Raw genomic sequence first — 72,089 nt, 5'->3', positions numbered from 1 at the left:
TTTTTTAAACATTATTTTATAACAATTTTTAAATTTTCAATATTTTTACATCGTTTTGATAATTATGCTAAAAAATAAATTGCGTACATAATTGTAATCTTGATATCATCCTCAAACTATTGCATAACAGACATGATTGAAAAATTGAGGAAATTCCCTCTTCCTACCCTTTCTCTCTCTGATCGTTGATTGGAAGAAGAGAGATAGGATGAATTCAAGTGGATTAGAGTGTGAAGCTTATCTTTTTCACTTTAAGAGGATTAAGGGTGAAAGTGACTGGATTTAGAGTAAAGTTTGTTTATGTTTGTGAGTGATTTGATGGATGTGATTGATTAAAAATTATATTTAAATCTTAAAAAACAAGATTACCAAATTGCACTTTATTTTAAAAATAATTAAAAATTATCATTATATAAGTTTGATTTATTGTAGAAAAAATATGAAAATATATAAATGAAAGTAAAATATTTTAATAAAGAAATATTTAAAAGATAATGTCCTAAAAAAATTTATAATTAAAAATTACTTTTTAAACGTTATTTTATAACAATTCTCAAATTTTCGTTATTAATAATTTATGTAAAAATAATTTCGAAAGCCATCTTTTTTCATCATTTTCATAATTAAGGTTAAAAATAAATTGCGTACATAATTGTAATCTTGATATCACCGTTTAACCAAGACATAACAGAGATGATCTAAAAATAGAAGAATATCCCTCTTGGTTCCCCTCTCCCCCTCAAGGTTGATTGGATTGATAGGGAGAGGATGACATCAAATGGATTACATTGTGAAGTTTGTGTTGTTCACTTTAAGTGGATTAAAGATGAAAGTGCGGTGATTAAGATTATAATTTGTTAAAGTTTGTGAGTGATTTGATGGATGTGATAGATTAAAAATTATATTTAAATCAAAGAAAAACAAAATTACCAAATTGTACTTTATTTTAAAAATAATTCAAATTTATTATTATATAAGTTTGATTTATCGTACAAAAATTTCAAAAGGTATAAATGAAAGTGACATATTTTAATAAAAAAATATTTAAAACATAATGTAATAAAAAATTTATAATTAAAAAATATTTTTTAAACATTATTTTATAACAATTTTTAAATTTTCAATATTTTTACATCGTTTTGATAACTATGCTAAAAAATAAATTGCGTACATAATTGTAATCTTGATATCATCCTCAAACTATTGCATAACAGACATGATTGAAAAATTGAGGAAATTCCCTCTTCCTACCCTTTCTCTCTCTCATCGTTGATTGGAGGGAGAGAGATAGGATGAATTCAAGTGGATTAGAGTGTGAAGCTTATCTTTTTCACTTTAAGAGGATTAAGGGTGAAAGTGACTGGATTTAGAGTAAAGTTTGTTTATGTTTGTAAGTGATTTGATGGATGTGATAGATTAAAAATTATATTTAGATCATAAAAAAACAAGTTTACCAAATTGTACTTTATTTTAAAAATAATTAAAAAATATCATTATTTAAGTTTATTTTATCGTAGAAAATATATGAAAATGTATAAATAAAAGTAATATATTTTAATAAAAAAATATTTAAAAGATAATGTAATAAAAAAATTTATAATTAAAAATTACTTTTTAAACCTTATTTTATAACAATTTTTAAATTTTCGTTTTTACTTATTTTTGTAAAAGTAATTTGAAAAGTAATATTTTTATATCATTTTCATAATTAAGTTGAAAAATAAATTGCGGACATAATTGTAATCTTGATATCACCCTCAAACCAAGACATAACAGAGATGATTTAAGAATAGAAGAACTTCGCTCTTCCTTCCCCTCTTTCTCCCTCAAGGTTGATCGGAATGAAAGGGATAGAATGACATCAAGTGGATGAAAGTGTGATATTTGTGTTGTTAACTTTAAGTGGATTAAAGGTGAAAGTGTGTGGATTTAGAATAAAGTTTTGAAGTTTGTGAGTGATTAGATGGATGTGATAGATTAAAAATTATATTTAAATGCTAAAAAAACAAGATTACCAAATTGTACTTTATTTTAAAAATAATTAAAAATTATCATTATATAAGTTTGATTTATCGTAGAAAAAATATGGAAATGTATAAATGAAAGTAACATATTTTAAAAAAAGGTATTTAAAAGATAATGTAATAAAAAAATTTATAATTAAAAATTACTTTTTAAACCTTATTTTATAACAATTTTAAAATTTTCGTTATTAATTATTTTTGTAAAAATAATTTGAAAAGACATATTTAAAAAGTAATTATTATTTTTTATAACGTTATTTTATAATTTTTTTTTATAAAATATGTTAGTTTCATTTATACATTTTAACAATTTTTCTACGACAAATCAAACTTCTATTATGATAATTTTTAATTATTTTTAAAATAAAGGACAATTTGGTAATCTTATTTTTCCTTGATTTGAATATAATTTTTAATCTATCAGATCCAACAAATCACTCATAAACTTTAACAAACATTACTCTAAATCCAACCACTTTCATCTTTAATCCACTTAAAGTGAACAACACAAACTTCCCATTGTACTCCACTTGATGTCAACCACTTCCTCTCCCTCCAATCAACCTTGAAGGAGAAAGAGGGGAAGGAAGAGGAAAATTCTTCTATTTTTAAATCGTCTCTATTATGTATTTGTTTGAGGGTGATATCAAGATTACAATTATGTCCACAATTTATTTTTCAGCTTAATTATGAAAATGATGTAAAAATATGACTTTTCAAATTATTTTTACTAAAATAATTAATAACGAAAAATTTGAAAATTTTTCTAAAATAAGGTTTAAAAAGTAATTATTAATTATAAATTTTTTCATTACATTATTAGATAAATATTTTTTTATTAGAATATGTTATTTTCATTTATACATTTTAATATTTTCTCTACGACAAATCAAACTTATATAATGATGGCTTTTAATTATTTTTAAAATAAAGGACAATTTGGTAATCTTATTTTTCCTTCCTTTAAATATAATTTTTAGTCTATCACATCCAACAAATCACTCATAAACTTTAACAAACTTTACTCTAAACCGACCCACTTTCACCTTTAATCCACTTAAAGTGAACAACACAAACTTCATAATGTAATCCACCTGATGTCATCCTCTCTTACTCCCTCCAATCAACCTTGAGGGAGAAAGAGTAGACAAAAGAGGAAAATTCTTCTATTTTTAAATCATCTTTGTTATGTCTTTTTTTTAGGGTGATATCAAGATTACAATTATGCTGCAATTTATTTTTCATCTTAAGTATGAAAATGGTGTTAAAATATGACTTTAAAAATTATTTATTTTTACTAAAATAATTAATAACAAAAATTTGAAAATTTTTCTAATATCAGGTTTAAAAAGTAATTATTAATTATTAATTATGTACGCAATTTATTTTTTAGCATAATTATGAAAACGATGTAAAAATAACAAAAATTTGAAAATTGTTATAAAATAATGTTTAAAAAATAATTTTGAATTATAAATTTTTTATTACAGTATCTTTTAAATATTTTTTTATTAAAATATGTTACCAAATTGTGAGTGATTTGATGAATGTGATAGATTAAAATTTATATTTATATCAAGAAAAAACAATGTTACCAAATTTTCCTTTATTTTAAATATGATTAAAATTATCATTATAAAAGTCTGATTTGTTGTAGAAAAAAATATTAATATGTATGAATGAAAATAAAATAATTTATTAAAATTTTTTGTAATTAATAATTACTTTTTAAAACTTATTTTACAACAATTTTAAAATTTTCGTTATTAATTATTTTTGTAAAAATAATTTCAAAAGCCATATTTTTACATTATTTTCATAATTAAGCTCAAAAAATAAATAACGGACATAATTTTAATCTTGATATCACCCTCAAATTGTTGCATAACAAAGACGATTGAAAAAAGGAGGGATTTCCATCTTCCTTCTCCTCTCTTCGTCAAGGTTGATTGGAGGGGGAAGGTTGAAAAAAAGAGCAATTTCCATCTTCATTCTCCTTTATCCGTCAAGGTTGATTGGAGGGGAGGGAGATGATGAATTCAAGTGGATTAGAGTGTGAAGTTTGTGTTATTCACTTTAAGTGGATTAACGGTGAAAGATGGTGGATTTAGAGCAATGACGGATTTACATGGGGGCAGGGAGGGGCTCTGGCCCCCCCAAAAATTTCATTTTTTTTAGTTTATATATATATATATATATATATATATGTATATATATATATATCTTTATATATATACATATATATATATATATATATAATATAAAAATATAATTTTCTTTAAATTGTAGGTAATGTATATTAGAAATTCATAAAAATTAATTTTTTATTTTTTATTTTTTTTAAACATAACATTTAATATAAATACATAATAAAACATAAAATTAAATATAATAAAAAATAAAAATATTCAGGTTTAATTTTTTTTTTGGTTCCTGTTTTTATTTAAAAATTGACACTAGGATTAGGTTAATTACACCAACAAAGTAAATTATTCATATTAAGAATCTCAATTTTAAAGAAAAGATCATTGATTTGTTTTGAGGAATTTAACGAAATTTATCATAAAAAACCGAATTACATTAGTTTTACAAATTGAGATTAAAAAAACATTAGAGGACCAACTTAACATTTTTAAAGGAGAGCATGAATCAAAAGAGTAATTAAATCAAATATTTATTGACATAATTTTTATTTTCCTTTTCATTATCTTTTTAGTTTTTCACAATTTGTAATAATCTCTCACTCTCATATGTCTTTTTTTTTTTGTTTTTCAAGATAAAAAATTAGACATAAACTCATTATATTTGTCATTTATCCTCTTCCTTTCCCGTCCCTTGTCTTACTTGATAATGAAAACATTATTTTTTTTATCTCATGAGCTTTTTGTATATTCATTTTTTTTATGAATATAGAAAAAATAATAATGTATTATGTATTAATAATAATTAATATATTTTTGTTTTAATAATTACGTGTCTTAATTTTTTATTAGATTATGATCAATTAGTTTTTAGTATTGTTTACAAAAAACGTATATTGATAAAGAATGGAAGAATAAATGAATCATTTTAGAGTGATGAAAAGGAAATTATTGACTAAAACAAGATAGATTCTACCTCTTCACATATGTTGAAGTATCATACTAATAATAAAAAATGTTCAGTTAGAGAAGTCATTTTTTGAAGCATTATACTAATTATCGAATCTAATGATCTCAAAATTATATTACTTTGGCCCCTCCGACACTTTTCGTCAAGATCTGCCACTGATTTAAAGTAAAGTTTGTTAAAGTTTGTGACTGATTTGATAGATAAGATAGATTAAAAATTATACTTAAATCAGGGAAAAATAAGATTTGTCGTAGAAAAAATATTAAAATGTATAAATGAAACTAACATATTTTAATAAAAAATATTTACAAAATAACGTAATAAAAATTTTTATCATTAATAATTACTTTTTAAATCTTATTTTATAACAATTTTAAAATTTTCGTATTAATTATTTTTGTGAAAATAATTTCCAAAGCCATATTTTTACATTATTTTCATAATTAAGTGTAAAAACAAATTGTAGACATAATTGTTATCTTGATATCACCCTCAAACCATTGCATAACAGAGATGAATGAAAAATAGAGGAATTTCCCTCTTTCTTCCCCTCTTTCTCCCTCAAGGTTGATTGGAGGGTGAGGGAAAGGATGACATCAAGTGGATTACAGTGTGAAGTTTGTGTTCTTTACTTTAAGTGGATTAAAAGTTAAAATGGGTGGATGTAGAGTAAAGTTTGTTAAAGTTTATGAGTGATTTGTTGGATATGATAAATTAAAAATTATATTTAAATCAAGGAAAAACAAGATTACCAAAATGTCCTTTATTTTAAAAATGATTAAAAATTGTAATATGTATAAGTGAAAATAAAATATTTTAATAAAATTTTTATAAAACAATGTAATGAAAAATTTTATAGTTAATAATTACTTTTTAAACCTTATTTTAGAACAGTTTTCAAATTTTCGTTATTTGTTATTTTTGTAAAAATAATTTGAAAAGTAATATTTTTATATCATTTTCATAATTAAGCTAAAAAATAAATTGACCACATAATTGTAATCTTGATATCACCCTCAAACCAAGACATAACACAAATGATTTATAATTAGAAGAATTTCCATCTTCTTTTCTTTCTCTCCGTTAAGGTTGATTGGAAGGAGAGGGAGATGATAAATTCAAATGCATTAGAGTGTGAAGTTTGTGTTGTTCACTTTAAGTGGATGAAAGGTGAAAGAGGGTGGATTTAGAGTAATGTTTGTTAAAGTTTGTGAGTGATTTGATGGATGTGATAGATTAAAAATTATATTTAAATCAAGGAAAAACAAGATTGTCAAATTGTCCTTTATTTTAAATATGATTAGAAATTATCATTATATATGTTTGATTTGTTGGAGAAAAAAATATTAATATGCATAAATGAAAATAACATATTTCATTAAAACAATATTTATAAAATAATGTAAGAAAAAATTTTAAAATTAATATTTAATTTATAAATCTTATTTTATAACAATTTTAAAATTTTCGTTATTAATTATTATTATAAAAATAATTTCAAAAGTCATATTTTTACATCATTTTCATAATTAAGCTGAAAAATAAATTATGGATATAATTGTAATCTTCATATCACCCTCAAATCATTGCATAACATATATGACTCAAAAATCGAGGAATTTCCATATTTCTTCCCATCTCTCTCTGCCAAAGTTGATTGGAGAGAGAGGGGATGATGAATTCAAGTGGATTAGAAATTGAAGTTTGTGTTGTTCACTTTAAGTGGATTAAAGGTGTAAGAGCGTGAATTTAGAGTAAAGTTTGTTAAAGTTTGTGAGTGATTTGATGCATATGATACATTAAAAATTTAATTTAAACCAAGGAAAAACAAGATTACCAAATTGTCCTTTATTTTAAAAATGATTAAAAATTATCATTGTATAAGTTTGATTTGTTGTAGAAAAAAATATTAATATGTATGAATGAAAATAAAATAGTTTATTAAAAGAATATTTATAAAAAAATGTAATAAAACATTTTATAATTAATAATTACTTTTGAAACCTTATTTTGGAACAATTTTCAAATTTTCGTATTAAGTATTTTTGTAAAAGTAATTTCAAAAGCTATATTTGTACATCATTTTCATAATTAAACTGAAAAATAAATTGCGGACATAATTGTAATCTGGATATCACCCTCAAACCATTGCATAAAAGATGATTGCAAAATAGGAGAATTTTCATCTTCCTTCACCTCTCTCTTTGTCAAAGTTGATAGGAGGAAGAGGAGATGATGAATTCAAGTGGATTTCAGTATGAAGATTGTCTTTTTCACTTTAAGGGGATTAAAGGTGAAAGAGGCCGCATTTAGAGTAAAGTTTGATAAAGTTTGTGAGTGATTTGATGGATGTGATAGATTAGAAATTATATTTAAATCAAGCAGAAACAAGATTACCAAATTGTCCTTTATTTTAATAATGATTAGAAATTATCATTATATAATTTGATTTGTTGTAGAAAAAATATTAATATGCACAAATGAAAATAACATATTTCATTAAAACAATATTTATAAAATAATGTATTAAAAAATTTTAAAATTAATGATTATTTTTCAAATCTTATTTTATAATAATTTAAAAATCTTCGTTATGAATTATTATTTTAAAAATAATTTCAAAAGCCAGATTTTTACATCATTTTCATAATTAAGCTGAAAAATAAATTGTGGATATAATTGTAATCTTCATATCACCCTCAAATCATTGCAAAATAGATATGACTCAAAAATCGAGTAATTTCCATCTTTCGTCCCATCTCTCTCTGCCAAAGGTTATTGGAGAGAGAGGGGGATGATGAATTCAAGTGGATTAGAAATTGAAGTTTGTGTTGTTCACTTTAAGTGGATTAAAGGTGTAAGAGCGTGAATTTAGAGTAAAGTTTGTTAAAGTTTGTGAGTGATTTGATGGATGTGATAGATTAAAAATTATATTTAAACCAAGGAAAAACAAGATTACCAAATTGTTATTTATTTTAAAAATGATTAAAAATTATCATTGTATAAGTTTAATTTGTTGCAGAAAAAAATATTGATATGCATGAATGAAAATAAAATATTTTATTAAAAATATATTTATAAAATAATGTAATAAAACATTTTATAATTAATAATTACTTTTTAGACCTTATTTTGGAACAATTTTCAAATTCTCGTTATTAATTATTTTTGTAAAAATAATTTGAAACGCCATATTTTTACATCATTCTCATAATTAAGCTGAAAAATAAATTGCGGACATAATTGTAATCTGGATACCACCCTCAAACCATTGCATAATAGAGATGATTGCAAAATAGAGGAATTTTCATCTTTCTTCACCTCTCTCTCCGTCAAGGTTGATGGGAGGGAGAGGGAGATGATGATGAATTCAAGTGGATTAGAGTGTGAAGCTTGTCTTTTTCACTTTAAGGGGATTAAAGTTGAAAGAGGGTGAATTTAGAGTAAAGTTTGATAAAGTTTGTAAGTGGTTTGATAGATGTGATAAATTATAAATTGTATTTAAATCAAGGAAAACTAAGATTACAAAATTGTCCTTTATTTTAAATATGATTAGAAATTATCATTATATAAGTTTGATTTTTGTAGAAAAAATATTAATATGCATAAATGAAAATAGCATATTTCATTAAAACAATTTTTGTAAAATAATGTAATAAAAAATTTTAAAATTAATAATTAATTTTTAAATGAAGGAAAAAATTATCATTGTATAAGTTCGATTTGCATAGAAAAAAATATTAATATGTATAAATGAAAATAAAATAGTTTATTAAAAAATATTTGTAAGATAATGTAATAAAAAAAATTATAATTAATAATTACTTTTTAAACCTTATTTTAGAACAATTTTCAAATTTTCATTATTAATTATTTTTGTAAAAATAATTTCAAAAGCCATATTTTTACATCAGTTTCATAATTAAGCTGAAAAAGAAATTGCGGATGTAATTGTGATCTTGATATCACCCTCAAACCAAGACGAAACAGAGATGATTTAAAAATAGAAGAATTTCCCTCTTTCTTCCCCTCGATCCCTTAAGATTGATTGGAGGAAGAGGGAGATGATGAATTTAAGTGGATTAGAGATTGAAGTTTCTGTTGTTCACTTTAAGTGGATTAAAGGTGTAAGAGGGTGAATTTAGAGTAAAGTTTGTTAAAGTTTGTGAGTGATTTGATAGATGTGATAGATTAAAAATTATATTTAAATCAAGGAAAAGCAAGATTTCCAAATTGTCCTTTATTTTAAAAATGATTAAAAAATATCATTGTAAACATTTGATTTGTTGAGGAAAAAAATATTAATATGTGTCAATGAAAATAAAATATTTTATTAAAAAAATATTTATAAAATGATGTAATTAAACATTTTATAATTAATAATTGCTTTTTAAACCTTATTTTAGAAAAATTTTCAAATTTTCGTTATTAATTATTTATGTAAAAATAATTTCTATAGCCATATTTTTACATCATTTTCATAATTAAGCTGAAAAATAAATTGCGGACATAATGGTAATCTCTATATAACCCTCAAACCAAAACAAAACAGATATGACTAAAAAATTGAGGAATTTCCATCTTCCTTCCCCTCTCTCTCTCTGCCGAGGTTGATTGTAGGGAGAAGGAGATGATGAATTCAAGTGGATTAAAGTGTGAAGTTTGTGTTGTTCACTTTAAGTGGATTAAAGGTGAAAGAGGGTGGATTTTGTAAGGCCCAATTTTCTGCCCTAAAGTTTTAAGGGCTGCCTTTAAGCTATTGGGCCTAAGGGTTGGCCCAAAGGATAAAACCACCCCAAAGTCAGCCCTAATTCACTCATTCTACACTTTCCAAATCTGCTCCCTTAGTGTTTAGAGCCGCAACCGTCTTCCTCTACTAGGGTTCCACAGTACACTCAGCTCCATGTTCAGCTTGATCCCATTTTGGCTCACATAAGTATTCTGAACCCATACTTTTCAATCCCTGGCCCTATTTCCATGGGCAGTGTTAGATCTCCGATATTAAACACCCTTTGTTCCTTGTTTCCAGCTCGCTATTCTACTCTAGGAGCCCTCCCCTGTTCGTACCCAAGGACCCACCAGCTAGCTTGTTTTCCAGGTACGGGAAGCTAGGGTTCACCATTTTATCGTGATTGTTCCGCTTGTACTATTGCTATATCATTTTAATATGCCTGGTGTGTTGATGTGAACATGTCAATAACGTTATTGAACTATTAGGGATCTGTTGTGTGTTTGTGCACGAGCGAACAGTGGTGAGCATTGGTTTTCTCGCCCAAGCGAGCATGTCTCGCCTAGGCGAGATCAACAGATGCTCGCCCAAGCTGCTTCATACGAGCGGTCGTTCAGGCGACCCACGTCCTTTCTAAGCGAGCAAGCGTCTCCCCTAAGTGAGATCCCGCGTAAGGCTATTGTTCCCCTTTTCGAGCCCTCCCCTAGGCGAAGAGGGCTCGCCTGAGCGAGACCCTTCAGCCTGAGCGAGGAGCTGGGCGAGGTAGTGTGGTGCTTGGTTTTTTATTGATCTTGGATGATTGGCACTTACTTGGGTATGATTGTTATGATGAAAAATATGTAATGAACTATTATGTATGAGTGAATGATTCATGGATAGTGAATGATGGGTATGGTATGAACTTGGCATGTAAACTAAATTAGATGGTTTGTGTTAAAGTGGCATGGTATTGGCATGAACTGAATTCCCATAACTATGGTTTGAGAGAAATGAATGGGTATGGAACCACGGGGAAAGAAATGAAAGAGGTGAATTATCAAGAGATGGTATGTGATGTATATGTATATGTGTAATAAATCTTTATTGATTGGTGTAGTATGATTAGTCAGTGTTAGTGCGTAATTCCTTGGAAATCTCTAGGTGGGATTTCAGGGTCGTGCTTTAGTGGTCGGAACGTAATTCCATGGCCCCTGTTAGTGGGTGTCCATGGTGGTGCCCCATCTATATAACTTGGTAAGGATTCAAGGTAAGGATTGCATCCTGACACTCTAAGGAGTCAGTTAGTATCACTTAGAGCGGAATGACTCTTGTGGTGAGAGTAGCAGGAGGCCCGAAACTCATTAAGGGATAACCTTGTGTGTGAGGGCATTGATTCATTGTAACACTTGTAACACACAGCTCGGGGGTGAGTAGAGGTATCCACCACAAGTGCAAGCATCCGTTGAATTCAACCAGGTTATATGTATCCGGATGAGTCGAGTCGAGTCTTAGTGTATTGATTTGGAAGGTCATAACACGCTTGGGTGATGTATGTATATTGGACTGTGAAAGTATATCTGATTACATTGATGAGATCTTTATGGCTCTAGCTTATCCTGTTGCTTGTTTGATTGTCTTGTATATTGTTTCTCTACTTTTGCGATGATCATCAACTTATTGATGTGAGCAGATGCGAGAAGCACTCGATGTCAACTGGGAAGACACGATTTCGCCACATAGTCCGTTTGGGTTGGTCATCGCATTTTGTTTGGGCTTTTGTTAAGGCTATGGCCTATGTATTGTTTTACTCTTTAATACTCTACCTTCTCCTGTTAGACTTTTCAACTGGTTTACTGTTGGCATTGTGGTATGCCAAGGTTTGTAGGGGTTGTGTTTAAGACCCCAGGACTGCGCTGTTGTACTATTTGTGTGTGACGTTTCTTTTAATTATGCTTATTAATTAAATGGAACGTTACAAATTTAGAGTAAAGTTTGTTAAAGTTTGTGAGTGATTTGATCGATGTGATAGATAAAAAATTATATTTAAATTGAGGAAAAACAAGATTACCAAATTGTCCTTTATTTTAAAAAATATTAATATGTATAAATGAAAATAAAATAGTTTATTAAAAAAATATTTATAAAATAATGTAATAAAGAATTTTATAATTAATAATTACTTTTTAAACCTTATTTTATAAAAATTTTAAAATTTTTGTCATTAATTATTTTTGTAAAAATAATTTCAAAAGCCATATTTTTACATCATTTTCATAATTAAGTTGAAAAATAAATTGCGGACATAATTGTAATCTTCAAATCACCCTCAAACCATTGCATAACAGAGACGGTTGAAAAATAGAGGAATTTCCATCTTCCTTCACCTTTCTCCGTCAAGGTTTATTGGAGGGAGAGGGAGATGATCAATTCAAGTGGATTAGAGTGTAAAGCTTGTCTTGTTCATTTTAAGGGGATTAAAGGTGAAAGTGAGAGGATTTAGTTAAAGTTCGTGAATGATTTGATGGATGTGATAGATTAAAAATTATATTTAAATCAAGAAAAAATAAGATTACCAAATTTTCCATTATTTTAAATATGATTAAAATTATCATTATATAAGTTTGATTTGTTGTAGAAAAAATATAAATATGTATAAATGAAAATAACATATTTCATTAAAAAATATTTATAAAATAATGTAATAAAAAATTTTATAATTACTAATTACTTTTTAAACCTTATTTCATTACAATTTTAAAATTTTCGTTATTAATTATTTTTGAAAAAATAATTTCAAAAGGCATATTTTTACATCATTTTCATAATTAAGCTGAAAAATAAATTGCGAACATAATAGTAATCTTTATATCACCCTCAAATTATTGCATAACAAAGATGATTGAAAAATAGAGGAATTTTCATCTTCCTTCCCCCTCTCTCCGTCAAGGTTGATTGGAAGGAGAGGGAGATGATCAATTCAAGTGGATTAGAGTGTGAAGTTTTGTTTGTTCACTTTAAATAGATTAAAGGTGAAAGAGGGTGGTTTTAGAGTAAAGTTTGTTAAAGTTTGTGAGTGATTTGATGGTGTGATATGCTGCCATTAGTGGAGTTCACGTACAATAATAGTTACCATTCCAGCATTGGAATGGCACCATACAAGGCATTGTGTGGTAGGAGATGTAGAACTCCATTGTGTTGGCAGTAGGACGGAGAGTCAGTAGTGCTTAGGCCAGAGTTCTTGTAGCAGACCACCGAGAAGGTGAAAATGATACAGGATCGAATGCGTGCAACTCAGAGTCAGCAGAAATCCTATGTAGATAAGAGGAGGCTGCCGCTTATGTTTGAGGCAGGTGATCACGTATTTCTCCGAGTGACTCCTACATCAGGTATTGGGAGAAAACTTAAATCGAGGAAGTTGACTCCTCGATTCATTAGCCCATATTAGATCATGAGGAGGATTGGACCTGTAGCATACGAGATTGCTCTGCCACCACATTTGGCAAACCTACATAATGTCTTCCACGTATCGCAGCTGAGGAAGTACATGCCAGATCCTACTCATGTGTTGGAGGAGGATGATGTCCAGATATGAGAGGATTTAACGATCGAAGTTGGACCAGTGAGAATCTTTGATTCTCAAGTCAAACAACTTAGGGGGAAAGAGATCAGAACGGTGAAGGTTCTCTAGGACGAGGCTACCCAGGAGATGACATGGGAGATGGAAGATGTCATGAGGAGGTCATATCCTCACCTATTTCTTGGTAAGTTCTCCTTTTCGAGGACGAAAAATTTTAAAGGAGGGGGAAATGTAAAACTTATGGAATTTAATTAATTAAATAAATAATTAATTAATAAATGTGGGTGGGTAGATCATTTATGACATTAATTTCTGATTGGTATGATGTGGAAAAGTACTAGCTCAAATGGTTGAGAGTACTTTAATTGTATGAGAGGACTTGGGTTCAAGTCTTGTGTATGCCATTTATGTGTTATTTAATTATTATTGTTTTTAATAATACGATTGATCGTGTTCATATGATATATCATCTATATTATATTGGTTAGCATGAAACATTAATTGGCATGATGGTTTGACATTGATTTGATAGTGCTTGGTTGTGGGTTCAAGTCTTGGAATAACCCAAAGTAAACTTATTTTTTTTGTTAAAATTAGTTTTGGGTGGAATTGGAAGGGTTAAAGGAAAACCTAAGTTGAATTAGCAGCCAAGAGTGGCTGTAACGATAGTCCATAATGATGAATGAATGGCCATTAACATTCTATTAAGTGTATTTTCGTTTTGATCATTGACCTAGCTTTAAGGTCTCACTTTAAAAGGAAAAAGAGAGGTTGTATGAAATGTTTGGCAAGCTGGAAGTATCCATAGAAAATAGAGACAAAAATCAAGAGTGATTAGAGGGTAGTGAGTGAACTATTGAGGTAGGTTGAGGAGAATCACGGGTGGTCATTGGTGGTCAAAGCAAGAGCTTAAGATTTTCAAATTTGGGAAAGGAACCCAGGTTAGGGGAGCTATAATCGTTGTTTTATTTTGTATTTCAATAATGTACAATGAAATGTATGAAACTGGATGCATGTTTGTGATATTCTGTCAATTTTCGTGTTTTCTAGAAATTTTCCAGAAACCGCCTGGCGGGCATTGAAAGTCGCTAGGCGGCTCATGCTATTTTTGTGATGTTTGTGGGTTCCAGAGATGGGACTGCCTGGAGGCACTACCCGAACCGCCAGGCGACGCTTGGAGACTTACCAGTTTTTTGGGTTTTTGCATGAACTGCCTGGCGGTAATGATTCTGTTCGGGATTTAGGATTTTTGAGGTCTTAGGATGATTCTGTTCGGGAGAAAAGCTAGCCAAATCCTTAAAGAGTAGATTAGATAACATAATGTTGGTAAAAATCACGAAATTGATGGTGTAATCAGGTGGAACTGTAGTAGATATTCTAGGGTTGATTATGTAGGATCATTTCGATTTGTCATGTGTTAATTAGTGATTGTTGTTGGGATGGTGTGTTAGGAATTTGAGGAATTGGACCCTGATTATGAATACCTGAGTGCATCCATTAGGTAGTGAATCGGATTTCGATCAGAAAAGCTGGGGTTGGATGAAGCTGCTGGTGCGGGAATTTTGGGAAATTACTAGAAATGTGAGTACCGCCTGGCGGCACGAGACTTGCCGCCAGGCACCAGTGCTGCTGCGAGGTTGTGATGACATGCATTGGGTTAGGTTCTGTTTCAGTTTTATTGGATTTTGTGAGAATTGAGGAAATTGGATGATGGAGTTCTTGGACATGAACTACAGAGGTTGGAAGTATTTTAGGAGGAGTGATATTAGTTAATATAGGTCTTGCTTATATTATGTCACAGTAGGAAATTTGGACCTGAATAAGTGGCTGCAAGGGGTTTAGAGACTTGAACAATTGTTGTGAATGAGAGTGTAAATACAAGGTACCATTAGAAAGGGGATTGAGTCAAGAATGGCTGAAATGGCTAGAAGTAAGTGCAGGAAGCAACATAGGGAAGTGCATGGTGATATGGTAGTGATGAATAAGGTTGAATCTGAGCAAAACCAAGTTGTGTCCTTATGTGGTTAAGTATGAATGAAAAGTAGGGAGCTGGATGGCAAGTTAACCACTGGAAAAGGCAAAACCATAAACTAGAGAAGGAGTTTAATTCGTGATGCTTAGATTATAGGTCAACTTGTGCAGATTGGTACCGAACCAATATAGCGACAGTACTGATATGGCGCCTGGCGAGGACTAGTAGACCGCCAGGCAAGAGCCACAGTGTTAGCGAGGTCTGGTGCGATTCCGCCTAGCGGTGAATGGGGTTACGCTAGGCGATTACGGTGAAATTAATGAAGTTTGAACGTGGATCGCCTGGCGGTGTGAACTATTGCGCCTAAAGATTATTGTTATTGATTCCTTGTTTAAGATTTCAAATTAATCAATGTAACTTCTTAATTAATTTGTTGATGTCCTCACTTTTAACCAAAGTAACTTCTCAATTAAAAGTAAGAACTTTGTAGATTAGTCCTAGTAAATTTAACCAAAGTAACTTCTCAATTAAACATTACTAGTCCTAATCATGTCTATTCTTTTAGACCTTATATCTAGTACAAAGTTAATTAATCAAAGTAACTTCTTGATTAATTCTAATCTAAGTTTCTACCTCTAACCAAAGTAACTTCTCAATTATTAGAAAAAAATCATGCAATCATATGAAAGTTTCTAAGAATTAATCAAAGTAACTTCTTAATTAAAATTCAAAAACCCGTAGACTTATATGATTGTTATGTTTTTACATTTAACACTATGCTAACTTGCTATAATGTAAAAATCATTGTTTTAACTAGATTAAGAACTAAAAGACATAGATAAAAAATAAATCTCAACAAGAATCAAAAGAACAAATAAATTAATTCATCTAACCTCAGAATCCAATTCAGAAATTACAGTGGAATCAACCCTAAAATCTTAGCCCTCCATGGCTTGGATGGAATACATGATAATATGATGAAGGAAGGAAAAATAAAAGAAAAGGAAGAATGAGATATGTGGTGGATGATGGTATCTCCAAAACTAGAGAGTTGCTAAGTGTGTAAGTTCCCCCCCTTCTGCTCCCTTAAGTCTCTTTATATAGGCTTCAACTGGACTTTGGGCTATATCTGTCGGTTGCTAAAATCTTTTATTTTTATTTAATTAATTAGAAACTTAATTTCTGTCCAATTTCCAATTATGCCCCTCTTATTTAACCATTTTTGTAGTTTTGACCATAGTTGACTGCTGGCTTTGACTAGTTGACCAGTTGACTAGTTTGACTGTCCAATAGTAGCCTGACACGTGGCATAGAGAGTCTCTCTCCAGAATTAGGGTTTGCTGCCCCTATCCTTGTTGCTGCCGCAGGTGCAAGGTTCAATGACGACTGCTCCGTTTCTCAGGCAAGGATGAAGCTGCATCAATGGTGGACGACGCGGTAGTGGCTGTTGCGCGGAACCTCGACGAGTTGCAGATCTGTGATGAATGCGTGATGGTCGTGCTCCATGGATGCGGGATAGTGCAGATCTAATGGTTACACCGCTGCTTCGCGTTTCTTCTCCGCTGCTGTAGGTTCGTTCTGGTGCGAGGTTCACTTACTAGTGTTGTTCGAAGGTGGTGCTGCTGCGAACATGGTTGCAGGTGCGATACAAAAATGGAGGTTCTCACGTGAAGCTGTTGCCATGGTTTCCTTGCGGAGAAGATGACTCGCGATGGTGGCTGCAAGATGTGTGGAGGCGCTGCAGTTGCGGACGGAGATGGTGGCTCACGGTGGCGCGAGGTCCATGAATGGTGCAGCTACGGCGTGGTGCAGTGGTGGCCAGCGAGGTTCAGATGCGTGAAGGTTGACGAGAAGATGGAGGTTGTAGGTGCAGTGGAGATGGAAAAGCGTGGTGATGATGGTGCGCGGTGCCTCGCGGTGGTCAAAAACGGCGACGGCTGCCGTGGAGGGTCATGGTGGTGGCTAGGGTTTGAAGAAAATTAGGGTTTCTGTTTTGGAGATGAGGATGATGACGTGGCAACCTTCCATTGGACAGCTTGTTAGTGCAAGGATTGTTGCCACGTGGCTTATTCTGGTTGGCCAATTTTAAAAGTTGAGGATTGCCATATGGCAACTTATGAGTGAATGAAGTTTAAGTGGTAGGAGGGGGGAAATTTAGTAAAACTGGGGGTGCAAAACAGGTTTTTGTTGTCCACTTGGAGCAAGAGTGTGCAAATAAAATCTGGAGGTGCATTTAGCACCTGATTTATTCTTTTCAAGAATTTCTTGATTTTGGATTCATTTTGTAACTTTGAATATTTCAAATCCACACTATTAAGCGGCCTGGGTCGAACACCGTTAACTCGTGGTTAATTCGTTTAAGTTCCCCACCCTTACCACAAGCAAGCGGCCTGGGTCGAACACCCTTAACTCGTGGTTAATTCGTTTAAGTTCCCCACCCTTACCACAAGTAAGCGGCCTAGGTCGAACACCCTTAACTCGTGGTTAATTCGTTTAAGTTCCCCACCCTTACCACAAGTAAGCGGCCTGGGTCGAACACCCTTAACATACAATCGATTGCGCCATACATAACATACACCACAAATCATCAAAACCCGGCATACACAATAACATACAGAACATTAATCGCATTAAGCATAAACGCAAAGAAATGTACCAATGCAACGAACATAATGTACCAGTTATTACAGACATAGGCTCAATAATACTTTTAAATCATTGAAAAATCAATGTCCTATTCTGCTGAATCATGGGCCACCTCCGCAGCATCATCCACCTTCTTCTCTTCTTCGGCCGACTCTTTCTCTGCCTCCTTGTCCAGACTGCTCTCATCCTCCTGGATAAGCTTCCCATCAACAATGTCCTTCTTCACATCAAATTTTGAGTTAGCTGCGTCAACTTCTTGATGAAAAAAAGGCCGCTTGCCGCAATCCCTTCTCAAAGCCGTTGATATGCTCTTGGATGATGCAATTCTTCAAGTCGTCAAGTTCACCTACGGGACCATCGTACTTGTCTTTCAATTCATCATAATCTGCCTCCAAATCTTCTATCTTCTTATTCAGTTTTCTCTCCGAGTCCAAACACTGGACCTTCTTGGTTCCCAGCCTTTTTCTCTTTTCTTCCCAACTCTCCCTTTCCTTCTTCCACGCAGCTCTCTCATCCTCTAACTTGTCGATCTTTCCCTATAACTCCTCCACTTTCTCCCTACCTCCTTCCTTTACTTCCCATCGATACAAAGACCCAACACGACGGCTCAATATCAATGCCTTACTTCCAAACTCAACCATCGTCCTCACAATATGATTGATGAGTCCGTATTCTTACCCTCATTTAGTGTTTAATTCTGGGTATTTAATTAAATTTGTATGTTTAAAGAGTGATTTAATTGACAGTTCTGATAATTAAGCTATTTGAGCTTGTGTGATAAAAATGTGTTAAAAAGTGATTTTTAGCTGCATAAATTATTTTTGATATTTTAACGTTTGTTGATGCAGCTGAAATTAAGATTAAGCTCATTTAAGGTGAGAAAATAAATTGATTGAAGTTACAGAACACCCTTAAATAAGGCTGAAATTAGCAAGTTCTAAAAATCACTTCTGCATCCCCTAAATTATATATACACTCCCCTTTTCCAAATGGGTTGCAGAATATCTACTTCTACACCCCTAACTTTATCTATTTTCACCCCTCCTACCACTTAAACTCCATTCATTGAGATGTTGCCATGTGGCAATCCTCCACTAATTGAGTTGACCAACCAGAAGGCTGCCACGTGTCATCCTATCATTGCACAGTCAAACAGGTCAAACCTAGTCAAACAGTCAACTCTGGTCAAAAATTGGTCAAAGGAGAGGGATTTAACTGCAAATATTGATATTTTTGGATGTCTATGCAAAATTGGACTACAGAATTGAAAATTGGCTATTTAGAAAATTAATACAAATATTATTTGGTGATAATTTATAAGATATCTTTAAATAATTAATTAATTTAATTATATCATAAATTATTAACCAACTATATTTGTTAAATAGTCTATATCTCTCCAAATATCTTTGAATATTTATCTTTATCTTTATTTTAGAAGATATTTGAGAGGTTTTAGCAACAAAAAAGCCCAGTCCAATTCCTATATAAAGAGACCAAGGGAGAAGTAGAAAACAAGCTCGGCACTTCGGAATTTAGGAACCCTTAAGGGGACCTAATTTCTTTCTCTCTTTTCTTCTCTCTATTCTTCTTTTTATTTTGGATTCCATGGATTGCTAAACTTTTTGGGTTGATTCCATTGTAATTTCATTATGGATTCTGAGATTAGAATGAATTAATTTCTTTGTTCTTTTTATTATTGTTGAGGTTTTAATTCATCTATGTCTTTTCTCTTTGAATCACGTAAAAAGTAAGGATTTTAAATCTATATGCATGTTGATCATATGAGTTCAAGGGTTTTTAAATTTAATTGAGACTTTACTTTGATTTTATTTAGAAACTTTCATATGATTAAATGAGTTTTTACCAATAATTGAGACTTTACTTTGGTTAAAGGTATTTACTCTAACTACAATTAATTGAGACTTTACTTTGATTAATTAAGCTTTTTATTTGGTGAGGAGATAAAAGACTAGACATGATTAGGCATAGTAAATTTGATTGAGACTGTACTTTGGTTGAATTTACTGTGGATAATCTGAAAGTTCTCACTTTTAATTGAGACTGTACTTTGGTTAAAAGTGAGAACGCCAACAAATTAATTGAAACTTTACATCGATTAATTTGTAAATCTATAACAATAATTAATTGACAATAATCTTTAGATAACCGATGATGAATCTATTTTGAAAAAGCAATGGAATCAATCTATTTTCTTTACTATTGTTTTTATTTCTTTTTATCTTTTAAATTTTATTTCTATCTTTGTTTATCTTAATCCCCTATATTTTTTATTTTATTTGACTAACCGTTTTGTATAGATTTTATAAGAACTAACTTGTTAAAAATCAATTACGTGTTCGTTGGGAGACGACTTTGGGTTACCTTACCCTTTCTATTTTCTTGACTACTATCTTAGCAATACTGAAGTTGTTATAGTTTAGTAGTATTAATTTGAACGCGTCAACGACAACGTTATCAAATTTGGCGCCGTTGCCGGGGAACACGGTTAGAATTTTTATCAATTTAGTTCTTATTTTATTTATTTATTTATTTTTTCTTTTGATTTTATTTTTTGTTTATCACTAACATTTTTTTATCTCAATTTTTTTTTCTAACATTTATTTTATTTTCTTTAGTTATTTTTTTTAGTTTCTTTATTTTTTTTTTGTAGGCATAATTTTTGTTTGAGGAATTTCGTTGGGAAATTTGCGAAATTAGTTGGGAAAAACTTTGGCTAAGGAAAGATAAGGTACTTAAGTTGTCCATTGAGACGCACCTCTCTTTCCTCGAAGTCTAGTCAACAAGCTTTCAACTTATGTTTTTTCAGAAAACCTCTTTCAAAAATGCAAAATAGTTTTTCATATGAAAATAATCAACAATGTGATTTTCAAGTGAATTATGATTACTATCCATAGCAACCACGTGATTCATATGATTATCAACAACAAAGTTTCACACCTACTTCTGCACTTGATATAAGTGGGTTAACTTTACGACAATTTAATGATCTATATCCTAGATCATCTTTTTTGGGATATGAGCAACAACCATATTCTGAGTGTCCACCTCAGCAACCATATGTTCCAAATAGTTTTCAGCAACAATATGTACCACCACAGCAAGTTGAAGCAACCAATGGACCATCTTACAGGGAAGTTATGATATTAATGGGTGAAGTTATAGAGAAATTAGAGTCCATGGATGAAAGGTTGTGAGTTGATCAATGATGCAGAAATATTGAGCAAGAGTGGTATGAAAATAAGCAAATACTGTCTAATATGTTGAGGGATGCAAGTAAGAACAACTTCATAGAATTACTTGTAACTGTTAATACCACCCCTCAACCCCATCAGAGATTTTCTAAAAATCCAGATTTTAATGCACTTCGTCATGAAATCAAATATGTGCTTATGAAGTTGGCCATCAGAGCTGAACAAATGTCTGAAGATTTGAGTCAGCTAATGAATAATGCAGTGAGAAAGGTCACTTTGGAAGATATGATGAATATGATGATTGAAATGAAGATGAATCAAACAGATCAAAAAGAGATGATGAATGCCGCCACACAAAGCTTGTAGAGTCAATCTGAAAAATCAATAGCGGAATCACATCACATTGATATATCTACTGATGGATATAATGATTGTCACAGTAATATGTCTACTGATGGACATATTAAGGATGTTGCTGAAGTTGATGAAGAAATTAAAGATTCTCACACAAACATATCTACTGATGGATATGTTGACGATGCTCCATGTGAATATAAAGTTGTACCGTTGATGATGTTATGAGTACAAATGATCATTTTCAAGAGCAAAGTTGTGAGAACAATACAATGGAGGAACCAAGTGCAGTTGAAGAGAAAACAATATTCAAAGATGCAGCTGAAGCATCTACTATTGCAACTGACTTGGTTAATGATGAAGCAGCAGAGTCAACAACACCAGTTGAGTTAAAGCCATACACTCCATACATCAAGTTTGATGATGTGAATGATGCAAATAAGTTTTCAGTGGTTATCTTTGTTGACTTGACTGCAGAAAAAGAAGAAAGGTTGCTGCAACAAGAAAACAGGTTAGATTCAAATTCTCTTGAAAGCATTGTTGATAAAAAATTTAAATTGCATGCATATTTGTTTTTTGTTTTTGATTTTAATAAAAAATATAAAAAAATTTCAAAAATATGTTTTTTTTGTTTTTAGTTTTCATAAACTTCAAAAAGTAAAAATTAAAAAAATGGTACAAGCTGACTTGTACTTTATAAAATTAAAGAAAATAAATTTTGACATATGGCCAGATTGAGCTAGAAATCAAAAATTTTTTCGTTTCCTCCCCAAAATAAGTCCATCAAGGACATTTTTTTCTGAAATAAGTGTGGGGGAGACAAACTGTAGGTAGGATTTTCCTTTTTATGTTTTTTTTTTGTTTTTTGTTTTTTTGCTTTTTGTGTTTTGTGTTTTTTTCATTTAAAAAAAATTGTGATTTCCTTTTGAGAAAATTGTGAAAGTATTAACTTTTTACTAAGTGAAACTTTTAAACAATATGTCTCATAAGAAATCCACCAAAAATATTTCCCTGCTTTCAATAAAACATATTGACATTGGATTTTGGGATTTTATTCAGTAATTGGGATGATCATAATTCTGGAAAAATAAAAGTCATGTTGATATGAGTGGATTGTTTCTATGATTTGCTAATTGAGTTCATTTGAGAATTTCTTGATTAAATCTTTTGTGAAAGAATTTGACCTTGTGAGTCTTGAGCCTTAATGTAAAGGATGAACTACCATATGTCATTCCTATTTTTTCTTGAGTGACTTGCTCATGTTTGTTTATACTCAAATGTTTAGCTTGACTCTTTTGGTTTGCATCTTAGGTGAATATGCATGATTTGATATGATTGAGGCATTTCTTGTTCTTAGCTACTTGGCCAAATAAGCCCACCTTGATATTAATCCATTGGTAGCCCCTTTGAGCTTTAAACCTTTTTTTCTTGTTTTAAGCCTATTGCATAACCTTGAAAAGAAAAAGACCATATTCTATCTTGGGAAGAAAGAATGAGCTAATGGATTGTGTTCAGGAATGGTTGAGGAATAAAGTGTGTGGGTTAGTACCTCACCCACAAATTAATAAAAATGGCAAAAGGAAAAATTGTTGATGAAAAAGTGTTGAAATAATTGCTTTCTAAAACAAAAAAGAGAGAGAGCAACAAAGCAATAAACGAAAAAGAGTTGTTTTTGAAATTATGCTCCATTATTCTTCTTACATTACTTTTTCAAAAACCCAAGAGTCCTAAAATTTTTCCTACCTTTGCCTTGGCCCCGTTATAACCAGTGAAGAGTCCTCATGATTTTTGATTGCATATTTTCTGAAAGTTTGTGAATATTAGAGTCTTGTTAAGTATTACGAGTGTTTACTTGCATGGGTATTTTGAGTGAAAACACAAGCCAAAAACACTTGAGCGAATTTTGGTGAGAAAATACACATTTAACTTGAGTGCTTTCTTTCGTAATTGGTTGTCTTGTGAATTCAAAAGATTAACTCAAGTGTGAAAAATAGAACTTTTCCGTTTGTGTATGCATGATAACTTGATTTATAAAATATTGATTTGTCTCAAGTAAGGTTCATTCCTTTAATCCAGTGTTGATGTGAAATAAAATACCTCAGAAAAAGTTTTGAAATTACTCAATTTTGCCCAGGAGTGCAAAAGGATAAGTGTGTGGCTATGAGGAGTCCGTATTTTTGCCCTCATTTAGTGTTTAATTTTGGGTATTTAATTAAATTTGTATGTTTAAAGAGTGATTTAATTGATAGTTCTGATAATTAAGCTATTTGAGCTTGTGTGATAAAAATGTGTTAAAAAGTGATTTTTAGCTACATAAATTATTTTTGAATATTTTAACGTTTGTTGATGCAGCTGAAATTAAGATTAAGCTCATTTAAAGTGAGAAAATAAATTGATTGAAGTTACAGAACACCCTTAAATAAGGCTGAAAGTAGCAAGTTCTAAAAATCACTTCTGCACCCCCTAAATTACATATACACTCCCCTTTTCCAAATGGGTTGCAGAATATCTACTTCTACACCCCTAACTTTATCTATTTTCACTCCTCCTACCACTTAAACTCCACTCATTGAGATGCTGCCATGTGGCAATCCTCCACTAATTGAGTTGACCAACCAGAAGGCTGCCACGTGTCATCCTATCGTTGCACAGTGAAACAGGTCAAACCTAGTCAAACAGTCAACTCTGGTCAAAAACTGGTCAAAGGAGAGGGATTTAACTGCAGCTATTGATATTTTTGGATGTCTATGCAAAATTGGACTACAAAATTGAAAATTGGCTATTTAGAAAATTAATACAAATATTATTTGGTGATAAGTTATATGATATCTTTAAATAATTAATTAATTTAATTATATCATAAATTATTAACCAACTATATTTGTTAAATAGTCTATATCTCTCCAAATATCTTCACATCCTTCCCCTTGCCAGGTCGAGGTGGCAACCTGGCCTTCCTCTTGGTCCCACCGTGCACGTGCACCTCGACCAACGATTCCTGCAGGTTGGGAACGCTAGTCTTCCTGGCTTCCTTGGCCTTAGCAGCCGTTTCTTTCCTCAACGTCTGGAAGAGCGCCAAATTCTTCTTCCCCGATTGCGCCATGTGCCCTATAATAACATATCAAACCTCGGTTAAGACAACTTAGAATCATTAACACAGTCTAAGTAATAAACATATACCTTCAATATCAATAATCGGGTGCACCGAATTATAAACTCTAATTAGGCCCTTAGTGGGCAACTTATCAGTAAACTTCATCAAAGTCTCCACCACCTCCTTATCCCCCGCCGACAACTCGTCGGTACCAATATCCTTATACCGAGAGGGGGTTCCTGTCCAGCTAAACGGGAACTTCTTACTCCCATCTGTGTTCAAGAAATGGGACTTGCTCTCTTCCTTCACCACAACTTTAAAGTATCCGTCCTTAAAATGCTTGAAGGACTGAGAAAATGCGACCAATCTGTTGATGCTGGGGTGACTTATCAGAGACAGCCAAGTAGTCGGTTGGCGAGGCCTAGTATCATAGAAGTATAGAAATGCATAAGGAGAAGGCTGCAGATATACGGATTGGCACAAAACGCAGAAGGCTTGCATATAAGCCCAACTGTTTGGATGTAGTTGTGTCGGTGCAATGTTCAACGCACGCAACACACCCATGGTGAAGTCGTCCAGCGGCAACCGCACATGTAGCTGAGAGAAGTGGCACATGTACATGTAGAAGAACTTTTCGGTTGCCCGCTCCTGCCCGTGGCATATGCGGTCGATGGCGTTCACCCTCTCCAAGGAAACAATACCCCCGCTTACACCTTTTGCGATAACAGGTGTACAATTCAGCCAAGAGTTCAACAGGCGAGACCACCGAAATAAGGATGATTGGCTACGAACGTCGGTAGCCACCCACCCATAGTCACCCTTGGCCAGCCAATTACTCTCCGCCAACTCCTCTAGAGGGTCTTCTCGAACCTCCCTCACCGTCTCCATAGGGATTCCACCTACCATACCCCCGGAGGTGGTGCTCTCCTCTTCAACATGTCGACCTCTACTCCTCCCAAACTCTATACTCTCACTACTAGACGTAGACAACGACACACTATCGCTACTAGACATACCTTTTCTCTTTTCTGGAAAGATGACGGCTGAAATTAGGAACAAGTCGGACAGGAAAACGCCAATGAACCAACAAACCCTTACTCGTTGTAAAATCTACATTTATAGGTCAGAATCCCAAATGGTAGAACCCCTTCCCGCCAAAATGAGAACCCACACCAATAGACACAATCATTCCAAAAGGCATGAGTGTTAAAAACGACAGCGCAAAACTCCTTTTGATTTGACCTCTAACATCCCTTCACCTACCATCAACCCTTTCTCACCTTTAGCCTTAACACTGTTCATCACACTTAAAGGCTGGGGGAGTGGTGTACCACACCTAGCTGGCCCCGTTAACATATCAACACACATCACCCTTGACCGACACCTATGTCGGTCAAGGCTGGGGGACTAGTGTACCACACCAAGCCAATTTAAATAATAATAAAAGGATGACCCTACCTATATACCCAAGCACTCAAGTAACCGACCTAGGCTAGGCTGACTTGAGCCTAGCCGGCCTAAACTGGTAACACAAACCACCAAGGAAGGTAGTCGGTTTAGGCTGACAACATCAATATACTTAGCAAAATAAAAGCCCCCTGGGTATTCAACGAGTCCACCTAAGGGCCTAGGTTAGGGCCCAGGCCCACTTACAACCCAAACTAGGACAAGCTGGGGCCTAGCCCACGATATAACCTGACATAATTAATGCTCTATAAATACACGTGGACCCTAGTAATTAAAGGTACGCATTCATTACTCTATTAATCACCTGATTTGATCTTTTGAGAGCTTTGACTCACTTGAGCTTCGGAGTCCCTTCTGTAGGTAACCCCTCCTGGGTCCAAGCCAACATGTACCAATCGGGAAAAGGCCAACTGAGGAGATAGCGGACTACTTGGGTAAGGTAACGCTTGTGCCTGACTTATCTTGTTTGTTCTCTGCAGGAACAAAAATGTATAAATGAAAGTAACATATTTTAATCAAAAAAAATATTTAAAAGATAATAATGTAATAAAAAAAATTATAATTAAAAAATACTTTTTAAACCTTATTTCATGACGATTTTCAAATTTTTGTTATTTTTACATCGTTTTCATAATTATGCTAAAAAATAAATTGCGGACATAATTGTAATCTTGATATCACCCTCAAACCATTCCATAACAGAGATGATTGAAAAATAGAGGAATTTCCCTCTTCCTTCCCCTCTTTCTCCCACATCGTTGATTGGATGGAGAGAGATAGGATTAATTCAAGTGGATTAGTGTGTGAAGCTTATCTTGTTCACTTTAAGGGGATTAACGGTGAAAGTAAGTGGATTTAGAGTAAAGTTTGTTGATGTTTGTGAGTGATTTGATGGATGTGATAGATTAAAAGTTATATTTAAATCATAAAAAAACAAGATTACCTAATTGTACTTTATTTTAAATTAATTAAAAATTATCATTATATACGTTTGATTTATCGTAGAAAAAACATGAAAATGTATAAATGAAAGTAAGATATTTTAATAAAGAAATATTTAAAAGATAATGTCATAAGAAAATTTATGATTACAACTTAATTTTTAAACCTTATTTTATAACAATTTTCAAATTTTTGTTATTAATTATTTTTGTAAAAATAATTTAAAAAGCCATTTTTTTACATCATTCTCATAATTAAGCTGAAAAATAAATTGTGGACATAATTGTAATCATTATATCACCCTTAAACCAAGACATAATAGAGATGATATAAAAATAGAAGAATATCCCTCTTCGTTCCCCTCTCTCTCCCTCAAGGTTGATTGGATTGACAGGGAGAGGATGACATCAAGTGGATTACAGTGTGAAGTTTGTTTTATTCACATTAAATGGATTAAAGATGAAAGTGGGTTGATTAAGGATATAGTTTGTTAAAGTTTGTGAGCGATTTGATGGATGTGATAGATTAAAAATTATATTTAAATCAAACAAAAACAAGATTACCAAATCATACTTTATTTTAAAAATAATTAAAAATTATTATTATATAAGTTTGATTCATCGTAGAAAAAATATGAAAATGTATAAATGAAAGTAATGTATTTTAGTAAAAAAATATTTAAAAGATAATGTAACGAAAAATTTATAATTAAAAATTATTTTTTAAACATTATTTTATAACAATTTTCAAATTTTCGTTATTTTTACATCGTTTTCATAATTATGCTATAAAATAAATTGCATACATAATTATAAACTTGATATCATGCTTAAACCATTGCATGACAGACATAATTGAAAAATAGAGGAATTTCCCTATTCGTTTTGTCTCTCTCCCTCATCGTTGATTGGAGAGAGAGGGATAGGTTGAATTCAGGTGGATTAGAGTGTGAAGCTTGTCTTGTTCACTTTAAAGGGATTAAAGCTGTAAGTGAGTGGATTTAAAGTAAAATTTGTTGATGTTTGCGAGTGATTTGATGGATGTGATAGATTAAAAATTATATTTAAGTCATAAAAAAACAAGATTACCTAATTGTACTTTATTTTAAAAATAATTAAAAATTATCATTATATAAGATTGATTTATCGTAGAAAAAACATGAAAATGTATAAATGAAAGTAAGATATTTTAATAAAGAAATATTTAAAAGATAATGTCATAATAAAATTTATGATTACAACTTACTTTTTAAACCTTACTTTATAACAATTCTCAAATTTTCGTTATTAATTATTTTTGTAAAAATAATTTCAAAAGCCATATTTTTACATCATATTCATAATTAAGCTGAAAAATAAATTTTGTACATAATTGTAATCATGATATCACCCTTAAACCAAGACATAAGAGAGATGATCTAAAAATAGAAGAATATCCCTCTTCGTTCCCTTCTCTCTCCCTCAAGGTTGATTGGATTGATAGGGAGAGGATGACATCAAGTGGATTACAATATGAAGTTTGTGTTGTTCACTTTAAGTGGATTAAAGATGAAAGTGGGTTGATTAAGATTATAGTTTGTTAAAGTTTGTGAGTGATAGATTAAAAATTATATTTAAATCAAACAAAAACAAGATTACCAAATTGTACTTTATTTTAAAAGTAATTAAAAATTATTTTTATATAAGTTTGATTTATCGTAGAAAAAATATGAAAATGTATAAATGAAAGTAAGATATTTTAATAAAAAATATTTAAAAGATAATGTAATAAAAAATTTATAGTTCAAAATTATTTTTTGAACATTATTTGATAAGAATTTTTAAATTTTCGTTATTTTTACATCGTTTTCATAATTGCGCTAAAATATAAATTGCGTACATAATTGTAATATTGATATCATCCTCAAACCATTGCATAACAGACATAAATAGAGGAATTTCCATCTTCTTACCCTCTCTCTCCCTCATTGTTGATTGGAGGGAGAGAGATATGATGAATTCAAGTGGATTAGAGTGTGAAGCTTATCTTTTTCACTTTAAGGGGATTAACGGTGAAAGTGAGTGGATTTAGAGTAAAGTTTGTTGAAGTTTGTGAGTGATTTGATGGATGTGATAGATTAAAAATTATATTTAAATCATAAAAAAAAGATTATTATATTGTACTTTATTTTAAAAATAGTTAAAAATTATCATTATATAAGTTTGATTTATCGTAGAAAAAAAATGAAAATGTATAAATGAAAGTAACATATTTTAATAAAAAAACTTTAAAAGATAATGTAATAAAAAATTAATAATTAAAAATTATTTTTTAAACAATATTTGATAACAATTTTTAAATTTTCGTTATTTTTATATCGTTTTCATAATTATGCTAAAATATAATTTGCGTACATAATTGTAATCTTGATATCATCCACAAACCATTGCATAACAGACATAAATAGAGGAATTTCCCTCTTCCTACCCTCTCTCTCCCTCATCGTTCATTGGAGGGAGAGAGATATGATGAATTCAATTGGATTAGAGTGTGAAACTTATCTTTTTAACTTTAAGGGGATTAACGATGAAAGTGAGTGGATTTAGAGTAAAGTTTGTTGAAGTTTGTGAGTGATTTGATGGATGTGATAGAATAAAAATTATATTTAAATCAAACAAAAACAAGATTACCAAATTGTACTTTATTTTAAAAATAATTAAAAATTATTATTATATAAGTTTGATTTATCGTAGAAATAATATGAAAATTTATAAATGAAAGTAACATATTTTAATAAAAAAATATTTAAAAGATAATGTAATAAAAAATTTATGATTAAAAATTATTTTTTAAACATTATTTGATAACAATTTTTAAATTTTCGTTATTTTTACATCGTTTTCATAATTATGCTAAAATAAAAATTGAGTACATAATTGTAATCTTGATATCATCCTCAAACCATTGCATAACAGACATAAATAGAGGAATTTCCATCTTCCTACCCTCTCTCTACCTCATCGTTCATTGGAGGGAGAAAGATAGGATGAATTCAAGTGGATTAGAGTGTGAAGCTAATCTTTTTCACTTTAAGGGGATTAACGGTGAAAGTGAGTGGATTTAGAGTAAAGTTTGTTGAAGTTTGTGAGTGATTTGATGGATGTGATAGATTAAGAATTATATTTAAATCATAAAAAAACAAGATTACTGTTATGAATTAATGGTCGTCCATTGATTTATAACAATTACTCATATGATTGATAATCATATTATGCATTACTCTTTATGTAATATTTTGTATTTACTATTTGATTTCATATCCTTTCTAGGTTACCATGTTGTATCTATAAATAGAACATGTTCTATCAGTAATAAGACACACCTACAAACAGAAGTTGCTCCCTACTCTCTAATTCTCTATTCTTCCTCTCCTTTGTCTCTCTCTTATTACCTTTATTTTATAACACATTATCAACATTATTATTATTATTATTTGATTTTAATAATTTCATACATGAAATTTGATTATATTAATATTTTATGTGCTAGTTCTAAAACATGTCAAATCTTGCAAAGCTTGAATTTGCGGCCCTTAATATTTCGGGGGAGAATTATTTATCATGGATTTTAGATGCTGAAATTCATCAAGATGCAATGGGTCTGGGTGATGCTATTAAAGAAGGAAATAAAGCATCTGAACAAGATAAAGCTAAAGCTATGATTTTCCTTCGTCGCCATCTTCATGAAGGGTTGAAAATTGAATATCTTACTGTAAAAGACCCTTCTGTATTATGGAAAAATTTAAAAGAAAGATATGACCACCAGAAAACTGTGGTTTTGCCAAAAGCTCGTTATGATTTGATGCATTTACGGTTGCAAGATTTTAAAACTGTAAGTGAATATAATTCTGCAATGTTTAGAATTACTTCTCAATTGACTCTATGTGGAGAAAGAATTACTGATGAGGATATGTTGGAAAAAACATTCTCAACTTTTCATGCAACTAATTTGCTTTTGCAACAACAATATCGTGAAAAAGGTTTTCACAAATATTCTGAATTGATTTCATGCCTTCTTGTGGCTGAACAAAATAATGAGCTCTTGATGAAAAATCATGAGGCCTGACCAACTGGTTATGCTCCATTCCCAGAAGTGAATGCAGCAACATCTGATCCATATAATCATAGACGAGGTCAAGACCACAATCATAATCGAGGTCGTAATTTTGGTCGTGGTCGTGTTATTAATCATGGTCGTGGACATGGTTATAAAGTAAATTTCAAAGAGAAACTTCATCAATAGAAGTGGAACAAGAATACGAAAAAGGAAAAAGAAAGGGGTGAAAATAATGGCAAAAAAGCTGAAAATATATGTTATCGTTGTGGCAGTAAAGGTCATTGCACCCGTGCCTCTTATACACCAAAGCATCTTGTTGAACTCTACCAAGAATCACTTAAAAAGAAGAATATAGAAACACATTTTGCTTATGAAGATGGTGATTCTGATTATGGTCATATGGATACTACTCATCTTGATATTGGTGATTTCTTTTCTAAACCCGATGGAAGCATTGATCACCTTATTGGTGATGGAAGTGTTAGAAAATAGTTTTATTTTATTTTATATTATGTTATTAAATTTTAAGACAATGTCTTATATTTAATTCATGTTGCTTTTATATGTATAAGTTTTTATGTTTTTATGAATAAAATCCTCTATTTTTATTTTTATTTTATTTTTTCTCCTCTTACAAAGTAATCTTTAATATTTATATTTATGTTTATATGAAGAATGAATATTGCCATTAACACCAATGATGAGGATCTGTGCCTTACTGATAGTACAACAACTCATACAATTCTAAAGAGTAATAAATATTTCTCTTGTTTGGTAATGCAAGAAGTCAATGTTAGTACTATTTCTGGTACTACAAATATAATTGAAGGCCCTCGAAGAGCTATAGTACTTCTACCAAGAGGTACAAGATTGCATATTAAAAATGCATTTTATTCTCCTAAGTCCAATGGAAACTTATTAAGTTTCAAGGATATTCGTCTAAATGGATATCATATTGAGACAAATAATGAAGGAGATGTTGAATATCTTTATATCACTCAAATTGAGTCAAATAAAAAATGTGTATTGGAGAAATTATCAGCCTTCTCTTATGGCTTGTACTACACATATATTAATGCGATTGAGAAGCATGTTATTGTAAGCCAGAAGCTTACAAATAAGAATGAATTTCTTGTTTGGCATGATCGGTTGGTTCATCCTGGACATATCATGATACAAAAAATAGCTGAAAACTCATGTGGACATCCACTTAAAAGTCAAAAGCTTCTTCAATCCAATGATTTCTCATGTACTGCATGTTCGCAGGGAAAGTTGATAATAAGACCATCACCAGAAAAAATTAGAAATGAGTCAATCTCATTTTTAGAACGAATACAAGGTGATATTTGTGGTCCAATACACCCAACATGTGGATCATTTAGATATTTCATGGTATTAATTATTGTGTCCAATAGATGGTCACATATTTGTTTACTATCAACTCGAAATCAAGCATTTGCTAAGTTATTAGCACAATTGATCAAGTTAAGAGCCCACTTCCCAGATTATCCAATTAAGAAAATTCGTCTTGATAATGCTGGTGAATTTACATCTCATGCTTTTAATGAGTATTGTATGTCAATTGGAATTGAAGTTGAACATCCAGTAGCACATGTTCATACTCAAAATGGACTTGCAGAATCATTGATAAAACATCTAAAATTGATTGCAAGACCTTTACTTATGAAAGCTAATCTTCCAATGACTACTTGGGGATATGCAATTCTGCATGCTACAGTATTGATTCGCATCAGACCAACAAGTTATCACAAATACTCTCCTTTACAGTTGGTTTTTGGTCAGCAACCAAATATTTCTCATTTAAGAATTTTTGGGTGTGCTGTATATGTCCCAATTTCCCCACCAAAAAGGACTATGATGGGTCCTCAAAGACGTTTGGGAATATATGTTGGATATGATTCTCCATCGATAATAAAATATCTTGAACCATCAATAGGTGACTTATTTACAGCTCGATTTGCTGATAGTCATTTTGATGAATTAGTTTTTCCAACGTTAGGGGGAGAAAGAAAGAAACTGGAAAAGGATATTGGTTGGAATGAATTATCATTATTTCATCTTGATCCTCGTACAAAAGAGTGTGAACTAGAAGTTCAACGGATAATTCATTTACAAAATTTGGCCAATCAATTACTAGATACTTTTACTGACACAAAAAAGGGTAACTAAGTCGCATATACCCGCTGCTAATGCTCCAATCAGAATTGATATTCCTATCTGACAATCTAATATAGCAAATGAATCTCAAACACGCCTAAAGCGTGGTAGGCCTGTCGGTTCCAAAGATAAAAATCCTCAGGTGAGAAAAAGGGAAAAAAAAGGCAAGATGGCCTAATCGAGGGGGTAAAAGTCCCAAAATATTCTTTTGACATAATTAATGATTCGGTTCCAGAAGAACCTCATGTACCTGAAATTGTTGAAAATGATGAGATCTCAATAAATTATGCCATGAATCATAATATATGGAATCGAAATGGACGAGGCTTTTGCATATAATGTAGCAAAGGATGTTATATGTGATATTGATGATCAAGAACCAATGACAATTGAAGATTGTCGACAAAGAAATGATTGGCCAAAATGGAAAGATGCAATCCAAGCATAATTAGATTCGCTTGCTAAACGAAAGGTTTTTGGACCTGTAGTTTTTCACAAAGACCTGGTATTATTTTTTAGGAGACATATTCTCCAGTATTGGATGCAACAACATTTAGATATTTAATTAGCCTTGTTGCACAAGAAGGTATGAATTTGCACCTCATGGATGTTGTTACAGCCTATTTGTATGGCTCTTTGGAGAATGATATTTATATGAAACTCCCTGAAGGATTTAATGTGCCCAATAAAGCAAATTCTAAAGAGGATTATTCAATAAAATTTAATAATTCCTTTATGGATTGAAACAATCAGGACGTATGTGGTATAACCGTCTAAGTGAGTACTTATTAAAGGAAGGGTATAAAAATGACCCTATTTGTCCTTATATTTATATGAAAAGATCTGAGAATGAATTTGCCATAATTGTTGTTTATGTAGATGACATAAACATAGTTGGAACTCCTAATGAGCTCAAAAAGGCAATTGATTGTTTAAAGAAAGAATTTGAGATGAAGGATCTTGGAAGGACAAAGTTTTGTTTGGGATTACAAATTGAGTATTTAAACAAAGGTGTTTTTGTACATCAAGAAGCTTATATAACGAAAGTGCTTAAAAAGTTCTATATGGACAAATCACATTCATTATGCACTCCAATGGTGGTGAGGTCATTAGATGTTGATAAAGACCCTTTTAGACCTCAAGAAAAAGATGAAGAACTACTTGGTCTTGAAGTACCATATCTTAGTGCTATAGGACCACTAATGTATCTTGCTAATTATACTCGACCTGATATAGCATTTGCTGTAAATTTGTTACCAAGATATAGTTCTTCACCTACTAGAAGACATTGGAATGGAGTAAAACAAATACTCTGTTACCTTAAAGCCACTATGAATATGGGCTTATTTTACCTAAATGATTCAAAATTAGATCTAATGGGTTATGCAGATGCAGGTTATTTATCAGATCCTCATAATGGTCGATCACAAACAAGATATTTATTCACATGTGGTGGCACAGCGATTTCATGGCGATCTATGAAACAAACAATAATAGCAACATCGTCAAATCATGCAGAAATTTTAGCATTACATGAGGCAAGTCGTGAATGTGTTTGGTTAAGGTCTATAATTCAACATGTGTGACAAACTTGTGGTTTATCCTTGGGAAAAATGAAACCTGTAACATCCCGTCAGGATATTACTAATTTAATAAAATAAAATAAAGCAATTAATTACATTCCATTTAATAATACCTCATTTCCCAAAACACGGGAAATTGAAAACTTTATTAATTCACTAATAAGTCCATAATTACAAAACTGCAAATATAACCAAAGTCTTCCATGAGCCTTTACAACCCGTTTCAAATAAAATAAAGAAAACATAAAGAAAAAGATCCCATGATCATCCCCTCTCCGCAATTAAGCATCACCAGCTCCACCTGCATCATCACCTGCTCACGTGTACCGCGTCCACGATCATCGCCAAACACAAGCAGATAAGGTGAGCTAAAAGATGAAACACAAAAAAATATACCAAACATACATATACATGTATAATCGATACAAATAATATAACAATAATACAAACTCTTCCTCTATATCACATGGCCACAACTATATATAATATCCTTTCATTTCCCACAGAACACTACTTCATTTCCATCACATGGCCACCACCATGTACACCGATGCACCTCGTGGAAGACTCATTACCTTCCCTCCACATGGCCACCACCATGTATATTAAAGTACATCAGGGAAACTCGTTCCAGTCCTTTCACATGGCCACAACCATGTTAGCAGTGTTCTACATCTCCTATTAAGTATCTCAAAGCGCCATGCTGCCACACCTATCGGCCACAACCGATAGAGCACGTGCGAAAACCATGCTACGGATCACACACCGCAATGCCAGGTGGAGTTCCCAGGTACGAACATAGTCCGTAACGTCCCAGGACTACCAAACTCGTCAACAAAACACTGAGGAGGGCAATCAATCTGGACCCATCCGTACTGTCCACAACCAGCACACTCCCACTAGCAACAATCACCAACCCGAGCTACAACTCAATGTTCCTCGTGTTCATTTGCTATCCCGAGCCACAACTCAAGGGAAGTCATTTGATGAGTTCAAATTTTTGCCCTCATTTAATATTTAAATTTGGGGATTTAATTGAATTTTCTGTGCTTAAAGATTGATTTAATTAGGATTTGTGATTATTGGATTTATTGAATAAGTTTGGTAAAAATGGCATAAAAATTGATTTTAGTTGCATAAAATATTATTGGATATTCTAACATTTGTTAATGCAGCTGGAATTTATTTTTGGTCATTAATAGTGTGGATTTGAAATATTCAAAGTTACAAAATAAGTCCAAAATCAGGAAATTTTGGAAAAGAATAAATCAGGAGCTAAATGCACCCCCAGATTTTATTTGCACACTCCTTCTAAAGTGGACCACCAAAAACCTATTTTGCACCCCCAATTTTTACTAAGTTGCACCCGTCCTACCACTTAAACTACACTCAACCAGATCATGCCATGTGACAATCCTCAACTTTTAAAATTGGTCAACCAGAACAAGCCACGTGGCAACAATCCTTGGACTAACAAGCTGTCCAATGAAAGCCTGCCACGTCATCATCTTCATCTCCAAAACATAAACCCTAATTTTCCTCAAACCCTAGCTGCCACCATGACCCACCATTGCCGGTAGCCACCATGACGACGACGCACCAGTCACGGCAGCCACCACAGATCTCCCAACACCACCACCGCATCTGAACCTCGCGCCATCGTGAGCCACCATCTTCGTCCGCAACTGCAGCGCGTCTCCGACCACCACACTTCACGCGCAGCACCTCCATTTTCACTCCATCATCTTCAACGCACCAGGAGGGAACACCGCGAACCAGTCCCAGCCACCATTGACGCATGCAACAACAGCAGTCCAACACCTTCTTCAACAGCAACAGCCGTCAAAAACACCTTAGCAACCAAAATGTGAGAGAAACCCTAATTCTAGAGAGAACACTCTGCCACGTGTCAGGCTGCTATTGGACAGTCAAACTGGTCAATTGGTCAACTGGTCAGCACTGGTCAAATGGTCAAAGTCAACACTCAACTCTGGTCAAAACTGCAAAATGGTTAAATAAGAGGGGCAGAATTGGAAATTGGACAGAGATTAAGTTGCTTATTAATTAAACAATAATTAAAGATTTTAGCAACCGACAGATAAAACCCAAAGTCCAGTTGAAGCCTATATAAAGAGACTTGAGGGAGCAGAGACAACTAAAAACTTAGACACTTAGAACTCTCTGGTTTTGGCAGACACCGTCATCCATCACATCTCTCATTCTCTCTTTTCTTTTATTTTCTTTCCTTCATCATATATTATCATGTATTCCATCAAAGCCATGGAGGGCTAAGCTTTAAGGGTTGATTCCACTGTAATTTTTTAACTGGATTCTGAGGTTAGATGAATTTATGTGTTTGTTATTTTGATTATTGTTGTGGTTTTTGTTTATCTATATCCTTTGCTTCTTAATCGAATAGAAAATAATGATTTTAAATCTACATGCATGCTAATCATATGAGTTAAAAGGTTTTTAAATTAAATTGAGACTTTACTTTGATTTTATTTAGAAACTTTCATTTGATTAAATAAGTTTTTGCCAATAATTGAGACTGTACTTTGATTAGAGGTAATTACTTTAACTAAAATTAGTCAAGACTTTACTTTGATTAATTAAGTTTTCTATTTGGTGAAGAAACAAAGGAATAGACATGATTAGGCATAGTAAAATTTAATTAAGACTATACTTTGATTGAATTTACTATGGATAATCTAAAAATTCTCACTTTTAATTGAGACTGTACTTTGATTAAAAGTGAGAATGCCAACAAATGAATTGAGTCTTTACATTGATTGATTTGTAAATCAACAACAATAATTAATTTAAGAATAATCTCTAGATAACCAGTGAAGAATCTTATTTAGAAAAACCAGTGGAATTGACCTATTTACTATTACAGTGTTTACAATATTTCATGTCATTTTCTTTGCATATCAAAACCCCATATTTTTATAGTTGCTAGTTTTAATTGCATTTTTAAGAATCAAATATTTGAGATCAATTCTGTATTCGTTGTGAGACGACTCAGGGTTATCTTAACCTTAACTATTTTGTTCACTACTAATTTGGCAATATTGAAGTTGCTAAAGTTAAGTGGTGGTAACTCGTCAGCAAAACACTGAGGAGGGCAATCCATCTGGACCCATCCGTACTGTCCACAACCAGCACATTCCCATCGGCGACACTCGCCAACCCGAGCCACAACTCAAGGTTCCTCGTGTTCATCCGCTATCCCAAGTCACAACTCAAGGGAAGTCATTCCAGGCCACAACCCATAGAATGCCATGAGCTTATCCCCTATCCTAGGCCACAACCTAAGGATACGTTCCGGGCCACAACCCACGGAACACCAGCAAGCTCACCATTAAGATACCCTAGAAGCATGTTAGCTCACATATTTCCAGTTCCACCACCAATCAATTTATTATCACATAACCATATGCATCTTAAGTACATAATCCTACCATCCTTTGTTAATGTTTAAAACTTTTGCCTAAGCCCTCCAATCCAACTCGCTTAAGCTAGATTACCTCGCCTAAGCGAGCACCACGCACTGAACCAACCTCTAACTCTCGCTTAGGTGAGTTACACTTGCCTGGGCGAGTTCACGTTTCACCCAAAACATCAAAACTCTCGCCTGAGCTACGAGTCAAACCCACAACAGAACATTCTTCGCGTTCTCCCTTAGGCGAGAGGCTCTCGCCTGAGCAAGACATTCTTTCGCTCAAAAGATTGGAATTCCCGCCTGAGCAGGATGTCAAAGCAAATTGCCAACCACTACAAGAAATCTGCTTATTATCTACGCCAGTTTTTCGTAGGTAACGCGTTGTTATCTACGAATTACCTACGAAGCAAATTTCGTAGGTATTGAGCTGGTGGGTAACTTTATCTACGAAATTGTGCTTCGTAGATAACGTACCTACGAACACTATCTATGAAAGAAAGACGTAGATAATTATCTATGAATAACCTACGAATATCATTATCTACGAAAATAGTTGGTGGATAAATTACAACTGGAGTTATGTACGAAACATTTCGTAGGTAACTTATCTACGAAAACTATCGTAGGTAATATATCTACGATATTCTGCGTATGTAATTTACCTACGAAAATCTTCGTAGGTAAATTATCTACGAATATATTGTAGGTAATTATCTCCTACATTTTCCGCATATGTAAATTACTTACGAAGTTCTTCGTATGTAAATTATCTACGAAACTTGTCGTAGATAATTACCTACGAAACTTTTCGTAGATAACGTTATAATATTAAAAAAAATTATAAATAATTTTAATTTCTAAAAATTATCATTATATATTTGTCAGGACTTACGTCTAAACTTCACCTGTAAAGAATGCAGTAGACAATTTTCTAGTTTATCACAGACAAGAGAAGTGATGTCTAGACATAAAAGCTGGACTCCACCTGTAGATCCTACAAACATCCCAGCATTCAAATAACACCTTCAAATATAAAACAACATAGTTATCCAAAGGTTTAGCACCATTCATATCATCACATCAAAACTATAAAACTACAAATATAAAATAAAGTAGATAACACATATTAAGAAACTAACAAATAAGCTACATAGGTCAAGTCCTATAATTTAAAAACTAACTAATGTTACCCCTAGTTCAACAAGTCCTACAATTACAAACCTAACAAATAATCTGCATAATGAGAAGAGTTTTGCCAATGCTGGTGGTCCCTCTCCCGAGCATCATCTTGGTTTTGATCCTCATTTTGTGGTTGTTCATTGACGTCTTGCAAAATGGTTTGTGCGGCGAGAGGAAGAAGAGGGAGAACAACAGTTACTAGGGATTCTAATTTTCTCTGCAGTCGTTGATTCTCCTCTCTAGATTGACGAAACTCCTCCCTAGATTGACGAATTTCTTCTTCCAACCTTAGAATCTTTTGTGAATCCATACTTGTAGAATTGGATGGTTGTTGTGTGAAGGCTTCCTAACAAAGATAATTTTCATTCAGTTTTCCAACACCATATACTCGTCCCTTAGGATTTTTGCCATCAGCAGCAACTAACCAACTTTTTTCCTTAACTTCTCTTCCTCACTAGGGTCCAATGGAGATATTTCTTCTCCTTCACCACAGTTTGAAATTCCTCCTGTTATTCAAAATAGACATGTTATATAATGACAAAACTTTATATTTAAAAAGGAGGAAAGATCTAAGTTAGAGAAATTACATATGTTTGTTTAGATCTGTGATATACAAAATCACCGGTATTCTTGCGAACATGAGTATGGTGGAAAAGCTCATCAAAATGTACAGGACGACCCAATTGTTCTGCCTATAACCAAAACTAATTAATCATGATAAAATAGTAATCAACTTATATAACAGAATTTTTTAGTGTACATACCATGCGAAGGGCATGGTCATGGATGGTGATTGAGCCACCTGTGTGCAAACATCCACCCTTCTCAGATGCTCGATTCTTTTGATTACGAGCACTCTTTGATCGAAACTCGGGTTGGTTCCACTTAGCAAGCAAACTGTTCCATACTCTATTAAACATCCAGTGAGGTTTTTTCCCAGTTTTTCTTGCTTCCATGAAGATTTCAGAAAGTCTATGAGAGGCCTTTGTGTTGAAAATCTTTCTAATCTTCTCCTCATGTTCAGGCCTCCAAGTAACCTTTCTCTACATTAAGAGATAATATAGTAGTTAAGATAATGATTATTACATTAAACAATATATGCAAAGAAATTAAATATGCTTAATTGAAATCTAGTAAAGGGTAGGTTACAAATATAAACTTACCTTGAACCTTTGGAAGAAGATCTCCTTCTCTTCATCCAACATTGCACCCCAAGTTAACCATGGCTCAACATATTTTTGCTTAATTGTCTTTGTGATTGCCTTGGAGACAACTCTACTTGGGTAAAACCTAAAAATATAAACACATTATGGAAAAATATGATGTCAATATGAAAAAAACCATATAATATAAAAGAAAAACTGATTTCAACTAGTGTTGATTATTACCCATCATTACAAGGTTCAATAATTTCAAGCCTTGCACCAACATGAGGGTCATCGTCTTCATTTATGGATGGTTCACCTGCTTCTTCGGTAGACATGTGTTGGTCTTCCTGAAGTACATTATGAATAGATCGAGTGGGTATTGAGGTTGGTGTATCATTTTGTTGAGAGGGGAAGATAATGATGTCAATCTAGCACCAACACATTGGGAAGCCATAGATGACGGTGTAGGTTCATTAACATAAGGTTGCACAGGTTGAACAATGGGGGGTTGAGAAGGTATGGGTTGGTCAATTGAGGGTTGGGAAGGGGTAGATTCGGCTATTGATGGTTGGGAAGGAATTGGTACAACATTTGCAGTTGTAGAAGGATTTTATTGATCAATAAGGGATTCAAGTATAGGTGCTTTTTGTGATGGTAATCTAAGAACATATTTTGGTCGTCTTCCCTTCATTGTCCCCTTTCTCCCCTTTTTGGCAATAGGCAAAGATGGTCCAGGAATGTCTTTATTACATTCTGATGACATATCTGCAACTGCAAAGAAGAACATATACAAATCAGTTGCACTGCATTAGAAATGTTAGTAAATTATCCACTCAAGTTTGTTATCAAGCTAAACTCTTATAAAATGTGTATTGGAATAATCTCGTCCTTCAATCGGACAACAACACCAATTAAGACCCCATTTCAGTTTAAAGACTGCATGTCAAGATGTATTAATCCTTGATACAAGAAGAACATAATTAATCCTTGATTAGAAGATCTTTAATAACTAATTATGGATAAATCCTTATCTTTAAGATGTATTATTGTGATAGACCAAACACATTGTGTTCTGTTATTCCTTTAATTACTACAGAAGGGAGAAAAAGGAGTATTGAACACATATTGAGGAAAGAAGTCCCATACACATCACTGCACCAAGCCTAGACAAGAACATAGTTCATGCCATCCATAAATAGAGAAAAAGAAGAGAAGCAAAGGAAAACACCAACTTACATATTGAGTTTCAAAAGAAAAGTTCTGAAAAACGAATGCTACACTGTAATTATATATTAATTACCCAAAATAGTTGAGGATGTTGATTATTTGATCTGCTAAGTCTTCAGCAGAAGGAACACATCCTCACAACAAATTGTAGCTGCTCCCAACTGCAAGAACTCTTGTTGAAGTTCTAGAGGAAAATCTATGTCAATAACAATATTCAGTTCTAAATGCAATAAAGAACCCATTCAAATTTATCAACTTACAAACATCATGTCCGGGAGGACTGATATGATAAATGCAAAAGTTGTGAAGTAGTAAAGAAGCTGCCTCTGGACAGAAAAACAATCCTTGGAAACAATAGGTAATCCTTAAACAAGTGGAACTATGTAAAAGAAAATAAATTGGCAGTGCTTACAGTTTGGTGCTAAATCCGGATAGGTGATCAGTGTTGGTTTGTCAGGATCCTCATAGACTATGACAGACACATAACCACAGCCAGTTCGAATGTGATGCTCCTGAAAGGTAATCCAAAATGAATGGTGGAATGAGAAAAGGGTACAAAAATCCAAGTTGGAACTTTTAATTAAATATCATATCCTTACATGAGAAAAGTGTTCAAAAAATAGTTTAAAAAATCATATCAAACTACTGAATGCATATCCTCTTTCTTGAATTAAGCAAAACATATAGATATAAATAGTTTTATGTGATTCCAATGCTTTCTATATATTGCATAAGAATGGAATATTTATCAGATAGAAACTAATATAACTAAAAAAAGAAAACTTCTTCACATAATTTCAGACACATGAAGGAAACATTTTCCATAATTAGATACAAAAATACACTATATCTATATGTCTATGTAGTGTAGGTATGTATGATGGTGTCAGATTTGGCCCTGGCTAAGTATATTTACTGAAAATTCAATCACGAATATATGTGATGACAATTAAAATCAACACATGCATGGCTATAAAATGGTGCATATCATCATCACTATTTACCATTTTTAATTTTGTTGTTAACCTACTGGAATCTTTCACTGAGAGAAAATTTCAGTGTAGATAGTGAAACTAGTGGAATCTTAGCACAAATCATTGCTTCTTTTTCTGCTTCTGCTGCTAGTCAGAGAATATCAAAACTCCACCATATGATTTCCTGCAACTAACCTACCATTTGTCGTTATATTTATGAGTTTTTCTGTTTTCCATTACTGTTCTTATAGTGTTTTTTTTATTGTTCTCAGTTCAACCCTCTAATCCAAAATGAATGGTGGAATGAGAAAAGGGTACAAAAGTTGAAGTTCGAATGGGAAAAAGTTTGTCAACATAATTAGCATATCTAATTAGGTGAATATATGATATAGTTGTAACTTAAATGATTAGGCAGCAGGAATGGAAGTCTTAAAAATCTTCTAGAATTATTGGATGAAACTGTTAAATTAGGATGCAAACCAGTAGAGACACATATTGCACAAAATCACAAAGTTAGAGAATTAATTGTATGATGTAGGCACCCCACAATATCAAAGTCCCTCTCACTACCCCACTTCTACCACTTCTAATTAAAGGTACCACTCACAATTGTTTGTAATAACCATAAATGTTCTTCCTTTAATTACCTAATCTCTCCCCTACAATATACTTCTAAGGTCCATTTGGTAGAGTAGAAAAATAAAGTGGGTGAAACTAAAATATGCATATGGAAATAAGAAAGAAATAACGAGAAAAGTAAAGATATTGGGTTGAAGGGAAATAGAAAAGAAATAATGAGATAAATAGATAGATTAATAGAAATAAATGAGATATAGAGAAAAAAAACTCTAGTGAAACACACTAACTTTCTAATTGTCTCATTCCTTTTCCTATTATACCAAACAAACCTAATTTTATCCATCCCACCCATTTCCAATCCCTCCCCTCCAGCTTTCGAACCTATTGGTACCTATCGCAACCGAAATCGCGACGGGAAGGCGAACCGAAAAAAGAAAACGGATTTAAAGAGAGATTTGGAGTTGCCACCATAGTTATTCTGGAAAACTATGGAAAACCATAAAAATAAAACAAGTATGCAAAAAACCAGATTTTCGATCCGGGAGTCGGTTACGCGTAGGGAAGGTGTTAGCACCCTACCGCGCCCACTCGAGGGCGGTACCTTTAATTAAAAATGCAAAGTTGATGTGATTTTCAAAATATTAATTTTCCCCAAAAATAATAAGACAAAAATGCTAAAAGAAACAAAATATTTTTTAAATTTTTTTGGGCCCGACAAGGATTGACCTTGGTCCTACATATTCTCATTAAAAATGAAAAATCAGGGTTACGTAGTTCTTTAAAAGATATTTGAAAAACAATTGAGAAAAAAGATTTGATTTTTTGGAGGTGAACCTGACAAGGGCTGGCCTTGCTCCTACGTATCTCACAATGGAGAATCAAGGATCACGTATCTCACACGATGTGAGCGGTCGAACAGACACTAAAGGAGCAAGAAAACTATTTTTAGTATTTTTTTGAATTATTTGGAAGAACACACGACGCGAGCGGCCAGACAGACACAATCAAAATTGAAAGAGAATTATTTTTGATATTTTTGAAAACAAGTGTCACACTGTGCGAATGACCGGACAGACACAAGAAAATATTTTCCATTTTTTATTTATTATTTTTTTTTGTATTTTTATAATTTCCAAATATTTGGTTTCTTTTTAATTTTTTTAAAGAAAAAAAAGAAGAAAAAAATAAAATAAAATAAAATAAAAAAAGGTGGAATTAAAAAAGGGATAAAAGTGAGAAACAAAAATATAAGGGTGTATGAGTAATATGTGAGGTGCATGAAGTAAATCAGGTGTGTACAATAAAAATGGGAGTGCAACAAGTAAAATATAAAACATGCCCAAAATTGACAATAAAACATAAATGAGTGGTGGAGTTAGTAAACCTGGGGGTGCAGTAGGTAGTTACTAGAGGTGTGTGAAGTGGAATATGGGCTGCACACAGTAACAGCAAACCAGGCCAAAACAAAAAGGGGTGTGATACTAGCAAATAACAGGGAGGCGTAGAGAAAAATATACAGCAGCAAAACACAAATTAAAGGAGGTGCAGAGATTAAAAAAGGGGGTGCACGAAGAAGTAAACAACTCAACAAAAATAACACACAATGACATAGGGTGAGAGTAAGTAAAATGGGGAGTGTACGAAGAACAGTGAAACAGGCCCAATTAAAATACAAAGAAGGGGTGCATGCAGTATGGGCAGGGGTGTGCGAAGAAAAAGAAAAGTCAAGCCACTTTCCTTTATTCTCTCAGAGAAAAAAAAAGAAACCCTAAGCTCTCCCTACAGCCTATTCTTCTCGATGCCACCAACACAACTCCAGTCCAGGGACGCGCCTCTACTCAACCTTAAACGCCAACGACGACGACAGCCACCGTCGACAGAGCTGCCGGCGCTCGGGTCATCGTCTCAACCTTATTCTTTCCTTTTCCGTGAACGCTCCTTCATTCTCGTATTCCGAGTGCGAGGCTCCTTCGTCACACCTTCGCAGTCGACCAAGACTTGCTGCCACCGCATCGGACACTGCAATTGGGACACGCTAGCACCATGGAAGCCCAACCCTTGGCCTTCGCGACCCAGATCGCCTCCGCTGCGCCTCAAGCCTTCCATTCTTCTTCTCGCGCGAATCACCAAGTTTTGGGTGCCACGATACGGAGCCCTACCATTGCGGGACGAGCCGTGATCGAAGCCGTCGATGATTCGCGTACCCGAACTTCGACCCGTCGGCGGCATCGCCGCCAGCAATTTCTCTTTCTTCTCTGTTCCGATTGGATGTATGTGATCGAGAAAATGTGAGAGTTTGATGTTGTTCGGGATGTAACAGAACACGAAGAGTGGTGGTGAAGTATCTGCTTGATTTTCTGATTACAGGTCGAAGGTGATGGTGTTTGTTGGTGACTGTGTGGGATGGGTTGGTTTGTGGTAAGGTTGGGTTGCCGCGTGTGGGTTTTGGTTTTGGGTTTCTGCTATCTCTAGTTTTTGTGCAGGTGGATTCGAATATTGAGGAAGAAAAGATTGTTGTTGGATGAAGGTATGAGTATGTGCTTGAAGATGAAAGCCGAAAGGGATGGTGGCGTGATGTTGAGGAGGATTGGGGGGAGGTGAATCTGTCGAGCGAATCAAGGGGGCAATAATGGGTTCTGGTGTTTTAGATGGAATTCTGAGGATGAAGGCGTGATTTTTTTGTTTTGCAGAGCACATAATGAGAAAAAACCCCCATGAGTGAAGAAGGTGAATCCCCCTGAATGAAGGGACCTCTGATGATATTTGTTGTGCCTCTGCCCTGTTAATTTCCTACCTCGAGACGTGGGATAAGGCTGAAAGCAGATGTTGCTTCCTGCTCTTTCCTTGTTCAGCCATCATGACCATAGCCAGCTAGCTACCATCCCACCTATCAGAGACCTTATATCTTACGTTAACCTCTTCTCCTATTTTTTTTATTTCATTTTTTTAACATTTTTTTATATACATATTTTTTGAAAAAGGAATAAAACAAAATAAAAAAAGTAAACAAAATATGATTAAAATCAAAATTAAAAAAAATTAAATTTAAAAACAAAAATAAAATAAAATAAAATAAGAATAAAACAAAATAAAAATAAAATAAAAGTAAAATAAGATAAGATAAGAAAAAAGAGAAATAAAAAAAGGTATTACCTAGACAAAATTGGGTGTTGACAGCTGCCCCTCTTTACTTAGATTTTATTAGATAATATGAAAATGTGACATTTTCAAATTATTGCAGTAAAAGATAAGTAAAGATAGAGACACCAATTTTGTCTTAATTTTAAGGAGGAAGAGGATGAATAGAAACCGACTGAAACGGGTGCGATGACCAATTCCGTTAAGAGGGTCATGAGATATGGAAAGTAAAAACAAGACTCAACCATTCCATAGGAGAGGGTCTTAATGTGACAAAAATCAATGACCATTCCATTGGAGAGGGCCTTGATGTGACAAAGAAATCAATGACCATTCCATTGGAGAGGGCCTTGATGTGACAAAGAAATCAATGACCATTCCATTGGAGAGGGCCTTGATGTGAAGAAAGAAATAAATGACCATTCCATTGGGGAGGATCTGGCTGTAAACAGAAGAAAATCAATGACCATTCCATCGGAGAGGGCCATGATGTAAGAAAATCAATGACCATTCCATCGGAGAGGGCCTTGATGTAAACATAAGAAAATTCAATGACCATTCCATTGGAGAGGACCTTGATGTAAACATAAGAAAAATCAATGACCATTCCATCGTAGAGGGCCTTGATGTAAAGAAAGAAATCAATGACCATTCCATCAGAGAGGGCCTTGATGAAAGGAGGATCTGGACTTGACCAATCTTGAGGAGAGGGTCATTATCCGAAAGGAGAACACAAGAGTTGACCATTCCTAAGGAGAGGGTCGTGAAACTGGGCTTGGTGGGCCGGTACGGAGTTGGGATTGGTGGGCCAAACAAAACTGGGCTTGATGGGCTAGTACGGAACTGGGCTTGGTGGGCCAGACAAAACTGGGCTTGGTGGCCAGTACGAAACTAGGCTTGGGGGCCAATACGGAACTGGACTTGGAGGACATATAGGTCTTTCATATGAATGAAGATGACCATCAATTTGAGCAATGCCAAGAAGATGTTTTTATAAATCGACTCCTTCAGAAGAAACAATGGTTGAAGATGTATGATGCATGAAAGTGCTCACTCATGTTATGATGTCAAGATATTTATGCTTTTCGAATCTGGTGTCAATACATGAACGATGATATATCATGCAAATGGTTATGCATGATAGAAAGCATGTTTTCTTATTTTTAAGCACAAGGGATCAAAACATTATTGTAGAGATCAAGATCATGAAATGCATGAATGCATGATGAAAAACTTGTTATGCTCTACATTTTGAAAATTTTTGCTAGAGTCAATTGTTCTCTTTTCAATCATCAAACTCATTGCTGTGGAGATATGTAGGATGAAAATCGACCTATTTTGAAATGGAGTAATGATTGCAAGAGATAGTTGACAAGGCGTTCAAACATTGGTAGCCATGTTTTCAAAGAGAAGAAACAAGTTGTTGAAACTTTGATAGGGTGTTGAAGCCCCAACTTAATAAGGAGAAAACAAGGTGTAGAACCTTGGAAGAGCATAAAAAACCTGACTTAAACAAGAAAGACAAGGCGTCAAAACCTTGGCGCAGAGATCAGGGTGTCGTAACCCTGATATGCATGAGAAACAAGGTCCCAAAACCTCGGTGCAGAGACCAAGGTGTCGTAACCCCGATATGTAGGAGAAACAAGGTGTCAAAACCTTGGTGCAGGGATCAGGGTGTCATAACCCCTATACGCATGAGATTCAAGGTGTCGTAACCTTGGTGCAAGGATCAGGGTGTTGTAACCTCGATATGCATGAAAAGTTGAATGCCTGATGAAAACAATGTTGGTTGTGTTTTGTCCTTTGATTATTCTATGCAAGTATGAGCCAACTGTTTCATTTGCAATCATCAAACTCATATTTATTTTCAATGTTTCATGAAAGTGAGGAATGTCACATTTATCAAGGTCTAACATCTGAAATGAGTATATCTTTGCCTTTCTTTTTTTATGATATTAGTGCACGCATGTTTGAAATCACAAGTGAGTGAAAGCTAGAAATGTTTGGAAAGAGTGTGTAGGGGACTAAGATAGTCGTGCGGGCATGTTGTCTCCTCACACCCTTCAAAGGAGAAGCAATATGTGAATATCAGGTTGAAAAACACAAGAATCCCGAAAACTGCCCCAGTTTTGATGTATGGAAAAAAGGGTATGAACGAGGGATGTTGTTTTAAAAGGGGTAGTAGAAATGGAAAGGATTGGGTGAAAAGGATTGCCCCAGTTGGTTTATTTTTCTTTCACTTGCCTTCGGTCCGATAATAGGGTGTCCCCTTCTTCATGAGACATTACTTTTTTTTTCAACTCTTTGGTCTGATCAGTTTATTGAAACTCTTTATTTTTTATCATTTTCTTTGAAGCATCATCTGAACAACATGCATAAAATTTCCAAGGGATTAGGAGGGGTTGGATGAGGTGACGAGGACCGAATAAGGAGCTGACCCAATTTGATTTAGTCTCAGGACACCAAGTATGTTTGGGCTTGCCCCAGCTATTGATGACATGAAGAAAATGATATAGATTTCAAAAGTTAGCCCAACTTGAGAGTATGGATTGGCTTCAGGGTACAAAATGTGTTTGACTTCCCCATTTATTGATGAAAGGGTTAGACAAATTCAGAGGACTTCAAAGATTTCTCTGATTTGAGGACCTGGATTGACACACAGATTGTGTTTGATCTGCCCCAGTTATAGTAAGGCATGAAGAGGTTGAAATGTGGTAGGGACTCTAGACGTTGCCTCTAGTGTAACCATGATGGTTAGGGTGAAATTTCCTTATCTTGGGATAAATGACAAGTCATATGAATGGTGAAATGAAGCAACTGTCTAGTTTGGATTTTAGAGAAAAAGGTTGGACAATTGTATGGAATTGTTGGACAAGTTTAGGCTGAGAGTAGAGGATATGGTAGGAAATGAAGATGAAATCCATAAAAAGGGTGAGAATGAAACAACGAAGGAGGATGCCCCTTATCTAATTGATTAACCAGGCTTATCAAAAATTGTCTGAATCACTGAAAGCAAATCTCAAAACCTATTTTTCAATTTTTATTTTTCCCTTTTTTTTGGATTATGGACAAACCTTTCAGCACGTCAAAATGATTTCCATGACTTAAACTTTTTGAAAGGTACCGACAATCAGTCTTGGATCTGTGTGAGCTTTATTATGCTTGTATCATGGTCAAGGCTAAGGGTATGAAAGCAAATGTAGATAGTAAAAACTCAAAAAGATGTGATGGTATCTTTGAAGAATGATCTTTGAATAATGCTGCATCATAAATTCATTTGCCTCTTATGTGTTCACCATTTCTCCTTTTTTTCTAAACATTGATTCTCCTTTTTTTTCTTCTTGATGTAACCAAATCATCATCGTCATTTTTTTTGTCTTTTTCAAACTTTTTGATTCTGATGGATTTTTTATTGGTGAACTGTCTGTCAAACAAAAGTGCAAACCATCAATGTGAGGTGACCCTTGTTCAAGGTAATTTGAAAGAAGGATGGCATTTTTTCTTTTTAATGATAAATAAACATGGTCACACATCATTTCCAAAACATGATTATTTTCTCTTTCAAGAAGTTTCAACTCAGGAAGAAAATTGGTTCATGTTACAGGTTGTCCCTTACTTTTATTCTTGTTTTTTTTTGCCTAAACCACCCTTTCAGGTCTTCAGTCTTGCAGACATTTTTTATTTTTTATTTTCATGCTAAGAGATTTGCTCGCAGTCTATCCAGGCTAGTGTGCCCCTTTTATGTTGATCCTCCATGAAATTCAAAATGTAGGTTTTATGGTGGAAATGTAATGAAAAAAGGATGAGTTTGAAAATCTCATGTTATGCAGATTAGACAAATGCTTTAAAAGATATGATACCAAACATTATCTATTCATTCAACTTACTGATTTGACCAAAACATGTTTTTTTTTGCCAAAACTGCCTTTTTGGTTTTCAGTCTAGCGAACTTTATTTTCTTTTTTTCTCATTTTCCTTTTTTTTGTTAATGATTTTTTTTTTTTTGTCTCGATGGATTCAAGGACCACCCAACAAGTGTAGACAAGGATAAACTTAGAAAATCTACCAACTCTAAGGCTTATGTTTATCAACTTGGGTAATGTCAGTGTTGATAGGGCAAATCCTTCATTGTAGTGAAGCCGAAGGATGGACTATTTCAAAGCATGCGCACACGAACGTCTCAAAAGAAAAAGTCAAGTCGTTATTCTTGATTAAATATTTGACCCCAGAAAATCGTGACACCCCATTATTCTTTTTTTTTCAAGAAGTGAATTTGATTATTTGAGAGAAAAACAAGTGACCCAAAATGTAACAACCTTTTTTATTTCCTTCCTCTCTTTTGCAGAGTCTGTTTATTCATATGAGGTGAGATGCATGATATGGATTAAAAAAACTATGTACATGCCACTATGACTAAAAACAACAATTGCAACGCAAGTTTTTGCCCAAGAGGCACTTACTCACTTGTATGTCGATGCGATTAAAGAGCACCATGCATGATATGCAACTAATTAAAAACAAAAACCTACATGAGATGTAATGTATGCGCCTTAAGAGGCATTTATTCCCATGATATGATGATGGAATGTGATACACTCATTTGGAAATACCATGCATGATATGCAAAGTGACATAATGAAATGCATGTTTATGCCTCAAGAGGCGTTTATTTTCATGAGATGGGATGTATGATATAAAAATGCTATGCGTGATTGCGCCTAAATAGGCACTTATTCACATGTACATTAAGCACACAAACAGATGATGATTAAAGCAAGCAATCTCCCTTTGTGCATAATAGAGGTTTGGCGCTTAAGGTCTAGGGTGAAGTACATGCGCTCACCAGGATGGTTCCCTAAACTTAAGGATCAAGGTCACTAGAGTTATGGCCCACTTCATGAGATTTCCCACAACAGTTGGTATACAACAAGGAGTGAGAGTACCAAGGAAACAAGCAAACTCTAGTTGGGGTTCTCACAATGACCACTTGGGAAGTTCATCCACTGTGGCACTGCTACACAATCCCCTCTAATTCTAAGTTACATAGACCCGGGTATAGGGCCTCACTCATGATATGCACAATGTGTGTGTGAAGGGAGGATGATGATACCCAAACCCCACCTACAGAATAGCCAGAAACTTCCCAGGCAAATAGAGCAATTCCAAAATATATATCAAAATAAGCAAAGTAATTCACACACTATTAATCCAAAAAGCAAATATATACAAGCATATATAAAGACAAGAATACACAAATGAAAGAAAGGGGGAAAGAAAACATTAGGAAAATCACATCAAGTTTGCATTTCTAATTAAATGGCTTGACTCTCTAGCCTCCCCAGTGGAGTCGCCAGCTGTCGCAACCAGAATCGCGACGGGAAGGCGAACCGATAAAAGAAAACGGTTTTAAAAAGAGATTTGGAGTCGCCACCATAGTTATTCTGGAAAACTATGGAAAACCATAAAAATAAAACAAGTCTGCAAAAAACCAGATTTTGGATCTGGGAGTCGGTTACGTGTAGGGAAGGTGTTAGCACCCTACCGCGCCCACCCGAGGTCGGTACCTTTAATTAAAAATGCAAAGTTGATGTGATTTTCAAAATATTAATTTTCCCCAAAAATAATAAGACAAAAATGCTAAAAGAAACAAAATATTTTTTTAATTTTTTTGGGCCCGACAAGGATTGACCTTGGTCCTACGTATTCTCATTAAAAATGAGAAATCAGGGTTACGTAGTTCTTTAAAAGATATTTGAAAAACAATTCAGAAAAAGATTTGATTTTTTGGAGGTGAACCTGACAAGGGCTGGCCTTGCTCCTACGTATCTCACAATGGAGAATTAAGGATCACGTAGTTATTAAAAAGATATTTTTGTTTGAAAATATTGATATTTTTGTATTTTGAAAATTTATATTTTTTTCGTATTTTTGAATTACTTGAAAATATGTGTCACACGACGCGAGCGGTCGGACAAACACTAAAAGAGCAAGAAAACTATTTTTAGTATTTTTTTGAATTATTTGGAAGAAAGTGTCACACGGCACGAGCGGCCGGACAGACACAACAAAAATTGAAAGAGAATTATTTTTGATATTTTTAAAAACAAGTGTCACACTGTGCGAATGACCGGACAGACACAAGAAAATATTTTCCATTTTTTATTTATTATTTTTTTTGTATTTTTATAATTTCCAAATATTTTGTTTCTTTTTAATTTTTTTTAAAGAAAAAAGAGAAGAAAAAAAATAAAATAAAATAAAATAAAAATGGGTGGAATTAAAAAAGGGATAAAAGTGAGAAACAAAAATATAAGGGTGTATGAGTAATATGTGAGGTGCATGAAGTAAATCAGGTGTGTACAATAAAAATGGGAGTGCAACAAGTAAAATATAAAACATGCCCAAAATTGACAATAAAACATAAATGAGTAGTGGAGTTAGTAAACCTGGTGGTGTAGTAGGTAGTTACTAGAGGTGTGTGAAGTGGAATATGGGCTGCACACAACAACAGCAAACCAGTCCAAAACAAAAAAGGGTGTGATACTAGCAAATAACAGGGGGGCGCAGAGAAAAAATATACAGCAGCAAAACACAAATTAAAGGAGGTGCAGAGATTAAAAAAGGGGGTGCACGAAGAAGTAAACAACTCAACAAAAATAACACACAATGACATGGGGTGAGAGTAAGTAAAATGGGGAGTGTACGAAGAACAGTGAAACAGGCCCAATTAAAATACAAAGAAGGGGTGCATGCAGTATGGGCAGGGGTGTGCGAAGAAAAAGAAAAGTCAAGCCACTTTCCTTTATTCTCTCAGAGAAAAAAAAACGAAACCCTAAGCTCTCCATGCAGTCTATTCTTCTCGACGCCACCAACACAACTCCAGTCCAGGGACGCGCCTCTACTCAACCTTAAACGCCAGTGACGACGGCGGCCACCGTCGATAGAGCTGCCAGCGCTCGGGTCATCCTCTCAACCTCATTTTTTCCTTTTCCGCGAACGCTCCTTCATTCTCGTATTCTGAGTGCGAGGCTCCTTCGTCACACCTCCGCAGTCGACCAAGACTTGCCACCACCGCACCGGACACTACGATTGGGACACGCGAGCACCATGGAAGCCCAACCCCTGGCCTTCGCGACCTAGATCGCCTCCGCTGCGCCCTAAGCCTTCCATTCTTCTTCTCGCGCGAATCACCAAGTTTTGGGAGCCACGATACCGAGCCCTACCGTTGTGGGACCAGCCGTGATCGAAGCCGTCGATGATTCGCCCACTCGAACTTTGACCCGCCGGCGGCATCGCCGCCAGCAATTTCTCTTTCTTCTCTGTTCCGATTGGATGTATGTGATCGGGAAAAATGTGAGAGTTTGATGCTGTTTGGGATGTAACAGAACACGAATCAAGGGGGCAACAATGGGTTCTGGTGTTTTAGATGGAATTCTGAGGATGAAGGTGTGATTTTTTTGTTTTGCAGAGCACATAATGAGAAAAAGCCCCCATAAGTGAAGAAGGTGAATCCCCCTGAATGAAGGGACCTCTGATGATATTTGTTGTGCCTCTGCCCTGTTCATTTCCTACCTCAAGACATGGGATAAGGCTGAAAGCAGATGTTGCTTCCTGCTCTTTTCTTGTTCAGCCATCATGACCATAGCCAGCTAGCTACCATCCCTACCTATCAGAGACCTTAGATCTTACGTGAACTTCTTCTCCTATTTTTTTATTTCATTTTCTTTTACATTTTTTTATATACATATTTTTTGAAAAAGGAATAAAACAAAATAAAAAAAAGTAAACAAAATATTATTAAAATCAAAATTAAAAAAAAAATTAAATTTAAAAACAAAAATAAAAATAAAATAAGAATAAGAATAAAACAAAATAAAAATAAAATAAAAGTAAAATAAGATAAGAAAAAAAAGAAATAAAAAAAGGTATTACCTAGACAAAATTGGGTGTTGACAGTACCCAACTCATGCAGAAAAGTATCTTCATTGGTCGTGATCTCGTCCATAAGAGAAATAAAGGTCTCCAAACGGGTACATACACACTGACGTAGTGTGTATTTTCTTGTAAAGCTACAACAAAGCAACAACAGTTATATCCTTCTTTACCAAGAGCATATAAATCACATTTTTCAGCACATGGATTAAGTTTAGGCCTAAAATTTACTATGTACATAAACAAAGATAATACAACCAGATTATTTTGGTTAAGAGAATTGAAGCTGTCTATAGTTGTCAACAGAATCAGCACAGAAGTACGATTTTATTAACTAATAAATATGATGCTAGTAAACGTGATAAGCCAAACAAGTTCAGCAAGACCATTCTATTGAAGAATGTTAGGATAACCATATTAGAACTGAAGTCCTATTTTAGTTAAAATTGTTGAGGGCAACTATTAAAGCTCGAATTGTGTCTTAAGCTTCAGCCTTTGATCTAAGTACTCAGAAAGCGTACGGAAAATGGTCAAGCTCAAATCATAAAGAGGTGGTTGCCATCTGTTGGTCACATGATTGTACTATGACTAACCAACAAATCATATTATTCTGTAAATCAAACTATAGCACATAAAACACATAAAGACCATTTAATCAGTATAGTCTAGACTTACTAAAGTATATGTTTAACGACCCTAAACTAGAATGGAAGACACAGATATACTGTTGTAAATTAACACAAAGATACACGGTCTCCTTTTACCGAAAATTATTGTTTTATCATTGATCAACATGAAATAGAGATGGCAAAGATATAAAAGATTAGAAATGCTTTAAATTTTGAAGTCTAATTTAGTTGAAGTTCATGATTCTATTATCAAAATTGAGGAGGGATGTTTTGGCATGAAAGACTGGGGTCCTATCAACTTGAAGTCATTAAGTATTTTTTTTAACCGTTGGTAGTGAAAGATGAATCTGTACTAAAAAGAAATGAGAGAAGTCTTGTATCAATCTTCTTAGAAAAAAACAAGTACAATGTATCATTTTGCAACCATCATCTAAAAGTACTTAATAAAAGCCATAAGTTTAACACACAAAAGGAAAATCTAACAAAAAAATTTCCAAATAGAAAGTGGTACAAATCATTGATCTAATTATTGTACGCCTATTCAGAACTATCATCATTCAAGTCCATTTCTTCATTGTCTTCTTCTGACTCGTGATCATCAAATTCCCCTTCATCATCTTTTTCTTCCAAATCAAAGTCTTGAATTTCCTCTTCTTATGTGTCTTCTTCTATGGCTTCATCTTCTACTTCAACACCATTTTCTAAATCTTGGAAGCCTAAAATAGGTTCAACTTCTATGATTTTATTGACGTGTGAAACTTTGACTTCTTGGTAAGGCATATCATCGTCTACATCAGTAGCTTCTATGCGACCTCTAGGTTTTGTCTTGATTACAGCACACCAGCCACGTTTATCTATTCGAGATGGTGGATATGAGACATAGTATACTTGCCTTACATTGAGCAATTATAAATGGATCATATGACACATATCTTTTATCCATCTGAATATCGACAACATGGTATTTAAAGTCCACTCTTGTACCTCTTCGTGATGGATCAAACCAGTCATAATAAAATACAAATACTTTCTTGGGAGTGCTTGAAGTATTGTACTCTATCTCGTAAATGTGTTTAATGATCCCATAGAAATCATCTTCACCTCCATCTGTAAGCCCTTTTACATAAACCCCACTATTTGTTGTCTTTTTACCTTGACTCCATGCATCAATGTGGAACTTATACCCATTGACATATAACGTGTGCCATTGCTTAACCTCGATAAGAGGACCTAGTGATAAATCTCTCAAGTGTTGGTTTGTCACAATTAAAGGCTCATTATAAACCTACAGTACAACACAAACTCAATGTCATATTTTATTTATTAAACATTGAAAGTGTAATTTAATTATCAAGTACATACTTGATTCTTGAACCATCTAGGAAAATCAGCATGTACACGACTAGAAGTAGTTGAGTCAGGTATTTCCTGAGATTGAAGGAATGACCTATTCAAATAAGTCATTAAAAAGGTTAATTTAATAAAATAATTAACTCAATTATAACAATGAAATTGGTAGTTGGAAAATATTTACTCGAGGTATGATTTCACTTCTTGGCAATTGATCAACACATGAACGTGGACCGAATCCTTTTCTCTTTGTGTTAACTAATGAATTGATGGCTTGCCAGAAGGACGACTTGGTTGGTTGAAGATGGACAATGATGGTTGGTTGGTTTCAACTCCCATTTCATTTCTACTACTTCGCAATGACAACATATAACCTTTGAAATAGTGGGAACAAAAATAAGTTGTTTCTCGGTGTATGTAAGATGCACATATCGATCCTTCAACCCTTGCCCTATTTTTGATTGATCGCTTAGAATCTCCCATAAATGTATTAAAAAAATTGTTTCTTGGTCATGCTTTGTAATCGTTAAATAAATTCATTTTATATGAAATACATTGATCATATATTACCTTTCAAAGGGATACATCCACCTATATTGCACTGGGCCACCAAGTCTAGCTTCATATGCAAGATGAACTGGGAGATGTTCCATTGAATCAAAGAATGCAGCGGGAAATACTCTCTCCAACTTGCAAAGAATTAGTGGAATGTTTTCTTCCATTGTAACCAAATCGTCATACCTCAATGTCGTAGAGCATAAGTCTTTAAAGAAATGACTTATTTCGATTAGGGGATTTAAAACATGTGTTGGCAATGTACTAAATGCAATAGGAAGTAAGCATTCCATGAACACATGACAATCATGACTTTTCATCCCATGTATCCTTCCCTTTTCAACATCAGCACATCTTACCAAGTTTGATGAATAACCATCTGGCACCCTGAGTTCTTTTATCCAACGACAAACTAATTTTGCTTCCTCTATAGTTAAAGAGTAATTGGCTTTAGGCTTAAACATTTTTCCATTAGCTAGCAGTTTCATCTCTGAGTCAGGGCGACTACAATACAAAGCAAGATCCATCATTGCTTTCTCATTGTGTTTTGTTTTACCACTAACATTCATGACCGTGTTCAATATATTGTCAAAGAAATTTTTTTCTATGTGCATGACATCTAGGTTGTGTCGTAAGAGATTATCTTTCCAATAAGGAAGATTCCAAAATATACTTTTTTTCCTCCAATTGTGAACCTCGCCATATCCTCGTAATTTCGACAAACGAGGATTTTCTGTGGCCATTGGTAAATCCCTTACTCTTCCCCAAACCAAGTCAGGTGTCATTGTAGTTGGTGGGCCATCGGTTTCAACTTTCCCTTTTAAGAAGGCTTTTTTATTGTTTCTAAAGGCATGATCACTAGGTAAAAACCTACAATGTGAGTCAAACCAACAATTTCCCCCCATTTTCTAATGTAAAGGCTTTTGAATGCTCCATACAATGTGGACATGCCAATTTACCTTGAGTACCCCAGCCAAACAACATCCCATATGCAGGGAAATCATTTATAGTCCACATTAAACTAGCTCTCATGATAAAGTTCTTCTTTCTTGAAATATCATATGTTTCTACACCATCCCACAACTTCTTTAGATCATCCACCAAAGGTTCGAGATACACATCAATTCCTGCCTTTGGATTGCGTGGTCCAGGTATTAGACAACTTAGGAACATAAATGGCTTTGTCATGCACATTTCAGGAGGAAGATTGATTGGGGTGACAATTACTGGCCAACAAGAATAAGGGATTGTTGATTGAATGAATGGGTTAAATCCATTAGAGCATAAACCCAAGCGTACATTGCGTGGATCAACTGCAAAGTCTGGATGTACCCGATCAAAATGCTTCCAAGCTTCACCATCTGAGGGATGACGTAACACGCCTGAGCTACTTCTATTTTCACGATGCCAAGACATGTGACTAACAGTTTCCATTGATGCAAACAGTCTCTACAACCTTGGAATTATAGGTAAATAGAACATTGTTTTCACTAGAACAAGCTTTTTTGTGTTTGCTCCTGTGCTCCGATCATGATACCTTGGCATATCACAAAATTTGCAACGTATAAGTGCTCCATCATTTTTCCCATATTCATTGTCGTAAAACAACATGCAACCTTGTATACAACAATCAATCCTTCTAGTAGTCAATCCAAGCTTTAATACTAATCGTTTAGTATCATAGTAATTTTTAGGTAAAGCTTTATTCATTGGTGTTACATCTTGAAGAATTTTTGCTATAGAATCTAGACATTCGTAAGGGACATTCCAATTCGACTTGCATGCTAAAAGTCTAACACAGATTGATAATTTAGGCTCTGATGATCCTTCAAATAATGGTTCATTTGACTCGACTAATAGATTATAAAATCGTTGAGTTGCTTCATTCGGAGGCTCTTCGAAGTTCGTTTCTGGTATTTCAAATGACCCATGTTGTCCAAGAGCATCACACAACATCTCATGCATCGAGTTAAATGTTTGTCCTTCAGTCACATGTATACCACTTCCTGAAGCATCGTCAACATGATGGGAAATATTCTTTATGGCTTCCTCGTGATCAATCCAAATAAAGTAGTCAGGCATAAAGCCATGCTTGTAGAGATGGAGCTTGATTGTTTGAACATCAAAAATCCTTGTACACTCACATTTAATGCATGGGCATTTAAGTTGTCTTTCATTAACATAACTTTCTTGTTGACAGGCTATTTCGATAAACTCTTCAACCCCAGCTACGAAAGTAGGTTTCAAACCTCTTCTACCTTTATACACCCTATCATACATCCAATCACGACTTGAAGGAAATGAAGTCATGATCTGTGTATTTAAAGAAGTTACGTATATATTAGATCACAATGTTCAAATCATTCCCTACACATTTGAATATCTTTATGTTAACTATCTTTATGTTAATCATCAATAATTAGCATCGTTATAGTATAACATAAACCTCTAAGAACCTAAGGATGGATTGCTTTTTAGAAAATATTAACAAAAGATGAAATCAAATATTCATCAATGATGAAAACAGTGGTAACTTGTCAAAAAATAAATTAAAATGGATATTGATTGTTGAAATTTGAACTGCAACAAGTCGTAGGATCATTAAAACTTCCTGGAAGGTTAACTTTTACATGTTTTTCACACACACTACTTTGATCATTCTGTTCTATAACAATATAGTTGTGTAAATAATTCTGCAATTACTATTTTAGCTAGTCTTATGTTGTTTGTTCTGTTTTACTAAGATGATTCTAAGATTCTGTTTTGTTTTTGTAAATACTTGCAGATTTGGTTTTGATTGATGAATTTGGACATGCTTAGTGGTTGTTTTTGGTTGATTTTAGTAGTGTTGGGTTTGTTTTAATTTATAGGTTCATTTTAGTTGTTACCTACTATAATAGTTTAACTTCTTGGGTTGTAAATTGGACAAATTTTAGTCTATAGGTGGTATTTTGAATTTGTCATTATTTTCAGTAGTTACCTTAAATTCTACTTTCAGTTTTCTGTTTAAACTTGTATGAATTAGTTTAGATAGATTACAACTTTTGTTCCATGCTTAGCTTATTTTGCTATTTTTGTTGTTTAAAAAATTTGCATTTCTAGGTTCTTATAATCAGATTTTCTTTCTGTTATTGTCTTTGATATCATACTTTATTTTTACCTTTTTGTTATTGTTTTAGTTGCTTAGTATTTCCATTTCTTAGTTTAGTTCAATTCTTAGTTTTAGCCTATTTTAGCATAGTCTTAGGGTGCTATTTTAGGTTTTCAGTAGTCAAATTCTGATTTTCTTGTAGAATTTGATTTTTGAGTTGATTTCTAGCTTTCTTTATTTCTTTTAAACTTTAATACATTTTACCTCTGTTTTTATTGATCATTACATATTTGAATAATTCCCATTTTACTAGTTTTGGTTCTTGAATTGTAGGTGATAGATCGAGTGTCTAATTTGAGTGGATAGCTTTCTAGTCATATTTGTACAGTGCCAAATATAGCCTAACTTGGACAATTTTCCCTTGCACCCGTTTTTGAGCCTATTTTTAACTTTTATTAAATAAATAAGTGTGCTAGATTTTGTTCTACACTTGAACTCGTATTATCCCACCTACATTCATCTCACTTGTCTTAATTAGTGTTAGTTAGCTCTTTTTAAGTCATTTTTAGTGTAAGTGTTAATTAGTTTTGGATTGTAGTAGTTTAGCCTAGTTGTTAGTTGTTTAGCTTCAATAACCTATACTAGAATATTGTAGTCTAGTATTGGTCATAACATTTACTAATTTCAGCATCCTAGTTCTAGAATCAATTTGAGTAGCTAGTTACTCTTAGTTTCCATTTTTTATTTTGTTAGTTCTATAATTCTGCTCTATTAGGCTAGTTATAGTATTTTTACATCTTAGCTTAGTTTGGTATAGCACAAACTGATTTCTAGTTAGCTTATAGTATTTTTACTTTGTATGCATTTGGAGAGTTTTATTGTGTCATAAATCTGCTTTAGAATAGGTAAATTGTAGGTCCTGGTTTGTAGTTTTTAGCAAGTTTAGTCTAGTCAGTGACCTACCTTAGTCTAGTTTGAGTAGTTTTGAATAAATAGTGTTTCTAACCAGCAAGTTTATGTATCTATAGCAGATTCAACCAAAAATACACAGTCATCATAGCAAAACAAAAAGTTATAAAAGATTAAATTGTATATAAGATAAACCAAGCATTTACCTTAATTTATCTCACACTCAAGCAATTAATGTCATGAAGGTCTCTTCAAATCTGAACTTTGATCACCCAAATCTACATAAGCACATTTTAATCAGAAACACAAGATAACAAACCTAGAAACAAGAGATTACGAACTTTGTGAGTTTTAAGTAGTGAGTTTTAAAAGTTCTTTTACAACTCAGGTTTTGAGTCTTCCTTTGATCACTTTTAATTAATTAGGACTTGTATGGATGGTTCTAGTTTATGTTTTAGGTGTATTTTACAGATTATCTATCTTTTCTCCCTCATCATTTTAACTTTCATGATGTTTTTATATGTAAAAAATTCTGATTTAAGTGTGAAAGTGAAGCCAATTTGATATAGCATAATTGAGTAGTTGTGTGTGATTTGATTTTTTGTTAGTTAGTACATCATATCATGCAAAAGTGGTGTCGCATTTTTAGCACTAATTGTTGTTTTGTCTCAACTTTTTAAAAGCTTAAACATCACATGTAGAGTACGTTCCTTTTTTGACACAAGATATGATTTAAAGAAGCTTTCTAAATAAGAGCTTATTTGTCTCAAAAGATTAAAAGACAATAAAATGAACAAACTTCCAAAGCAATTACAATGTAACTGGTGTATCATCATTCACAGTCTCATAATAACAAATTTCCAAAGCAATTGAAGTAGATTATCTGTTGTCTCATCATTCACAGTCTCATAGGAAGAGCCACCTATGGCATAAGAGAACCCCACTCCAACTGGTGTTTCCAAATACAAAATGTTTGCCTCTGCATTACAATGTAACTCTTATCATATAGGAGCAATTCTTGCAATTATAATGGAATGATGAGTTTCTCCATGGATTACCTATGTTCCAACTGTACTCGTTTCTAATCAGAACTTTCCCGTTTGGTCTAAAAGCTCCATTTTCAGATAATGCACCCACTCCAAGAGAAGAACACCCGGGTCCTGTACAAAAAAGAAATTAGCTTTGTCCCTCAGTAAGCATGGCATATTATAAATCAAAGGCACGCAGATGAAAGATTCAAGGGAGGGAATGTAAAACCCTAAACCCATCACTTATTCACGAGGATTATTCACAGAGCCACCAACATACATCCATAAATGTAAAACCCTATACCCATCTCTTACAACTTATTTCCCAATTCGCGGAGGGTTTTCTGACAAGGGTTTTGCTTTGTGAACGATGAAGGTCGGGACACGTTTTTGCCACAGAGTCACTGCGTGGGTTGACGATGAAGGTCGGCGACGATGAAGGGTGACGATGACACTGCGTTTCGCTGCGACGATGACACTATGCTGCGTCTGCGTGATGGAGGCTCACTATCCCTACGACGATGCACAACGCTGATGGAGGTTTTGAGTGATAAAGGTTAAAGTGATGATGGACGCTGATGGAGGTTGAAGTGATGATGGGCGCTGATGGAGAGAGAGTGTTGGTTTCGATAGGCGCTAATGGAGGGAGAGTGTTGGTTTCGAGAGTTTTGGTTTCGAGAGTTTTGGTTTCGAGACTGAGTGAGAGTGGAGTGGAGGGTTCGAGAATTAGTGAGAGGAGTGGAGGTTTCGACAGTGAGTGAGAGTGGAGTGGAGTGAATATTTTGTCTGAACGTAATATTTTATTTTTAATAAAAAATAATTTAAATCTTACATATGAAATATGTTCGTAGGTAACATTTTTAAAAAAAATTTATATATTTTTTTATAATATTAGTTATCTAAGCACACTTTTATAGGTAAAGCTTTGTAGAAAAGTTTTCTACCAAAGTCAGTCATGATTACCTACGAAACTTCCGTATATAATTTATTTTTCTGTTACCCACGAATGTATACATTATCTACGCCTACCTTTCGTAGATAAAATAAAATTATCTACAAAATATTTTTCGTAGATAAATTTTCCTAGATAATAGCCAGTTTTCTTGTAGTGAACCCTCTCGAATTCTCGCTTAGGCGAGACTCACTTGGCTAAGCGAGACGACCTCTCGCTCAAACCCATAATCATCCGCTTGAGCGATAACCTCGAGTAGGGTAAGAATATGAGTCCCTGCATGTCTCGCCTAGGCGAGCCCGGCTTGTCTGAGCGAGAATTGCAGGTTTTGGGACTGTTTTACGCACACAAGCACTGCACCAAAAACCCAATATGCTCCCTAAACACACCAATTCAATTTGAAAACCTTACACTCACATAACAACAAAGTATAAACGCAATAGAGACTCCCACTCCCAATTTTCGTACCATAACAGTATACACAACACAGAATAGCCATCATGATCATCAAATTAAATGCAATTTTCAATAAAACATAATTCACACACGTTTTCAATCATGTTATCACCCAACACGTCCATGTATAATTTTAAAATAAAAATAAGTCAACCAACACACTAATAGCACACATAGGATTCAAACCCAAGTCCTCACACACAATTAAAGTACTCTCAACCACTTGAGCTAGTACTTTTCCACGTCATACCCATTAGAATTTAATGTCATAAATACACTACCTTCCCCGCATTTATTAATTAATTATTTATTTAATTAATTAAATTATGCGAATCTTACAAAACCAACAACGATATATGAAGACAATAGTGCATGCATTGCTCAATTGAAAGAAGGATATATTAAAGGAGATAGAACAAAACATATTCTTCCAAAATTCTTTTTCACTCATGATCTCCAAAGAAATGGTGATGTAGAGATCCAAAAGATTCGTGCATGTGAAAATCTAACAGATTTATTTATAAAGTCTTTACCAAGGAGAACTTTTGAGCAATTGGTTCACAGGATTGGACTCCGTCATCTTAATGATTTATATAGAATGATGTACTCTTTTTCCTTCACTAGGTTTTTATCCCAAAGGGTTTTTCCTAGTAAGGTTTTAATGAGGCACATTCTTTATCAATGGACATCAGAGGGGGAGTGTTATGAATTAATGGTCGTCCTTTGATTTATAACAATTAATCATATGATTGATAATCATATTATTCATTACTCTTTATGTAATATTTTGTATTTACTATTTGATTTCATATCCTTTTTGGGTTACCAAGTTGTATCTATAAATAGGACCCGTCCAATCAGTAATAAGACACACATACAAAACGAAGTTGCTCCCTACTCTCTCATTCTCTATTCTTCCTCTCCTTTGTCTCTCTCTTATTACCTTTATTTTATAACCATTACCAAATTTTACTTTATCTTAAAAATAATTAAAAATTATCATTATATAAGTTTGATTTATCGTAGAAAAAATATGAAAATGTATAAATCAAAGTAACATATTTTAATAAAAAAACTATTTAAAAGATAATGTCATAAAAACAATTATAATTAAAAATTACTTTTTAAACCTTATTTTAAAACAATTTTGAAATTTTCGTTATTAATTATTTTTGTAAAAATAATTTGAAAAGTCATATTTTTACATCATTTTCATAATTAAGTTGCAGGCATAATTGTAATTTTGATAACACCCTCAAACCAAGACATAACAGAGATGATTTAAACATAGAAGAACTTCCCTCTTCCTTCCCCCTTCTCTCCCTCAAGGTTGATTGGATGGAGAGCGAGAGGATGACATCAAGTGGATTATAGTGTGAAGTTTATGTTATTCACTTTAAGTGGATTAAAGGTGAAAGTGGGTGGATTAAGAGTAAAGTTTGTTAAAGTTTGTGAGTGATTTGATGGATGTGATAGACTAAAAATTATATTTAAATCATAGAAAAACAAGATTACCAAATTGCACTTTATTTTAAAAATAATTAAAAAATATCATTATATAAGTTTGATTTATCGTAGAAAAAATATGAAAAATGTATAAATGAAAGTAACATATTTTAATAAAAAAATATTTAAAAGATAATGTAATAAAAAATTTCTAATTAAAAATTACTTTTTAAACCTTATTTTATAACAATTTTCAAATTTTCGTTATTAATTATTTTTGTAAAAATAATTTAAAAAGTCATATTTTTACATTATTTTCATAATTAAGCTGAAAAATAAATTGCGAACATAATTTTAATCTTGATATCACCCTCAAACCAAGACATAACAGAGATGATTTAAAAATAGAAGAATATCCCTCTACCTTCCCCTCTCTCCCTCAAGGTTGATTAAATGGAGAGGGAGAGGATGACATCAAGTGGATTACATTGTGAAGTTTGTGTTGTTCACTTTAAGTGGATTAAAGGTGAAGGTGGGTGGATTAAGAGTAAAGTTTGTTAAAGTTTGTGAGTGATTTGATGGATGTGATAAATTAAAAATTATATTTAAATCAAAGAAAAACAAGATTACCAAATTGTACTTTATTTTATAAATAATTAAAAAATATCATTATATAAGTTTGATTTATCGTAAAAAAAATATGAAAATGTATAAATGAAAGTAACATATTTTAATAAAAAAATATTTAAAAGATAATGTAATAAGAACTTTTCTAATTAAAAATTACTTTTTAAACCTTATTTTATAACAATTTTTAAATTTTCATTATTTTTACATCGTTTTCATAATTATGCTAAAACATAAATTGCGGACATAATTGTAATCTTTATATCACCCTCAAACCATTGCATAACAGACATGATTGAAATATAGAGGAATTTCCCTCTTCCTACCCTCTCTCTCCCTCATCGTTGATTGGAGGGAGAGAGATAAGATGAATTCAAGTAGATTAGAGTGTGAAGTTTATCTTGTTCACTTTAAGTGGATTAAAGGTGAAAGTGGGTGGATTTAGAGTAAAGTTTGTTGAAGTTTGTGAGTCATTTGATGGATGTGATAGATTAAAAATTATATTTAAATCATAAACAAAACAAGATTACTAAATTGTACTTTATTTTAAAAATAATTAAAAATTATCATTATATAAGTTTGATTTATCGTAGAATAAATATGAAAATGTATAAATGAAAGTAAAAAATTTTAATAAAAAAATATTTAAAAGATAATGTAATAAAAAATTTTGTAATTAAAAATATCTTTTTAAACCTTATTTTATAATATCTTCAAATTTTCGTTATTAATTATTTTTGTAAAAATAATTTAAAAAGTCATATTTATACATCATTTTAATAATTATGCTGAAAAATAAATTGCATTTACATAAATGTAATCTTGATATCACCCTCAAACGAAGACATAACAGAGATGATTTAAAAATAGAAGAACATCCCTCTTCCTGCCCCTATCTCTCCGTCAGGGTTGATTGAATGGAGAAGGAGAGGATGAGATCAAGTGTATTATAGTGTGAAATTTGTGTTGTTCACTTTAAGTGGATTAAAGGTGAAAGTGGGTCGATTAAGAGTATAGTTTGTTAAAGTTTGTGAGTGATTTGATGGATGTGATAGATTAAAAATTATATTTAAATCAAAGAAAAACAAGATTACCAAATTGTACTTTATTTTAAAAATAGTAAAAATTATTATTATATAAGTTTGATTTATCGTAGAAAAAATATGAAAATGTATAAATGAAAGTGACATATTTTAATAAAAAAATATTGAAAAGATAATGTAACAAAAAATTTAATAATTAAAAATTACTTTTTAAACCTTATTTTATAACAATTTTTAAATTTTCGTTATTTTTACATCGTTTTCATAATTATGCTAAAAAATAAATTGCAAGCATAATTGTAATCTTGATATCAAATTCGAACCATTGCATAACAGACATGATTGTAAAATAGAGGAATTTCCCTCTTCCTTCCCCTCTCTCTGTCATCGTTGATTGGAGTGAGAGGGTCATGATCAATTCAAGTGGATTAGAGTGTGAAGCTTGTCTTGTTCACTTTAAGGGGATTAAAGGTGGAAGTGAGTGGATTTAGATTAAAGTTTGTTGAAGTTTGTGAGTCATTTGATGGAAGTGATAGATTAAAAATTATATTTAAATCATAAAAAAACAATATTACCAAATTATACTTTATTTTAAAAATAATTAAAAATTATCATTATATAAGTTTGATTTATTGTAGAAAAAATATGAAAATGTATAAATGAAAGTAACATGTTTTAATAAAAAAATATTTAAAAGATAATGTAATAAAAAAATTTATAATTAAAAATTACTTTTTAAACCTTATTTTATAACAATTTTCACATTTTCGTTATTAATTATTTTTGTAAAAATAATTTAAAAAGTCATATTTTTACGTCATTTTAATAATTAAGCTGAAACATAAATTGCGTACATAATTGTAATCTTGATATCACCCTTAAACCAAGACATAACAGAGATTATCTAAAAATAGAAGAATATCCCCCTTCGTTAGGGATGGCAACGGGGCGGGTCGGGGACGGGTTTCACTATCCCATACCTATCCCCGTAATAAAAAAATTTATAATTAAAAATTACTTTTTAAACCTTATTTTATAACAATTTTTAAATTTTCGTTATTTTTACATTGTTTTCATAATTATGCTAAAAAATAAATTGCGGACATAATTGTAATCTTGATATCACCCTCAAACCAAGACATAACAGAGATAATTTCAAAATAAAATAATTTTCATCTTCCTTCCCCTCTCTCTCCTTTAAGGTTGATTGGATAGAGAGGGAGAGGGTGACATCAAATGGATTAAAGGTGAAAGTGGGTGGATTAAGAGTAAAGTTTGTTAAATGTACCACACCGAGCCAATTTAACCAAATAATAATAATAAACGATCACCATACCTACACGTAAAATCATTCAAGTAACCGGCCTGGGCTGACTTAAGCCTAACCGGCCTGAACCGATAACATAAGACGCTAAGAGGAACAATTGAACCCGCCTTGGACAACATATGAGCAACACAAACCGCCAAAGGGAGTAGTCGGTTTATGCCGACAACCTTAAGACACTTAGTGAAATCAAAGCCCCTTGATATCTAGTGAGCCCCCAATAGTCGAGACTAAGGGCCTAGGCCCACCTATGGCCCAAACCAGGGCCCAGCCCATAGAATGGGCAAACATAATTAATAATCTACAAATACAAATGGACCCCACGAATTAAAGGTACGCATTCATTACTCCATTAATCACTTGATTTGACTTTGAGAGCTTTGGCTGACTTAAGCTTCGAAGTCCCTTCTGCAGGTAACCCCTCCTAGGTCCAAGCCGATATATGCAAGAAGGGGAGAAGCCAACCGAGGAGATAGCGGATATGGGTAAGGTGATACTTGTGCCTAACTGATCTTATTTGTTCTTTGCAGGAACAATTGGCGCCCACCGTGGGGCACGAGACAGCACCTTACTACCCGTTTTTCTCCGAAGATGGTTTCAACCCGTAGTAGAGCTGGAGTTAACAAGCAAGCTGACGCTGGCCCCTCAAGACCCGCTAACATCACCCTAGATCTGGCTGCCATCCTTGACAATTAAGCCAAAATGCAACAAGAGCTGGCAGATCTGAAGAAACGCAACGTTGATGAGATGGAGGCACTGCGACAGGAAAACTCTCGCCTTAGGCGAAAGATCGAGGCCGATCCCACTCAAAAGGGAAAGGCCAAGGAGGCATCTGAAGCTGCAAGGTCCCCGGCCTTCCAGCCCACAGAAGAAGCAAGTGAATACAACCCCACCCCTCACACCTTCACCACCACCCAACAAACACTCATTCCCTCAACCCATCCCATTCACTTCCCCTCAACCCTACCAGGGCACACCGCGGCCCCTACCCCTGCTGCTACCCTCCCCACCACCCTGGTCCCCTACAATATACCCACCGCCCTACACACTACCCATGCCCCACCTTACAACTCACACTACCTCCCTGCGATCCATATCCCCCCTCAGAACTTCACCTCCACCTTTCCCACTCTTGTCCACCATCCCATCCCCCCATCCACTACCACCACACCAACCCAGACGTCGCCACCCCTTCACCGACTTCATCGCCAACACCCCCTTCCCACCCAGTGGGAACCCTTCACACAAGACCGCTACACTGGTGAAATCGACCCCGACGAACACCTTAAAGTCTACATCACTCATGTTACCCTGTACACCACCCAGGACGTAGTCTTCTACAAAGCCTTTCCCACCACCCTCAAAGGCCCTGCTCTCGAATGGTTGACAACCCTCTCACCTTACTCAATCGACAGCTTCGATGCCCTCTCACACATGTTCTCAACCCCTTTCGCTCGCAGTCGCTCACATCAAACTACTACAATCTCTCTCCTAGGCATCAGGCAAGAACAAGGTGAGTCACTCAGGTCATTCATCTATCGTTTCAGTAAGGCAGTCCTTCGCACCCCACACCTCAACCAGGAAATTATCCTCCATTGTATGGCCCTTACCCTCCAACCCAGCCCATTCGCCAACAATGTCTACCTCCACCCACCTGCCTTTACGCACGAGCTCAAGTTGCGTGCTGCAGACTATGTTCGAATGGAGGAAATGCAGACCCTCCACACCAAATTTTGCAATTACTATGCAGCCACAACCGCCAACCCCACCCCACCACCCTCCCGCCCTGATCCCAGACCACGAGAGCCCTGCCAACCCCACTTTAATAGATATGCTCCCCTTAATGTCCCCAGATCTCGCCTCCTTGATGAGGCCTTACAAGCTGACCTCATCCCGCCACCCCGCAAGACGACCACTCCCCCCAATGCTGATATGACCAAATATTGCCGCTACCACCGCAACCATGGCCACACTACAGAGGACTGTAAAGCACTCCAGGATAAAATTGAAGAACTGGTTCATGTTGGCCACTTTCGCGACTTCATCTGCAAAGATGGTCATTCCTCTCGAGCCCGTCGCCCTCCTCGATCTAACCAGAGACGCCCTCCCCACGACTCTCGCCACGACAGACGCCCTACCCAACCCACTAACCAGGAGCCCCAACCGGCTCGCACCGATGTTACCCCTGCTGACCCTCCCCTACGTGGCACTAGAGATGGCAAATAAACCCGTCCCCGTGGGTATTGCCCGAACCCGTCCCCGTTTTGACGTGGAATCCCCGCATTGACTGGGTATGGGTATGGGTATGGGGAATCCCTGACTTTTTCAGTTGGGTATGGGGATGGGTATGGGGATGGACATATCCCCGCCATAATACCCGTCCCCGCCATATCTACATTCTCGTTTAAATTATTAAAATATTCACAATTAATTAAGTAACTATATATATTATTTCTTTTAATTATTTGGTTTGTCATGAAACTTATTCGCATCTCCAATATATTTTTTATCTTATCATAACCTTTATGTAATTATGTTAGAATGATGTATGTTAATTAAAAAAAAATTTATGCTCACATTTGAATATTTCTATTATTTTTTAATATTTTTATTTATTATATATTTATTTAAGGTAATATAAAAAAAATTCTTTACTTATTATTATTATTATTATTATTATTTTTTGTTTAATTTGAATAACTCTTTTGTTTCATTAAAATAATTTTCTTTATTTTTATAATCATTGAGTATATATGTTGATATTTGAAAAGTTTCCTTAGTTCTCTAATATATTTTTCATTTTATCATGCCTTAATTATACATTTGATTTACTTTGTGCGATTTCTTTCGATAGTCTCTCAAATTATTTCTAAAACACACATTTGTTAGTTTTTTAATATTTTTATTTATTGTTTATTATTTTCATCATGTAGAATAATATTTCGATATATTCTATCTAACTTTTTTTATTATTTTATAACTCATTATTAATCATACTGTAATTTTTTTACTTTAAATTATGTTGGAAGTGGTTAAAATTATATATACACACACACACACACACACACACACACACACACACACATATATATATATATATATATATAAAATGATATTTAGGAATAGTACATGATATTTCCCTACAAGAAAAACATGAAATAGTGACTAATTTAGTCATTAACCCATATCAGTCACTATTTTTCGTCATTGGTGGTAGTAGTTGATTTATTGTCTGAATCAGTGATTAAATTAGTGACCGATTCAATGATTGAATCGGTACTTGATTTAGTGACCAATTTAATTACTAATTTATTTGTAATTTGATGACAAATTTTTTGGTCACTAATATATTTCTATTTAATTTTAACGACTTCAAACATAATTTAATAATTAGTTCTCTAAGGTCTTTTTCATCTTATCATACCTTAATTATACATTTGATTTCCTTTGTGCGATTTCTTTCAATAGTCTCTCAAATTATTTCTAAAACACACATTTGTTAGTTTTTTTAATATTTTTATTTATTGTTTATTTTCATCATGTAGAATAATATTTGATATATTCTATCTAATAATTATTTGTTATTTTATAACTCATTATTAATCATACTGTAATTTTTTCACTTTAATTGTATAAATAACTTTTATTTAGGTTAAAATACCTTTTTGGTCCTAATTTTCGTCCAGTTTTTTCAAATAAGTCCTAATTTTGGTTTTGTGTTCAAATAGGTCCCAATTTTCGTCAATTTTGTTCAATTGGGTCCTTTTTTGCTAATACCGTTTAAATCATTAACGACCATGAACAGTGACGGCCACGTGTCACTTCGTGGTTTTCTTGAATTTTTTTGAATTTTATTTTTATTTTTTTAAAAAAAATTTAATTTTCTTTAAATGTACACATGTCAACCCAGGAGTGTACCACGTGTCACTTCGTGGTTTTTTTTTTTTGAATTTTTTTTTTGAATTTTTTTTTAAAATGTCCACGTGTCAACCGAGTAGCGTGCCGCGTGTCAAAGTCAATGTTCTAAATTCAACTTGGTCCCTATATTTGTTATTTTTGTTCAATTAGGTCCCAAATTTTGTTAACATTAA

The 72,089-nt window shown here is 33.5% G+C and overlaps 1 protein-coding gene and 2 pseudogenes across 2 annotated transcripts; 1 reads left to right on the top strand and 2 right to left on the bottom strand.

The window, feature by feature from the left end:
* Positions 1 to 30,647: 30,647 nt before the first annotated feature.
* On the top strand, positions 30,648 to 32,052 carry LOC146885547 (uncharacterized). The gene is made up of 3 exons (XM_085674982.1): positions 30,648 to 31,128; positions 31,240 to 31,361; positions 32,035 to 32,052. Exons 1-3 carry the CDS (start codon positions 30,648 to 30,650, stop codon positions 32,050 to 32,052), a joined length of 621 nt encoding a protein of 206 aa, XP_085531108.1.
* A 4,444-nt stretch (positions 32,053 to 36,496) lies between these two features.
* Positions 36,497 to 41,463, bottom strand: LOC146885546 (uncharacterized; annotated as a pseudogene). The gene is made up of 7 exons (XR_014995891.1): positions 40,979 to 41,463; positions 40,754 to 40,880; positions 40,355 to 40,633; positions 40,178 to 40,282; positions 39,633 to 40,096; positions 39,317 to 39,405; positions 36,497 to 36,790 (listed from the first exon to the last, which is right to left on the bottom strand). The product of XR_014995891.1 is annotated as an uncharacterized LOC146885546 (transcript).
* Positions 41,464 to 55,754: 14,291 nt separating this feature from the next.
* Positions 55,755 to 59,497, bottom strand: LOC146885545 (uncharacterized; annotated as a pseudogene).
* Positions 59,498 to 72,089: the final 12,592 nt, after the last annotated feature.

Source organism: Vigna unguiculata, chromosome 6 (genome assembly GCF_037176805.1).
Source record: "Vigna unguiculata cultivar grain cowpea cultivar isolate G323 ecotype 2 chromosome 6, ASM3717680v1, whole genome shotgun sequence".
In the NCBI taxonomy this organism is placed as follows: domain Eukaryota; kingdom Viridiplantae; phylum Streptophyta; class Magnoliopsida; order Fabales; family Fabaceae; genus Vigna; species Vigna unguiculata.
Note: the sequence above shows the minus strand (reverse complement) of the source record. Positions and strands in the feature narration are given on the sequence as shown.

Coding starts and splice junctions, on each gene's coding strand:
- LOC146885547 (XM_085674982.1), top strand. CDS start 30,648: ATGTCAAATCTTGCAAAGCTTGAATTTGCGGCCCTTAATATTTCGGGG. Junction 31,129..31,239: donor ACAACAATATCGTGAAAAAG/GTTTTCACAAAT, acceptor CTCCATTCCCAG/AAGTGAATGCAGCAACATCT.